General features: G+C 42.5%; 1 protein-coding gene across 2 annotated transcripts; it reads right to left on the bottom strand.

Moving 5' to 3' along the window:
- Window positions 1–557: 557 nt before the first annotated feature.
- LOC143323206 (cGMP-inhibited 3',5'-cyclic phosphodiesterase 3A-like) lies at window positions 558–55,434 on the bottom strand. Of its 2 annotated transcripts, none has more exons than XM_076734923.1 (15): window positions 55,406–55,434; window positions 13,636–13,881; window positions 11,274–11,419; window positions 11,068–11,174; window positions 10,523–10,766; window positions 10,189–10,265; window positions 9,751–9,947; window positions 9,323–9,460; window positions 8,960–9,071; window positions 7,810–7,917; window positions 7,366–7,565; window positions 6,380–6,583; window positions 5,995–6,156; window positions 2,014–2,281; window positions 558–1,763 (listed from the first exon to the last, which is right to left on the bottom strand). In XM_076734923.1, exons 2-15 carry the CDS (start codon window positions 13,843–13,845, stop codon window positions 1,447–1,449), a joined length of 2,490 nt encoding a protein of 829 aa, XP_076591038.1. In that variant the 5' UTR covers window positions 13,846–13,881; window positions 55,406–55,434; the 3' UTR covers window positions 558–1,446. The 2 variants fall into 2 exon arrangements, with proteins under 2 accessions (XP_076591038.1, XP_076591037.1); XM_076734922.1 differs by lacking the exon at window positions 55,406–55,434 and adding an exon at window positions 41,613–42,638.
- Window positions 55,435–60,948: the final 5,514 nt, after the last annotated feature.

Below are 60,948 nucleotides of genomic sequence, written 5' to 3'. Positions count from 1 at the left end.
CTGACACAACCTGTTAAGCCATACACTACGTCTTCAGCGAGGTCTACAGATGGAGAAAAGAGGTGTTCAGTCTGCTGGCCTGTGATCAGATTTCTGTTGCACTTTTAGCTGAAACATTTGAGACTCTGCAGCTTGCACTCCATTAATAATATATAATATATAATGAAAAACTGAATGATTTGAATCTGATTGAGACGTCTGATTGGGTTTGTTCAGGGTACACAGCACCCCCTGGGTAGCAATAGTCTCCACGGGGTAGTTTCTTTTAAATGTCTCATTGACGTAAATCCTCGTGGGTGATTTGGAGCTGTGAGTCAGCTCTGGCTCGGGGCACTATGGCTTACTGGATTACTTTACTTTCTGAAACATTTGGCCTACATACCAGGCTATAAATTATATTGAAAGAATTCTTGTCACTAGTGAGTGTATTATGTCTCTGTGTCTCTGTGGGTGTCAGTGAATCGATAGCATCTCAAACAGCACAAACAGAAAATCTTAAACAAGTGGCAAGTGAAAGGACAAGGACACTGTGAGTCCCTTTCATTTCTTTTTTTTTTCTGCCTTCCTGAGTTGTGTGGCCTGGAAATGTGTGTATGTGTGCTGGACTGGCTTTGAGTAACATGAGACAAGGAGAAAACAAGTGACTTGACTTGAACAAAACCTTGTTTTGTATGTTTTTCCTTGAGCAAGAATAAAGCTTTCAGAGCAACAGGGGTCTTTGTTAAACTTCCTATCTGTTCCGAGGATGGAATGTGTTTCTACTGTAACGTAGTGTAATCTGTGTGTGTGCGTGTGTGTGTGCGTGTGTATGAACCTTGTGTGGGTGTACATCTGTATACACAATGCACTACAACTGGCCCTTTTCCTCATCTCCTTCTGAAATCCACACGGCTGAGCCTCAGCGGACACAGCTTTTTCCCTGGCTTTCATCCCATTGTCTTCAAGGAGAAGGGGCTTGTTGCACATCCTCAACCAGCCGGGTGGCTCCACAGTGTGCTGATAGCATGGGAGCAACAAGGGGGGTGGGTTGGGGTGGGGTCGGGTCTTGCGACAGTGTATTACTCACTGGTGGAGTGAATCTGTGAATCAGCGTGGTTGGCCCATAGTGCAGGATGGGCAGCCTGGGTGAGAGCAGGGCACCAGATCCAGACTAAGACAAACACTACAACGAAAACATCCCAGTATTTCTCTTCTTCGCCTTCTTCCTCTGCTCCTCAGTCACTTTATCTTTTGCTCATCTCATCTCTTTCCCTTTATCAGATGAACTGGGCATGCATCATCCTCAAACCCAGTTTTTGTTAGGCACATATTACCCATAACATCTTCTACAGTGTTGTGTCAAAGTGATGTGCTGGCTACCATATCAAGAGTTTAGTTAGGAAAGAAACAAACATTTTTAGACAACGCTCAGATTCCTGGTTTAAGAGGATGTCTAAGTTCATGATGTCACTCTGGTTCCTCCTCATTTTCCCCTGAAGTCTCTGATTGTGGAAGGATTTCCTCTTCCTCTATGGCCGGCACCTCTTCCCTTTCATCAAGGCTGTCAGCCAACTCCTCCTCTTTGCTTGCTTGCTCCTCCTCTTCCTCGTGAATGGCTGTGATTGGATCGCTGGGGCTGCTGATGCAGTTCGGGTCCTCTTTCTGGGTCTCCTCCTGGGCTTCTGCGGCAATGACTCTTTTCCACATTTCATGGTTTTCCAGAAGATGCTGTGTGATCTGGCAAAACACTTTCCTCCTGCTCACCTTTTTGATTTGTTGCCGCTCTGTCAGACACAAAGCCAAGAGTTAGAAAGCTGGGCATGACCCTGCAGATGAAAGGACTGATACCACCACTGAGATGATACACAAACTTGTCCAACCAAACAAGAGGACACTTATCTCACGGTTTTAACAAAGCGATGTCTACTGAATGAAAACTTGCTGAGGCTGCTCTCATTAGAGGCCACACACAACTCAATATAATCAGACAGTGAGCTATTTTCTGCAACATGTATTATTAAGGGGTTGACATACGGGAGGTGTCAGAACTTGTTGATGCATCCTCATCAGCCATATCCTCCTCTTCCTCCTCTGTGTCTTGTCCTTCCTTCGCCTCCTCTGGCTCCGTCTCTCCCTCAGGTGGGTCGACCCAGCGTCCTGGCATGAGAGCAGCGGAGTTGTAGGAAGAGCACAGAGGTCCCACTATGTGAGAGATGAACGACTCCTGCAGCTTAGCGAGCTGCGGAGCGGAGCGGTCCATGAATGGGCTGATGGGAAGGCCCAGGCTTGCTTCTTCGTCACCCTAGAAAGGTACAAAAATGGCAAATATGTCAGATGCGCAGAAATGATCCTATTTGTGATGATTTATAATCAATGTACCGCATAATGGGGCATTCATATTATTCTGCGTAATGATGAGATTTCAAGAGAGAGAACAATTTTCTCCACTGGCCCATATTTTTATAGCTCCAGGACGAAAACTTAATTGGTTTGAAATGAATCCAGCCGTCTCTTCAGTCTGAACATCACTTTTTAAGAATTCATGAGATATTTGAATTCAAACTTTGGAAACTGGTTTAAAATTAGCAGACAACAAAGACAACTGCTTCTGTTTCTGTGCAGTTAATCTCACTATCAACAACCAAAATCAGACTTCACAAACGATACAAACGCCCTGTTTTTTTTTCATTATCTTCTCTGATGTTAAAAGCTTTTCACTCGTGAAAATTAATCAGTCAGACTATTAATTGGGCCGATATCTGACATTTTGAGAGGCTGATTAAACAAAAAAATGTCTGCAGACATGTCAGAGATAATACACTTCTTTTTAAAAATATTTTTTGTGAAGCAAACAGTAAGCGAAAAATACATTAGTGTTCAATAAATGTTCATTTAAGTTAAGCAATTGTGTCTGATTTATTATTGTTATTAAATTGCTGTTTTTTATCAGATACATAAAAAACCAACAACATGACATCTGCTCTCAAAATATCAGCATCGGCATCAGTCTTCGCAAAAAAATCAGCGAACCACTGCTGTTCAGTTTGTGAGCCACAGAGGAAATGACAGACGACAGAAAACAGGACAGCAGATCTGATAAATACGTTAAAATGCATCTCTGTTTGCTGTGTTACTGGACCGCGTATTCAAAGTGGCACTTACAAAACAAAACATATGGAATTATAAATATATTTTTGTGTGTTTTTCCTATTCTTTTTTTTAGTGAATGCAAATGAGTGTTTCTCTCTGCATTTATTTCTCTTTGCATTTGTTTAATTTCTCCCTTTTTACTGTTTGTAACTTTATTAAGAGAAGTACTACATCATACAAATTCAATAAGATATGAATTACTCAATATCACTCAAATCATTTACACTGAGATACATATTTTATCCTTCGCTGGCACAGAAACACTACCTCTGGGTACAGTCTCCTGAAAGTAGGTCAAAAGTACTACAAATAGAAAAACAAAAATTCAAACTATGGCTCATCTGTAGGTGTCAATCACAGAAATGAGACTGTCAGCAGAGATTTGCCTCAGTAATGGTAACTAATTGGTGCATCTGCTATCCACAAGGTGACCACTAATAAATACTGACATGAATATTCCAATTATCTTTGCATAGACAACAAAGTCTGACTCCTCACAACATGTCAGATGCTTGTGTTTGCACTGTTGAAGGAGCTGTTTGTAGAATTTTCTACTGGAAATAAAAACAAGCCAAAGTGAAGCTGTGCTGCTTCTTCCTTGTCCTTAAGACATTTGTCAATCATGCCTTTTCTAATTTTTTATTTCCACAAAGAGAGAGCTATAATGAATGCACGTTTCAGTGCTGAATGCACTCCTGATGGCACGCATATTCACAAATTAAGGCCATATAAGTACATATACACGAACCTTCAAAACACACCTGCTCAGTGCCCATCCGGGCAAAATATGTTCTTCCCAACAGAAAATAAATGATGGCAAAGGTGGCTCATGTGGCTGTGGATGACGTTGCATTGTGCCTGACGTAAAACAGCTCGTGTTGTACTTCATATATTGTGACAGTCATGCATTTTGCCTTTGTGTTTGTTTTCTAATGACAAGGCTTTTAAAGCAATTCAGTAGGAGGACAAAGGGGCAGGAGCTGACATTACCATGGCAACCTGAAACCTGAATGGCGTGGTTCATGTGAGAGGTGTGTGTGTGTGTGTGTGTGTGTGTGTGTGTGTGTGTGTGTGTGTGTGTGTATATATATATATATATATATATATATATATATATATATATATATATATATATATATATATATATATATAGTAAGAGCATGTAAAGTAGCGAGAAAACTGCTCATCATTAGCAAAAATTGCTAATGTTTGAACATTTAAGTGGTGCCTGGCTGAGCATAATGTACATGCATATGTTTGTACAATATATACATGTGTCTGTGTGTCTGTGTGTGTGTGTGTGTGTGTGTGTGTGTGCACATTTGTGCTGAGTCTGTTGCCTCTGAGAGCCTGGGTTCCACCCCTGTCATCGGTGTGACTGTGAATGAGCGCTGTCAAAGATGACTCATTTAGGTCATCCGTCTCTCCTCTGAAGAGAAAAACATACGCGCGCCCTCCGTCTCTCACCCACTCTCTCTCTCATACGTCGCCCACCCCTTCGCGACGCTCGCACTCAAAAGACATACATAATTCTCAAAGCTATTATGAGAAATGAACAGAAGGTTTGAGAGGAGCCGCAGAACGCGAAGCTTCAGAAACGAATCAGAAGGAGGATGTTTTCCTCAGTAATCTGAGCAGCTATGATTTGAGGTTTCTAGCTGCTACACAGCGCTCTCATATTATTCGTACGCTCCCCTCATTAAAAATTGACTAAACAAGCAAAATAAACGCTGATAGTGAGCTTGCAGATCATCAAAGGAACCTTGTGATAACACACAACAAAGATCTTTCACTTTGAGAAGAATTGATATTATGGGTACGACTGATTGCAGTGCATAAAATATCTTCAGTTATGGCTTAAAAGTTAGGTGCTGTTTCACTGCAGCGTATCGTTGCTAGGCAAGTAATCATATCTCTCTGGCTAATCAGATTTGATCTTTATCAATCTGTTTGGCACTAACTGAACCGACCAATAAGAGCCATTGTTAGTCAAGAATAGGATTTGTTACCAGGCATCCATCTACAGTCTTTAACAAATTCATGAGCTCGTAGGTAATTGTTTTGAGTATTCTATTTCTGTTCAGAGGGAACATCCAGCGGCACATGAACCCTGCTGAAGGGTCCTTGAGCAAGAAGCTAAATCCCTATCATCCGCAGAGGTGCTGTTACGCAGCTGACCCTGACCTCATGGTGCTGGAGGGTGGGAGAAATGACACACTGCCTGACGACAGCTTGTGGGCTGTTTGGTCCCTGCCAATCAAATCTGATCAAACCGAAGCTGCGCACTCCTGATTGATAACTCTTAATAAATAATACCTAAAGATGTTTTATTTTGAATAGCTTTGACATTTTGAAGGGCTTTAAAGTGAGATATGTAAGTTTTAAAAGACGATATAACACTTTTTTTCTCCTACAAATGAAATGTTGAACACACCTTTGTTCAATTCAGGGTTTTGCAACACTTGCAGTTGTTAGTTAATATGAGCAAACTTCAAACAGATACTGTTATCTAACTGACATCACTGAGTTGGTTGGTGGACTCTCCTCTCTTTTTAACATTTACCATCATCCAATAATCACTTGTGGTCACAGTGGCTGCTGTAAAATTCTTCAGTTTGCTTTTATGTAAATTTCTGTAACTTTTTTGAACCTTTCATTTTGTGTTTTTTTAACAGTTTAATATCTTCTCACTTCTGTTAGCGACAGTTGCATATTTTTTATCAGTGGTTATTATTCAATCCCTAATTACAGTGAGCTCCCATCTATCTATGTGTGAGCTGCTATCCATCTAAATGCTAATAACTGTGAAAGTGATGTTTTCCCATCAGTCTGTACCTGTCAGACTGCAGAGATTTAGCAGCTTACCTGTTCGTAGAACTCGTTGACGATCCCCTCTGTCCACTGCAGGTGAAGCTCTTTACACTTCAGCGGCCCATTAACATCAGCTAGCTTGATGCACATCTGGCACACCAGTAATCGGTCATTTTCATTTGTCCAATCAATGCCGGACACTCCATCATCACCCACCTAGGGAGTTGTGCACAGGAAGTTTAGTGTAAAGAGAATCCAGCCATCGATTGTAAATAATCCCCTACGTCCTTGGTTGTCAGTTTTAGTTTAGGACAAAAGACCATTTCTATTACAGGAGCAGAACAAAAATATTTAACAAGAGCTGGGGAGAGATGAATGACGGGAATAAATGTAGACAGATGCAAAGTCACGTCTTTGTGCTCAGGATTCGAGTGTTTACCTTTGCATTAAACTCTGCCAAGAAGTCAAAGTGCTTTTTGAGGTCAGTGGCCAGGATGGCTTCAATGACTAGGAAGCGGAAGCGCTTGAACTCCACGTGTTCAAGGTTAACCAGGAAGTTATACTCAGGTCGAGACATGAAGAGGTTCCATGCTGAAGCTGCATGGTGATTTTCCAAGACTGAACGATCGTTGTATAGAAGAGCCTACAGCAGAGCAGAAAGAAACAGTCTTAGTATTCAGTGTGAAACACAAAGGAGCTTAGACGGCCTTATGTATCACTGCACGGCTTTGTTTAGATTGCGATCTGGGCTGAAATGGCAATTGAAATTACATTTCTGACTGTCTCCAGCAAGATCCTAAATTCTGACTCGCACACATGCTGCTATCCCGCAGATCTGATCATGAGTGATTTGGATAGGTCGTCACAGTCACATTCAGAATTACAAAAGTATTTTAGCTCAGAGCAATGGATGTACGGGACATAAATCCTAATCATAATTACATCTAAACTGCTGAGCTCCTGTTCTAAAGGTCTATGCTGCTGATGCTGCTGCACGCAGCCCCGATCAATGTGCTAATGGTGATCTGTTGCCTATCAGCACGAGATAACATTTCATAAACAGAAGCTTCAAGCTATGTTGTAAGCTCAGTGTGCTGAAGTTGATGAGTGACGCTGCATAGATGAAGCTTGCTGTGTTGGTCTGTTAATGCCTATCAGATAGATTTCTGAGTTTAAATCTATCAGTTATTCACTGGTAATTTATCCTCCACGGTGTCTGGAGGTGACAGTTAGGACACAGCAGCTGCTGCCCTGCAACACATGGCAGATTCAAGAGATCCCTATTGAAGATTACAAGATTACAAGAAATCCCTATTGGATTGGATTTTCGTGTGTTTTTATGAAGACAACAGTAAATGATCGTCATTACCCATCAGTGCCACCTCTCTGTTGATCCATCACCACAGCACACCTACATTTATTTACCTGTGGCGCACTGGTAGCTACGAGGAAGGCGTTGGTTCTTCCAGGATGGTCGTAGTCGTGCATGGCAGCAGCTACATACAGGGCCATGAGCTCCAGAGCAGGGATTAGGCCAGCCAGGGAGCCATACCCTTCCTCCACCACAGAGTTCATCTTGGACACCAGGAAGCCTGTGGCACCAGGCGTGATGCCGTTCTCTGAGTCTATGGGAAAAAAAGTGACCACATGCCCCAGTAATGATGGTGCTCTTTGCTCAAATGCTGCCAGCCTCATTACTTGTAAAGCCTGGTTCTCTTAGACTGTTTAATCAGGGAGAAACTTGCAGCATTTCTCCTACTTTCTATCTACCATAATGATGTGGTTGTGGTTTGTCACAAGTAACGAAACAGGGATTTAAAGCGCCCAGAATAGGAGTAAGCAACAACTGTTTGTATTAAAGGTCCTCACCAGTGTGTATTCCATTCTCAGTCAGCAGGTTGGGCAGGCCTGGCACAGGCTGAGTGGTGAGATACCACACAGCATGCAGCACATCAGTGGCATGGATCCGGTTGTGATCTGAGGAGAGTAAAATCAAATGCTAATTCACACCGTTGGAGGGCAGTAAGGCCACTGTGATGAAATCCCAGCTGGAACTGGAAAACAACATACACTTAAATCCCTCTAACACAAGGAATCTGTAACATTGGTAAACTAATGGTCTTCTGCCTTTTGTTATAGGTGACCCATGTTTAAATATGACAGAACACAAAATGGATAGAGATAAGCTCCTATGTTACTGCGCATCTTAGGTGAAGTGATGTACAGATCAAATTTTTTTTTTTTTACTTGTAATCTCATCTGTCTGAGGGCGAGCAGTTCGGTAATTCTGGCATCACACCAATGTGAGACAATTCAACGTGAGCAGTGTAGCTCGGGTAGCTCTGAAAAGCCTTCATGGTTTTCTATCTCCTCAAAGCTTTTCACACATAATGCCAACATGTAAAACTGGCAGAGCATTTATGGATTAAATTGTATTTTTCAAAGGTGGTGATACTGACTGATAGCAATCAGCTGCTATCTTAAAACTGCTCTAAGTTGAGTGGTAAAAATAGCACACTTGAACAGGGACTATTTTTCCTGTTTTCATCGGAAATGAACACGGACGTCCATGAAAACATACATCTAAAAACAATGGAACAGCTGTCCCCTGAATCTGTGCGAAGGGTTAGGGTTAGGGTGAGTATCAAAAGTTAACATTTCACCTAAAGTGTACAGATCATGTCATGAAAAACACTTTGACTATTTGCCCACATACTGTTATTCAAATTCCACAAAGATACACAAGAGCTTGTGCTTCCTGGCAGCTACATCTCCAGCCTCAACATGACCCGACAAATACTGTAGTTAATTAGATAATTAGAGAAAATGTAACGAACAGGAAATTTGATATTCCTGCCAACTGTGAGCAACATGAGCAGCCACAAATGACTGAAGCAGAGGGACAAAGGCCTGTGAGCGGGGCTTTATTTCACTGACAAAGCAATGCATCCACCTTGTGGCAGATAAAGGTAATGCTGGACATCAACAGTTCACTAGAACGATCTGATCTTCTACTCACAAGGGATGACCCTGTATCCGTTCTCCAGAGCGTGGAAGTAGTTCATGAACTCTTGTACGGGAATTCTGAAGGTCTCAAATAGACCTGAGTCCTCAAAGAGCCTAAAGGAAACCTGGAGCATAACAAGAGGAAAACTCATATCGCATCTCTGCAGAAGCTTAGATGTGCAAACATTGTCGTGAGCTGCACAGCCTGCATTAACAGCTAATGTGACAACCACATGAGAGCTGCTAATTACACCCGTGTGAACATTATCCGTCAATCAGTATTGATGTGTTTTCATTACATAAATGTCATATGTCAATAAATGTCAGAAATGTCATGGGGGGGGGGTTGCAACATTTCCCACTTATTTGTGCTTACCTGACTGAGGATGCAGCCCGTCTTGCTTTGGGTCTTCTCCACTAGACTGAAAATGGGAAAGTTCCAGTTGTTGAGTTGGCTCATCAGAGGCTCCAGCCCCGGCATCACCAGAGGCTCCTGGGCCAAGATTGGCTTTTCCTGTCAGGTAGAGGTGCAGACGGTACAGAGGAGAGGTCAGAAAGATACAGACAAACTCTGTCAGACACTCAGACTGCACCGCTGCTTCGTTTAGGGAAGGCATTTTAAAAAACTGTCCGTTGTTTGTTGAGCAGTTTATCTACCTAATGACAGGAAATAAAGGTTAAATCATTGGAAAAAATCCCCAATCACTCTTATTGAGAAAGACACGATCTGCCATCTTTATTTCTTGTTGTCCTTGGAGGGAATTAAAGCTATTGTTACCAAATTAAGCTTCTCTGATTGCCTACCTCTGGTGATGGCAGGAGCGGGTGGAGAACGATGCCCTCTGCCAGATACTCCCTGCAACCTTCCCTCGCTTCAGGTGGCTTCTTGCCTCCCTCTCCCTCCTCTTCATTCTGTGCAAAGTCGCTGCTGTCACTGTGGTTGGTCTCGTAGGTGCTGTCGTAGGTGCTGTCATAGTCTGAAGAGGCTATGACACGCTCATCTGCGGGGACGACACGCATGTTAGACAGGAGCAATTTCATGTCAGCATGCAAGTCACAGTGAGGGCATTGAGGGCATGAGTGAATCAAATTAGGAAATAAGATGGAAGCATAGTCTATATTTACCAATCAGGTAAAATCTATGGAGGAAGTGTTTTCCCTGTAAAAAACATCATATCTTCCAGCTCAGTTGGATAGATGTGTCTAATGTCAAGCGCTTGCAGGCTGTACTCTGTTGTTTACCTGGATGGGGTATTCTGTCTCCTTTGTCGACAGATTCTACCCTGTGGTTTAGTCGATTGTTGAACGGCCTGCCACAGCTGATGGAGAGAGAGCAGAGAATCAGATGCATTCAGAGGATACATGCTCGTCCATCCCGATCATCCTCTCTCATCTAATAAATGAAGCAGATAACTGAATCCCGTCCTCTCAGCACAGACTAATGAAGTGACTCATTTCCCTCATTCTCACACAAAGAGATGAAGCTTTACTCCCATATTTCTGAATTTGAACTTTCCATATTTAGAAATCGCTCATCAAAATGTAACAGAAGACGGAAACTAGTGTGTGATGTTACCTGCTGCAGAGTGATGGAGGCCGCCAGTGAGGGGTGGTGGAGCTCGGGGCGCTCTGACTGTGAGTTAAGGCTCTGTGGTGGCTCTTGGGGGCCACAGAGCCAGGGGTCCGCTCTGTCAGGGGCCCAGCCGGCTCAGGAAGCTGCACTGAACATGTCTTTGTAGTGGGGCTGGGTACAGGAGTGCCCTGGGCAGGAGGCGATGGGCATGGAGAGCCCAGAGGTGACACGTTGGAGGGTGGGAAACCTGAAAAAGAGAGCAACACTGACTCAAGTGTTTCAGGCTTTATGCAACTTACAGCTTAAGTATTAGATCATTCAAGACTCCATCCTTCACAAGCCAGGATGGAGCGAGGTTCACCACTTTGTGAACTCATGATTGGATAAAGGAGATTAATACATGAGCTCAGGAACACTTTGTAAAACTGTTGTCAGTGAACACAGTTCGTTTGCAAATAACTGCATTCTGTTTTTATTTACAGCGCTTTTGGAATCGGGGTTGTAACTTTCACTTAGTGTGTTTTGTAGATTTACACACTCACACACACCTGGTCTTCCCAGTGGTTTGCTGTAGAGGTGGTTGGAGGCAGCACAGGAGGCGGACATGGAGCGACTCTTTGAGATGGTCATCATCACCGAGTTGTTCCACGATTCGCTGATGTGATATAAGAAAACCATCAGACATATCAGTTAAAAACCAGCCTCCTTGATCTGTTACCGTTCAAAGCTAGTGAGTCGAGTGTGTGAGGGTTACCTGTCTGTGGTGTGTTTGATGCTGGCTGAGCGGTCTCGGCGCACAGGGCCGGGCTCGATGGTAGGCAGCCCCGTAGCTGAGGTGGTGGTGGTCCATGTGGACGAAATTCTCCTAAGCAATCCTGGGGGCAGGCTTCGTCTCAGACGCTGTGATGCAGATAAACGAACACGTGTTTACACACTCGCAGAAGCTTCACAGGGTGGATAAGACGAGCAGGACAACATCAGTGTACAGCTGAAGTTAGGCACTGGACAGAATCTCAAAATAAAGAGCTGATAGTGGTTACATCTCATCAGACTCTCCCACAGAAACAACAGATGCATGGCCCTGCCTGCAAATGTTATGATAGGCTGATCCTTTTTTTTAGACCTCCAGCTAAAAATGAACATCCTCTTTGTATGTTAACATGTCTGAAGCTTCACTATCTACAGTACGAGACGCCCCCTGGAGGCTGGGGTGTGAATTACTATGAGTAAATCCTCCATCATTTAATATTATTAATGATATATGTAATAAATATCACAATATTGTGTCCCAGTAGGATATTTTGCATCAGCTATTTTATTCAAAGGTTTCACAGTATTTCTATTCATGAAGTAAGTTGATACAAAGTGCTGCCAACAAACTAGAAGGAAAAGAAAGACAGGCACGGCCGCAGCAGAGAGACACACACAGCTCTGTTTAGTAGTTAAAAAGTGAATTTCAGCCTCAGGCACGTCTTTTAACTTAAACAGAGCTATATTTTCCTTCAGAGCATCTGCTGCGCTTCTTTTCCTCCTCCATCAAAAAAAGTAAAGACATCAAACTAGAAGGATGCCATATTTGTTGTTCCGGCCCGTTCCGTGTTTTTTTCTTAAAGCATATGGGAGACAGAATGTTGAGTAGAGGGGAGTCATGTTTGTTTCCCCCGTGGTGTCAATCCATCCACTGTTGTAAATTTTGTTGTAAAGCCATGAGCTAAACTCAGTTATTTGTCAGTTTGTATTTTTGTACAGATGGTGTTTTTTTTTTTTTAAAACTCTCTCTCTCACACACACACACACACACACACACACACACAGTAGAATACAGAGGGCAGCAGAGGATCAACTTTCACATAGTACTGAAGAAAATCATGTCCATCCCTCTGTCTGTTCACTTCTTAGGCAGATAACTACATGCACACACACACACACACACACACACGCACACACACACACACACAATCTCACAGTGGTCTACTTCTCTCCTACAGTGAAGTGAAGATAATCAAAGCCATCTAATAGTGTGTGAAAGAATGACGGGGGGGTGGGGGGCGAGTAACACAAACAACACTTGTTGGTAATCAATCACCGTGAACATCATGTCTGCCGTGGCTGTTGTAAATTTCATTATTGTGTGGTAATGCAGTTTAAAATGCAGATCGGAAACATCTGCACTGCATTATTATGCAACTTCGGTGCAGCTGACGAAAAATCATGTAGACATGATGCTGGCTGTGATGGATTGCTGCATGTTACCTTTTACAGGTTTTACAATAAGTCTCTGTTGCTTTATCTGAATGGAAAAATCTTCTAACGGTATGCTTTGGAAACTGTGTGTCTATAATATGAAGCATTACTAAGACGAATGTGTGCATCTGAAGGTGGTTCAATGTTTGGAAACTGCTATAAATTTGACAAACTGCTGGAGCTGGAAAAAGACCAGTGAGAGCCAAATTGTTGCACAGCTTTTAAGAAGAAATGAAACAAAGTGTTTGGCTGTCTCGTTAAACTAAGTCAAAACCTGAGTGCCAAGTGCACCTCAGTCACCAACTTTTCTTATTACCTTTATGTAACAGCTATTTCTGTCCAACAACAGGGCAGCACAAGTGAGCTGAATCACCAACTTTCACCCATTGCCACATGCAGACTCAGAGATCCCCAGTGAGCTAACATGAGGCAGCATCTCATTGAGTTACACGACATGGGTCGGGCATTTGAGTGCACTCAGGCAGTGGTAAAGCTGCTTGTCACCCTCCTGGTAGGCTGTCCTGCATTGCTTCACACGCTTTATTTAGTTTCCTTGCCGCCTTAAGTGCCCGCATACATTTTGAAGCACTGGCCTTGTAAAACATTAAAAGGCCCTCTGGAAGTCTGTGCGTCATTGTTAGCTACATTAGAGCCCCACACTCCGCCAGCGGTGAGCGAGGAGATGGGGGTGATGTATGCAGGGAGGGATACACCTGGGCGCACATGCTTGTGTGTGCATGTGTGTGTGTGTATGTTATATCTGCGTCATTCAACTAAAGATAGAGATATTTTCATTACTGATTAGGACGTTTTTCCAAATACCTCAATCGCCAAATGAATGCACAAAATACAATGTTTGGCAAAGCGTTTACCTTTGGGATGGCCAGTCTCTCTGCCTTTTCGGGCCCCTCCTCAGAGTCAGAGCATGTGTGTGTGTCTACAGGGACGCGAGGCCGGTGGAGCGGCTGGAGGTTGATCTGGGTGCTGAGGAGGTTGCTGACGGCCTTCAGAGAGCTGCAGGTGTTCGGGGGCAGCGACGGGTCCGCCAGCAGGTCTGAGATCAAACCGTGGGCCTCACCCATCACCGCGATGTCCACCACCACGCTGGTTCCCGAAAACTGGAAAAGAGAAGAGAGGAAAGGTAAGGAACAGATCATTCTTTGTCTTTTCTGGTGTCATGCAATAATGATGCGGTGAATGTGTGTCACAAGGGGATACGCAGCACGGGTAAGGTGTGTGTGCTGTGACATCCTGTCTGTAGTTGTACTGATCAGTGTATCAGCAGCTTGGTGTGAAAGTCTACCAATGGAATTGAAAACAAAGCTGGTAGCAAGATGGCTACTTGGTTTGAACATGTAAAGGTTCGGAAGGAGTCCTGACGATTTTACACACATCAGAGTCATAAAAACATTGTTAACAAACATCCTTTTAAAGAATAACACACCCCACTCCCATGCCACCCCCTCCTGCCTAAACTTGGCTGTCACTGATTTAGCGTATTGACTGATAAGCCCAAAGGCCTCGTCTATGTCAAAGGTCAAACACGTGTGCTTTCAGGAATGGATTCCACCGTTAATGTCAACATATGCTAATCAGCTCCTCTTTAGCTTCTAATCAATTTCCTCACACTGTGAAACATATCCACAGACACACACACACACACGGCATCCAAACACACACACGAACATGTATGTGCTGTACGTGCACAGTATATTTGACCATGTGTAATTAGCAAAGTAAATCCATATATATGCAGAGAAAGTTGTACATGAAAAAGGAGCTGATTATGTCTGTAAATAATACAAAAGATAGTTTACACATTTCTCCAGCAACTTTCATGGAAACTGCACAAACAATAAGGGAAATGACAAAATTTGTCTAAATAGGGGAGATGGAGGTAACGAGGACTGTTCAGAGAGAGGTGAGTCAGCTGAGCTGTGGCTCTCCACTGAACCCTGCATGAACCGTGTTATAAAATAATCCTGTCAAACTCCTCCACTCATGCCTGTGATGTTGACACTCTTAGTTTCAATCAGAAATGCCAAACATGTTTAAACTGGACTGACTGGACCAGAAAGGAAAAATCTGACACATCTGAATCTGCTACGCTTTTCTGCATTACCGACAGTTGACGGCTTTGGCCGGATAGTTTCTGCTTGTCAATACTGCTGCTGCTACTTGAAATATCCTAGTCTTTGTACCAATATCGAAACTATACTGTTTAGTAACTTACTCTGCGAAATCTGTTGTATAAATATACAGCGTTTTTCTGCAAAACCCTTTTTTCATTCAAAAAAAGAAAAAAAAATCTTGTCAAATGTCACATCAACAATAAGCAGCTGTCCAGGAACTTTGCCTCTGTCACATAGTCTTTAATACTGCTTTAAATCATGAACCATCTGACTAAAAAAAGAAAAAAAATGCAAACAAGATTAAAAATCTGTCCACACATTTTGTGCCAGCTTCCAGTTTTCCACAGTCTTACTGAGCGCTGCAGACATATTTCAGATGGTTCGACACCCAGCCCACCAATCAGGATGTGTGTTCACTCCGCAAGTTTCAGGGAGACTCTTATTTGGAAGAACATTTTTTAGGATCAGATATGTGCACTTGGAAAAAAAATGGTTATTGATTAAATACGAGAAAGCCATACAGTGGAGGAAGGCTGTGTTAAAGAATAAAACTAATGCGTGTAGCCTCATCTGTGGGCCTTACCTATCTACTGAGTATTTTCATGAAGCATATAACAAACTGTGTTGAGCTGCTAAAATGCAGATCTCTCCTATTCTCCATTCTTGACACTTTCAAGCTGTAAATGTAAAATAAAAAAGTTCTGAAATGGAAATAAGAGGAGTGAGTGAATCAAGGCATTCAATCTCATCTTCCCCTCCTGCTCACCTCCTGCATCCGCCTCTCCCCGACTGCACCGACACATGAAGCAAATCACATGATCGCTCCATCCCTTCACTCTCCCATCTGCCTGCCACCCTAATCCCACCACCACCATCATCACCACCACCGCCACCGAGGCTGCTCGGCTCAGTGACTGGCAGCAACCTCTGCTTTTGGCCACTCTCTGTGCCTCGCTTTTTGAGAACTGATTTCATTCAGTGGTTTTTCATATCCTCAGCCTAGGATTTGTCCGCTATTATACTCCATTTAGCCAGGAATAACATAAAGAAAAAGATGAAGATGTACAACCACACCTCACATTTCACAAAGTGACAGATGATTCTCGTAATTTGCTTCCTTTAACAGATTGTATTAGCTCTTCAAACATGTCACAAATCAGGGCTGTGATGTGATGAGTAACATTTCCTGGAAGAGCACATGTCTGTATGTGTGCATGTGTGGGTGTGCATGTGTCACCTCAACCTGAACAAAACCCATTAGACCACTCCAGAGCTTTATGACATCCTGCTATTGTGACATTCACCCATTACCTGGCAGTAATGGACTCTGCACAGCTAATGTCACGGAGAGAGAGAGAGAGAGAGAGAGAGAGAGAGAGAGAGAGAGATAAAGGGTGCTTGAATGTGTGTTTGTGTGTGTGTGCTTTGCAGCTGTGTATTACTGCACTTTTCTCTGTTAGAATTTTTATATTTCAGTATTTAAAAAACAAAACCTACAATATTTGTGTGCAGGTCCATTCATTGCAACATGCATAAGCATTTGAGCTGATGGATGTTGCTACAGAGCACCGTTCTGGTGGAGACACAGTGGAGGGGCAAGGCGAGGGAGAAGGTTATCGATCCCTCCCAGCATAAAGCGTGTGCGGAGAGGTGGGGTGATGGTCAATGAGTAAATCAACAGTGGACGCACACACACACACACACACACACACACACACAGGCATGCATGTACCAGAACTGCCCCTTGGGATCAGTCTGTCAGGGTTATACAGTGCATGCTGTGCACAGGGAGATGGGTCGTAATCCCACAACAAATGTACCAGTCGCTTCATGATAATGTACACAGATAAGTAAAATAAGATCTGTGTACATCAAGCTCCTAAGAATAGAACTACTGATGTGGATCACTAGTGAAGCCACATGACAAAGGGCTTTTAGATGGACGCATACATGGTCACACCTTAACATTTTTTATGCATTACAGAAATATCATACAGATATTAGGTCAATATCTCGCATACTACATCAATAAAAGAAGATTCATATGAGTTGTTGAATTAGATTACATTATATTGTTTTTTTGGCCAGTAAGTAAGAAAGTAATAATCATTTCTGCTTTAAATGACCTTAATCTTTGATCATTTAAAAGGCAGCCCAGTGCAAGAAACTCTAAGGAGATCTTGTCTATGTTTTGCTTTTGGTTATCATGCCTGAACCACGCACACTATTCCCTTCAAGCACAGATGTATGTCTATGGTAAAATCACAGGGATGGACACAATCAGCAACTTCCCTTTCTCTCTCTCTCTCTCCCTCACAGAATTATTTTTCCTCCACTTTCCATTTTCCCCTCTTCTTCCTCTTCATCCGCTATTTCCCACTATTTCAGTATTTCCCTCTCCACCCCCATCCCCCACCCCTCAGCTCATCTCCTTTAGGGAAAAGTTAGAGGATATGTAGGTAGATCATGCATAAAGGCAGATGGTGAGAGCAGAGAGAGATAAAGAGAAAAAGAGAGCCAGAGAGAGAGAGAGAGAGAGAGCGGGAGAAAGAAAGTGATGGACACAGAGGCAGAGAGGAGCTGAGTCCACAGGCAGGCTGGCAAGTCAAGTGAAAAAGAGAGCGGCTAACTCGAGCAGGCCAGCTGAGCTCCTCCACAACCTCATCTACAACAACTGTAAATACAGTGCTACAGTGAAGAGCTGCCCCTTGTTTCTGTACAACTCCACCAATGGCAGAGGAAAGTGTAAAATATGCAGAAAAGCCTTCACACCTCTTTCAGCTTGAAGAATTAATGCTGAAGCAGTAGTAGCCAACAAAGCAAACCCAGAGGCCAAGTTCCTGGTCTGGATACCAGAGGATGGTTGCAGAATTGCAAACAGTTGCAGGATTGCAGAGCAGGAGGGCCTCACAGTTGCATGGCTATTAATCCTTAACAAATGTTTCTAATTGATTTGGTAATAATGACTTTGGAATGTGTTATGGAAGAAGCACAGGCTAGCTGAGATGTGTTTTCTGAGCTGGCTGAGATGCATGAACACCAGAGACAACCACTGTTTTTATCTCGCACTAAATCGACCTTTTCTCTGATACTCACTGCGTCCAAAGCTGACGCTAACACGAAATCAATAGATATCGATGCAATTGTTCTTTAAGTTTGCGTTGAAGATAAATGAAACTATGCAAACCATTGTGCTGGTGTGAGATAACACATAACACCTTCTGTAGATAACACAGCCACCCTCACAGGACATGCTGCTCAACAAAAAGCACCCAGCTAAGAAGAGCAGTGACGGTGAATCCCTCAGCAGTGGCTTCAGCTCTCCTGCTTACGAACACCAGCCTCTCACATGCGTAATTGACCTAAAAACTAGGCTGTATCAAGAAGCTTATTTTAGACATTGCTCCAAGTTGTCCTAGTTAAACCATCTCATCATTACTGATTAAATGGCTTTCCTTTCTCTGCACACATGTGCGCACACACACCGACAAAGCGCATGCACGCACAGCAGCACAAACCCGGGCTGGAGGGGAGAGACTCCAGCTAAGCCAATACTGAACCTGTTTAGGAGGATGTGTATTGTCCTGATGGCGTCCCATGATACTCGCCGAGTGCCTTCTCTGCATCATTCGTTCAGTTTGATCACGACCACTCAATCTTGCTATCTAGATTCCTATAGATACACCGGCTTTATTCTCTCTTTCCGTCCTTTAACAATACAGTTGTGAGGGTCTCAATCCAAAGCAACTGACATTTCAACGACGCAGCCCACAAACACTTCCTCTCCTCTGCTCTCCTCTTCTTTGCTGCCTCATGAACCTCCCTCTGTCTTCTCACCCGCCCCTGCCTCCGCATCTGCCAATTGCAAATGTTCACTGGTGGCTCGGGGATGAGAAAATCCGCGGTTCACAGAAATCGGTTGCATTGAGGATACCTGGTTGCTAGGATACATCGGGACAAAGATCAAAGTGACTCGTCTGTGAACCATAAAATAGTTGTTCAGGGCTCAGTTGGCCACAGCTATATACTATGCCCACTACTTGTCAAGTGTTTCCTGTCATAGCAGGCGCTGCATGACAACAGAGCAGCGAGAACTGTGTTTTATCAGAGGAGGAAACTGAGGAACGCAGTGATTCAACGATTCAAAAGTCTATGAAGATGGCAGGTTTGTTGTTGACTGAAGCTGCAGCTGCTTGTCCAGTGTGGAGGAAATTATGGATGATTTAAATATTTAATCTACCATAAAGAGCATCATGTGTGAGCCTTGGTGGGAAAGTCAAACTAGAGACATCTGTGGTGAAAAATATTAACTGATGACCTTTTCCCCAAAGTTTATATTCATGATTTTTTATGAATTCCAATTTTCTTAACCAGTGATCTGTAGTTACTTTGCATTGCATACTTATGACAATTAAAATAATTTGTCCTGCACAGAGTAGCGGAGAGGGGGGTGTATCATCTGTTCAACAAGCAGCGTCTTGTATTTCAGTACGGCAATAACAATATTTGTTCTTAGAATTAAAAAAATGGGGAAAACTCAGTTCCACTGAACAATAAGACACAATGCAAACCATCTGGCAATAAAAAGAGGTAATAAAAGCCATGAGAGGTGACAGGCTCACCCAGTGGAAGTCAATAAAAAGCTGAACCAGTCAACCTTTTGCTGCATTCTTTGGATGGAGAAAAAAACGTATCAGCGGTCCTCGGGAATTTAGTGACAAAACCCGCCAAGGTGGGCATTATTTTAGTGAAATAACAGCATCATGACGAGAGGACCTGCATGTTTCCTTTTACCTTGACATGATTTACTTTTGTGAAAATGAAAAATACAACTTTGTCCAAGCAGCCACAGTTTGAAAACATAACAGACACAGTGATCGACATCGTGTGATTTTGCTCTCTGAATAAACCCCCCTAAGCTGAATCGTGATAGGCTTGTGGTGTGAGCTAACGTGATACACTAAGTAATATGCTGTAATATGTAACACTGAACTTCCATTTATCTGACAGTGATGCTAGCACCGCTGAAGCCGCTGAAAATGAGCACACCGACTTTGCTGCTCTCTGCGAGTTTTAGTTCATTATTTTATTCATCTGGACCAGATGAAACCAAACCCACATCAATGCTGTTGTGTATAAAATCTTGGCAAGATGCAAGAAACACATGAGGTCCTGTAACACTGTTTGCAACCTACCCAGCCAAAGTGGCATAGAGAGAAAATAATTTGACTCAAGGAAAACACTGGCAAAAAGGATTGACTGGCTGCTAGGAGGCACCAAAAGGTGATCGTCCATCTGAAAAATGGCAATTCAAATTTATGTCTAAAAAAAGCTTCTATATATTTAGATAACATTCAAGATTGACATAAAATCCACAGAAAATGATTGTTAAAAAAAAACAAAACAAAACATACCACTAAGTCATTAACAGTCAAATTAAGTATCAAAAAGGCGTAAGAAGGGAAGGTTTAGAAGAGCAGGAACCATCACAATGGTCACTAAAAACCTCATGGGCTTAATGTGACCACAACAAAAATCTACTTTACAGCTGTTCAAGGGTTCAGCCAAACAATCGGCCAACTCACAAACTAATTAGTTGTTTAAAAATGTCCCACGGCAACAAGTCAAGTGCTTTTCTGCTACACTAAGCTGAGAAAAATTCATGCCAAACACACACACATCCGTCCACCCCTTTCCCTGTGGGCGGCACTGACCTTGGATCTGCTCAGAGCTCTCTTGTAGTCCCATTCTGGCTGGCACATAATCTGGAGATAGAAGCATACAGTGCAAACAGAAGCTACAGTTAGAGACCTGTCCACTCCAGGACACTGTACAGCACGATCTAAGCAAGCTCTCCTTTTCTCTTCTTCTGCCATCCCTCCTTTACTTCCTCCTCCCTCCATCTGCTTCTACGTCAAGCCATCTAAAAATAAAAGAAGAGCAGGCCCTGCTGATGAAGAAGAAGAAAAGAGTACATCACCCATAAAGCTGGAGGGCTGATCTACATACGACTCCCTTCCACCGCCACCCTCTATCTGTCCCCTCGCTGCAATTATTTTCCACTTTTGTTCAATAAGAGAAAACTGTAATTCAATTTCACAGTGAGACGATGAGTTTCCGAGCGGCTTTCTTTAAAAATGACAGCTTTGAAGTTTTGGGAGGGCACCTTTAACAGAGCTAGGCTCACCGTTTCCTCCTGCTTCAGTATTTGTGCCGAGCTGGACTAAACACAACACATCCCCTGTTAAAATGGCAGCAAGCGTCAATTGTTTGGATACTTAACACAGTGCAGAAGTCATAGAATGAGCTCCTCTGACCTGCATTTCACGTTACTAACAGCTGGTGTAGTGGAGATGAAGAAAATGAAGAAGAGCCAAAAATAGGAAGCCCCCCCCCCACACTGAATGAAGACCTAAGAACTGCATTGCTGGAGCAAGTTGAGCATTTTGCACTTGACTTTTGATGAATTATTTCCTGTACGCAGCGAGGGCTTCACACTCCTAATCATACCTGACAGCAGAGGTTAATCTGGAAGCTATGGCATCTGTGTTGGACCCTCTTCTCTGTTGCATCCCGTGAGTGCTTGATACGGACGGAAAATATGAGTCCATTTTTGCATTCGAAAATTATGTCATTGCAGCATAGCTTTAAAAAACACTGCATTCAATTATTTTTGTTCCTTGCCTCACAGGGCCTGTCACCACAGCTAAGAACAAAGGTTGACACAATAATCACCGGCATGTGACCTTGTTATGGTTCTGTTGGTAAAACTGCAACGAAATAATAAAAGCCAATGCTGAACCAGGACGATACAAGTGTGTGTGTGTGTGTGTGTGTGTGTGTGTGTGTGTGTGTGTGTGTGTGTGTGTGTGTGTGTGCATCTGAGCTATGACAATACAAATTTAAATTCTACAGTATGTTTTAAAAAAAACAGTGAATCTGGACAAAGTTTATATTCATTTCTATCTTTTCTTCATGCTGTGATCCAGATATCAGTTCATATTTAATTCATGCTAACAGGCGACACCCTCTCCAGTTCATTTAGTGAGATAGTTTCTTCTTTAAAATCGTCATTTAAAAGTGGTTGTGGAAAAATGACACACTTCTAGTTATGTTGCAGGTTCACTGTCTGACAGTCGGTAAAATGCTGCCTAGCTAGCTGCTAAAGGTCAGATCAGGGATCACAAGACATCCCTCAAAAAGAACAGCAGAATTATGTTAATGATCTTAAGACGGTCATGCAGCTCTTCTGTGATTTCAGCTGGACGTAAAAAAAAGACCACCCTCTTCAATACACTGAATGTGGTTGAATTCTTATTCGTCCAAACACTGACCAAAAGTCTTGATGACGTTCATGTGAGTGTTAACTTTTATTGTCTAAACATAGCTTTACTGTAGGTTCCATTTAATTGAGCGGAATGGTTCTTTTATTTTAAATAATGTACGTTGCTTCATTCTTGTTAATAATAATCGTTGTGTAATAAGTGGTCCCAGGCCTAGTGTGCATGTCTGTGTGTGTGTGTGTGTGTGTGTGTGTGTATGTGTGTGTGTGTGTGTGTATGTGTGTGTGTGTGCTGCGTCTGTGGACTGCCCTAGCTGTCATAGTTCGTAGGCTGATGTATAAAATGGCATAAAATGAGGTGACCTGACAGTGCAACTGTCATCCACTGGAGATGACTTTGCATCTTGAATGGCAGATGAGATAATCTGCCTAATACTGCGGATTCATGTTTTATGCGAGCCCCTCAGGATGGAAGGGGGGGTTGTTTGGAAGAATAAAAGCGCTGTATTGCTGAATCACACTGAACTCCTTGATCATGTAAAATATGTGCACTTCATCTTGAAATACTGTGTGCACTGTTCTTCTTTGCTGATAGCGTTTGTTGAAGAGTCACACCGGTAAACATGGTGTGCCACATTAAAGTAAAGATGCAGCTACAGTTCTGTACCGTGGCAGAAATCACATTTCAGCCTCTGTCATTTACCCAGGCCCTTAAATCCTCCTTTGTGCTCTGCTGTCCCTTGACGGCCTCCATTACTGCTAAAATACACTTCACATGTCAAGTCTATAAGATGCTGGGAAATCACAGAGCCCTAATGCACTTCTGAGCCACATAATCTTTGACAGCTCCATCATTCAGTCTTAAGTAGAGTGCTAATAATTTCACTGATGCAAATATAAGAATACAACAGCTTCGTATCAGTAGGTATATGTGCTACAAAACATGTCAATGTGCAACCATGGTTGATTCATCTTTGCACATGCACCTGAGTGTGTATATTGAGGATGTATATTATACTGGTTATTGGTTGAGATGGCTCATACGTGCATGAACGCACTGAACACTGCAGGGGGAGCTCTTTTTGTTTACATGAACACTGCTTGTCTCAAAGGTGTTTTTGTGCCAGGCAGAACTTAAATCTGTTTACTGTGAGGTGATGAATACATAGATTTAACAACAACATAAAACACAGAGCCCAGAATGCATTTAAAAACAACAAGAATTTCATATAATTGGTCATTTATGTCCATTAAAAAAAAAAAAATTATATAAGTTTGTGTCACTGATCCAAACATGCTCCTCCAAACCACAGAGCAGTTGTTACAGTTTATTAAAAATTATTAGCTTTGTTCTAGAGAGAGATTACTCATCAGGCTCTTTCTGTTACACTATAATGCAAGTAACAATACATGCGGCACTGCATAATGTCTATTATATGTTAATCGTGACGAATGCTTCTTCAATTACATTATCATAACAAGACACCATTCAAAACCACATTCATGCAGCTTTTCCAATGTTGTGACCCACTTCTTACAAAAAAAAACAACTGCCTGAAAGCTAAAAATACACAGAGAAATTTCTTCAGCAGCCCCGCAGGCTTAAAGAAAACATCCTTGTTTTGCATTGTAAAAATTACTACTTTAATTCACCACAAGTACAACATGGAAATACAACGCGTGTGTACTTTGACGTTGCCTGTTTTTTCGTGAGCTGCTCTTTAAGCACTTCACACGGAGCCCACTCTGTCGATGTGAAACCATGTGAACTGCTTACAGGTGACTGTCCTCGACCCTGGCTTCTTAAACAGCAATGTGTGTGTTTGATATACTACGACAAAGTCATGTATGGGCTACAGGGACAAAAGCTCCCCGAGTCTGTACACATACACACCCGCACACTTGCACATACACAGAGTCACAAGCACCCACGAGTGCATACACGTGCACCGACACACGCATCAACACACACGGCCTCTGTTTGTCACGACTCAGTCACTCCAGTCCTGAAGAACCCAGCAAGCCAGACCAAAACCCCTACTGGCCAGCAACTGTTCTTACTAGATCCCAGCTGAGGCAGAAAGAGGGACAGGAGGGAGAGGCAAAGCCCAAATCAATATTACGATGTCACCAAGAATATTTTCTATCAGTGACATGGCAAATCTGCAAAATGACATACAATTTTTAGTAAAATAATAACACAATATTGTCACAAATTGTCACTATACAACTTACTGAAGTCAATAATTAAATAATAATGAAGTATTATTTCTATTCTGACATGATCAGAGGAAACACCTCATTTTATCTTATCCCCATCACGCTCAATCAGTGCTTCCTGTTAGCACGCCATTTTTCAGGCTCATTATTGAAGTCAGTTTGCCTTTACCGTAGTGCTGTTGCTCAATACCTTCATTTTGTTTGCCGTCATAGTGAAGTAAAAACGGTTATCGTCACTGATGGTACAGCGCCTAATGTTTTCTATACAAACTGATTCGTAATGACCCCAAGAATCACAGTTCACCCACTCAACACGGCTAGCTTGCCAAATGGATTTGGCAAAGCTGCTTGTGTATGCATGGTGTGCCTGTGTGTGTTTATGAGAGTGTGTGTGTGTGTGTGTGTGTGTGTGTGTGTGTGTGTGTGTGTGTGACAGACAGAGAGAGAGAGAGAGAGAGAGAGACTCCTGGGACTCCTGGGCTGGATGATGATGACTCACCCACCCACACAATCACACATGTGAATTAAGACATGCACCCATCACCGTCATCACTCAAAGCATGTTAGCGCTGATGCTAATTGTTCCCAATGAGCGTATCAGAGGTCCGGTCAATGCGCTGTGAAACCAGACCACACCGGCGACTGCTTATTGATCTCATTACACGCTAACGTCACTCTGTCAAAGCAAGTGTTTGTGTGTCTGTGTGCATGTGTGTGAGGGTCCGACTGACACATCCACCAGAGCTCTACAACTGAGCCCAATGCTCCAACTATTTAAAACTAAGACTGAGCAAGCAATCAAAATAAAACATGTGGACTCTTTTTTTTTTTTAAACAAACTGGCAGCCATGCCAGCAGCTCTGTGAGGCCGTACTTATAGGCACAGCGCTACTCAAGCTAAATGCTAACATGCACACAGTGGTGATGCTAACTTTCTGATGTTTAGCAGCCATACAGCTGTCACCATCTTATTTTAGTGTTAGCATGCTAACATGTGCTAATTAGCACTAAACATACAGTGAAACAGGCTGACGGGAATGTCATTATTTTTGCTGGTATGGTCATAAACCAAAGCACTGGACCATTTTATACTGATGGTGCCTCTTGACAGAGAAGATAGAGAATTTTTCTTGGTGATACTGGAGACCAATCTATCCGATAGTATAGGAAAAGTGGTGGGATTACAAAAGTAGGCATCATCTTTTTGGCATTGTGATTGTTTATATAAAACTCATAGAAATCCATCCAATAGTTGTTGAAATATTTCACTCTGGACCAAAGTGACATTGACATCCCTCAGCCAAAAAATAAATAAATAATGTTAAAAAAAAAAAAGAAAAAAAGAAAAAGAAAGAAACATTTACACTGATGCTGTCAGTGTCAGCATAGAACTACCAAAACTCACAATGATCCTCACCACGACTTTACATCTCTACCTCCACACCTCTCTCCACTTTGCTGTTGCAACACACAGGTCAGATGGGTCATTACTGTATACGCACAAATAACTAATACACTTACACTTTCAACTGGGATGAGACAACTGGATGACTGGAAAAGAGAGTAAGGTTAAATGTTTCGCATAATTAAATGTCTTCATTAAAAATGTATTTGCTGTGTATCATTTATGATCAGTGCAAGTCCCCTGAATTCACTGCATTCCCAGAAGCCTCTGTAATATGGCTTGTTTACAGTAGTTATGAATAAGTAAAAGTCGGCTAGAGAGCAGGGGAAAGACATCTTTCAAAAGCCTTCTCTCTCACTACTCTCACTCACATTTACAGCAAATTTGCAAAAATGAAAAATTGGTTAATGCTGATGGAAACAATATATAGACACTAAACAGTAGAAAACCCAAAATATATCCATTATTTCATTTGAAACTCTAACCTTTTTGGCCTCTGTGAAAGGACTGTGCTGATGGCAGCCACCAACATCGCCTCGGGCAAGTATGTGTGTGTATGTGTGTGTGTTTTATGGTGGAGTTGCATGACTAAGCCTTTGCATGTACTGTCAAGTGAATGCATGCATGCCTCTTGTCAGTAAATTTAGATTTCTACATTTCATCTCCGCAATTTCCTTCTCATGTGTGACACATGAACTGTTCATAAAACAGTGGCTTTGCAGGTGCGTGAGATCATGTGTTCTGTAGCATGATGCCTTGTATCCGCTGATGTGTTAAATGCTTAATGTAACCGCATCCCGAGTTATCAGACGACAGGGCCCAAAGTCCAATACGGTGAATTAATGAAACCACACGGGCGTTAAAACGGACCTGAAGAAACGTGACGTGAGCTGTCTGTGTTGACCGTCTCTTTCAGTGTACATATGTATTTTCCTCAAAAAGCCAAATTGTTAATCAATAAATGATCAATGGCAGTCAAAATAATATTGGGTTCCTGTTTGCCAGAAAACGTCTCTTGTTCATAACCCTTGTGTTTCGTTTTTGGCTAATAAGCCTATGAAGTTCTTTAATGATAATGATCCATTAAAATTTGAAGATTTTTCATGAAATGCACATTTTTTCACCTGCACTAAACACCAGCTGGTGAAGAAACGCAGCCCTGGACTTATCCACTGGGACCAGCCATTGGCCAGTGAGATTTCATTCATGCCACCCAGTCCTACTGTAAATGATTACGGATCTGATTTGCCATTACTAATGAAAATTAACAGGAAACAATAGCATATTGATAAACACCAAAGCATCTAAAATCTGTTCAATTGATGATGCAAATGACTATTTGCAGCAAGTACATGAATGATAATGCATAAATACAACAGTGAAGTGTAATAATACATTAATAAGAGTACTAGTAAAACAAACACAACCTACATGTTTTCATTTATACCCTTCAGAACAGTCAGAATGATCCGTGTGCATTCACATTCTTGTACCATCTACTTGTCATCTTTACTTCACTGAGTAAGCTGCATCACACGCAAACGGGTCCTCACGCATGCACAAAACTCATCTCAAACACACACACACACACACACACACACACACACACACACACACACACCATTTCACCCCAGTCTTCCTCCCTCCCTTCCTCCCTTCAAGGCTCCATGGCTAAGTGGAGTGTTTTTCCCTCGCGTTGTTGTACCCATGTTAGGCTACTGACGCCAGCTTGTCATTCTCTACTCCTATTACTGTGAGAGGGGAGTGCGTCACAGCTCCCACAACCCACTTCTCTCTGTCAGCTTCCTGCTCCTGCTGATTGACACTGACGTTGCCGGGCGTTAGCATTTCAGGCCGAGTCCCATGGGAGCAACGTGAGCGTCCAGACACTGGTCTTCCATTTGGAGCTGCATGCATAATGACTTACATCCCATTTTGTGTCTGTGCTTCAAGTTTTGCTTTTTCATGTTGCCCCTCCAAAGTCTTCCAGATGATACTTTTTCAGGGAGATTACTGATATCAGACATTTCATATTTCATATATATGCTGGCATAAACAAAAGTTAAAAAGGTCTGGTATGTGTACTTTGTGTCTGGACAGCCACAGATTAACAAACAGTGGTCTCACCAGACCTGCTTTAGGGACCCCTTCATTAACAGCAGCATTAACTGTATGCCGTTATTTTTGCCTTTTCTCTCTGATTGATGATGCAAACTAAAATATATAGCTCAGACTCATGAGGCACACAAAAAGAGCCCGCTCTAGGATCCAGCACAAACATTTGTGTCCATCTTACTGTGATGGTGGCTGCAGTTTTCAGAGCCGGGTCCTGTGGCTTCATGCATGATGGAAAAAGTTTGACCTCACGCTGAGCTCAGTGAACTAAACAACATTAAGTCTTATATACAATCTTCCACTTTTTGTGTCAGTGTATAGACTCAAACTTACATCACATTCACGGGTCTGTGTGGCATACATTAAAACCTATTTAATGACAATTAGCTGTAGACAAAAAGTATTTCTTGCAGACAGCTGCAAATATAATTTGTGCTTAAAACTGAAATTACATGCAAATAAAATGTGTGATAAATTGCTTGGATAAGTTAAAGGTCCTACACACCCATACAGGTGTTTTCAAGTCATGAATTATATGATATCACCAGACTCTGCAAACTAATAATAACTAAACTGTCCCAAACTAACAGGTGCAACAAAGCTAACAGGGGAGTGACAGTATGTCCACAGCCACACAGTCTAGAGAGGACATTTAGTATCAAGTAAAAAGATCTGTGTGGTGGATTTGGGTGTGTAGGGCTTTAATGATATATGAGAGAAGAAACTTCTGCAATGGCAGTATTGACCCAGACCCCCCAGTAGAAGCCTGTAAATAAAAGCACCCGTTAAACCACATGAAAATATGATTATTTCTCCATATCATCCCTGTTTCACTCAGTGATGCACACACAGGCTGATGGTGCGAGTGTGTGTGTCTTCAGTTTGTACACAAAAGATACCACTTTGTAAACACACTGGTCAGAGAAAGCAACAACAACAACAAGAAAGACAGCGAGCACGAAACTCAAAGGAGAACAAATCCATAGAAAGAAAGCGGCTCTTCTGGGTAGCCTTGTCTTCAGGCAAAACCAAAGACATTCAGCATTTTTCACACCACAGCAGCTTCATCCAATAAGGACTAGCTCATTGAATTCTTTGTTGAGTGAGATTGGACAGAGAGAGGTAGAGAGGGAAAAAGTGGGAGGTGGGAGGATAAAGGGAGAGGAAGACGTTGGAGAAAATAAGCTGAATGAAAAAGGGAACAAATTGACATTAGCACAAGCTGCATCAGGCCTAAAGGAACCAAGCCGGCCACACATATGTGTATACGTGAGCGTCAGTGAGTGATTGAGACGGAGAGAGTGTGTGTGCGTGTGTGTGTGTGTGTGTGTGTGTGTGTGTGTGTGTGTGTGTGTGTGTGTGTGTGTGTGTGTATACCATCCTGTATACACATCACAGCCCAAGGCCAACTTCTTCGTCTGCTCTTCAGATGAGAACCCTGCGCTCACTTTGCGATGCTTTACCACAGCTCAGAGAAAACAGGGTGCCATTTATAGAATGGATCCAATTATTTCTAAATACTGAAACTTGACCTGAAATAAACTCTCTGCTCCATACCTGGTTAAACATACCCTGAAAGAGAAGTCATGATAGAGCACAATGTGCTGGAAAAATCACAGGTATGGTCTATGATCTGCTGGTTTTGGAGTCTGAACTGATGCAAAGTGCTGCATTTTTTGACAACATGTGATTTCATGATGCAGTTGAATGTTCCCGTGTCAATCTTAATATTCCCAATTAACAAGTAACATCAATTCAGCAGCCACACTGCAATGCAAACGTGTATGAATGTGAAAATATGCAATGCAATAAGGCAAAATGGGCCAACCGAGTTACACTTCACAAGCTTAATACAAAATGAAAATGAGTTAAGTTTAGTGCTTTAGTCTACTCCATTTAGTAAATAATTCCGTTTAGCTTGGGTTAATTAGTTTCCATGCACTAACTGCGTGCAGGGTGAATAACCAATCAGAATAATTTGAAGAGTGATTTATGTAGTGCAGAGGTTTTCAAACTTTGAGAGACTTGAGGCAAAGGTACGGCATGAGGTGGAGACAGGCGGAACAGACACTACACACATTTTAGATCCAGGTTAACTCACACTTTCTGAAGGACACTATAATTTCCAAAGAGACGTCCAGAATCAGTACGTTTTTAAGATTTCTTCAGTATCAAAGTGCTCCTGTGATAGCTGTCTGTACATCTGAGACTACACTTCTAATAGCTAATTTGGCGTTCTTCAATGCTGCATATTTGCCAAAATACAAACAAATAAATCGAAGCTCAACTTGTATCCTACAGCATAACTAACACAGCAACACTTCCTGTTTACATTCCCTAAAGCATTATGGGAACTGTTTCTCCAAAAGTTAAAACATTATTATTTACCGAATAGAGTAAGACCAGGAAGAACAGCAACAGGAGGGACAAAATCCATTCACATTAAGTTTTATTTCACGCTTTTTGCACAATATATGTTTTTTAATTACTGAGCCTCAGAATGTCTCATCCACAAAGACACACACACACACACACACACACACACACACACATCAGCAAAGTCTTACATAACACAGTGAGTGATGGCAGCTGAGGACACAAAAATACTGCCTTTGGCATTTGTCCTGTGAAAGTTGGACAGAGAGGAAATCGGGTGAGTGGGAGAGAAAACAGAGAGGGACAGGCAGACAAAAAAGCGACAGAAAGCGAGAGAGAGAGAGAGAGAGAGAGAAGAGATGGAGGCAGAGAAAGGCTGAGAGAATGAAAGCGATACAAAGAGAGATTTTTTTTTTTGACTACAGATGCCCATGGTTCCAGGCAAAATGCCCCAAGGGGGAATATTGCTCAAATTAACGCTGCAGTCCAATCGTCTGATCGTCCGACCATGCACTGCAGCTCGAGACTCTACAATAATGCACCAAAGATTCGACATGCCTATATTTCATGCACCATTTGACTACCCTTCAAAGGTCGAAGCAAGTTCATACTCAACGATAATCTCTGAGGTTACTGCTGGTGCTGGCAAATCTTATAATAGTTGGCATACTGTATTAGACAATACGGAGATCAAATTAGTTAAGTGAAGTGTCTCTGATTTGTCTCAACTCTGTTAGAGATGCTCAGAAATGTTTGGGTAGACAGCTTTAATGTATCCAGCACAAGTTTAAGTTTGTAAAGGAGACGATAATAATGAAAACTAAAAACATGCAGCGGGACATCTTCTCAACATGTTCTGTCCAACAATTAGCTTACGGCTCAGGAAGGACTGGATGTCATCAGGTGTGTACGTTCCTCCTGACACGAGATGTCCTGGGGAAGCGTTATTCATTTACAGGTTTGGGCTGTGCAGACTTTGAATTTAAGATGACTTCTCATTAATGTTTCATCCCAGTTTTAATTTGCCCGTCACCTTAAAAAACTTCCTTTTCATTTGAAGGCAATGAGATCAGCTGGCTCCCTATTTAAACCATGGGGACTTCTGATGTAGGCTTATCTAATAGCTATTAGCTTTGCTCTGAATTTGAGATGTCATGCTTTCCAAAACAGTTGCATTCCAGAATAAGGAACATGTGGGGTTTTTGAAGCGACCTTATATGCAAGAAAAGGTCTTCTCAATGTGCATAATGGGTATTTGAGAAGCAACCAGATCCAGGCTAAAATCCGTCTCAATCTGAAACACTGAAAGACGTTTTCAGTGACTTATGTGGAGCCCTGCCTTTTCCCTTTATTCCCTTTATGAACTGGGAAGTTGTAAAATAAAGTTATGTAACTTTTATCAAACACCATTAAGCTAATAACATTAAACCACAAAATGGCACTGCATTGGTAATTAATGATGCATGTGATAAGAATGAGTCCAACTGCGGTAATAAATGTCTTCCAGTGAAGACCGAATGCTGAAAACGTAACTGAGTCAAAACCTTGTTCATTAGGAGAACGTAACAAAATCAGCCGTTGGAAAGTAGGACCCATTTCATACCGAAATATCCCTTGGGAGTTATTTTAAACATCAGAAGCAGAGTAACATTGTCCTCTCTTATCCATCATTTCACGGTCCACTTCGCCATCATTATAATAACTTCAGACCCAGTTTCAAAGAGCAGGTATGCCAGAATCTCTCCCAGAGACGCTCTTCTGTCAAAACAGAGTGCAGCGCGTAAAGACGCAGCTTTTGCATTTTTATACCCAGATGAGACCACGAGTGGACACATTGTCTCTCAACGCTGACAACCTCTGGCAATTAGCTGCTGTATGTACGTCATCAGTGTATGTCTGCAGCTTGTGTGTGCCTGTGAGTGTGTGTGTGTGTGTGAGTGGTCCATGTGTGTATGTGCATTATGAGGGATAATGGTAGGAAAAAACACTCCCAGATGCATGTGATGCAATTATACCCTTGATTGTCTGATTGGGTAATCTACAGGCAGGCTGGAGGCGTCCAAGACAAACACACTGTTGGCAGACTGTTGACCGAGCATAAACCACAAGGACGCACAGACACACACACACACACACACACACACACACACACACACACACACACACACACACGTGTATTTGAGCATGTGCTCAATGAAAGATATAGTGAAGGCACAGAAACAGTGTGATGCAAGCAGCAGTGATTAGCATCCATCACACAAAATTGGATTTTGTGTCCTGTGCACAGTATACTGTGTGTGTGTGTGTGTGTGTGTGTGTGTGTGTGTGTGTGTGTGCAAGACAGAAAGAGAGAGAAAGAGAGAGAGAGAGAGAGAGATGTCGCTTGACTGGGTCAGGGATCTAACCCACTATGACACTTCAACTCAATCTGGATAGAGGTCCTGCTTTACAAGGACATGGCACATCTGGGAGCTTCACCAAGGCCAGGCCAAGTGTGTGTGTGTGTGTGTGTGTGTGTGTGTGTGTGTGTGTGTGTGTGTGTGTGTGTGTGCGTGTGTGTGAACACTTTGTGTCTGCATGTGTCTTTATACAGTGTTTGTTATGCACACATCATTAGCTGTACAAATACACACCAAACAGGGTTTAGTAAAGGAAAGAGGTTTCTCTTTAACTTGCCAAGAGAGGGAGTTTCAAGTGCAGTGCATATAAAATAAACAAATTCACATTCTGTGACTAATATGAGGCAGAATACGGGAACTTATCTCTTTAAGTGCTTATAGCAAAGAAACTAAATCATCTTAAAATATGGTGTAATCTCTTGTTATCTTAATTTTAGCATTAAACCTGCAGTCATTTCTTTTCTTCTGGACATCAAGCTGTAAATACAACACTGCAATATTATCACCTTATAAAGCTGATATGGTGAACATGTTAGCAAGCAGTTGCCTATTTAAACATCCAGCACACACAGAGCAACATAACCATTCATTTAGAGTCGTGTTATGTCCGCCTGACAAATTTAAGGCCAATATTCACTCTCCTGTCAGCTCCCTTATTTCTCCTGAGAGGAATATCTGACTCTTGAGCTGCTAAATGCTCCACTGTGTTCACCAGCTAGTTGCTAACTAACTAATGGACGTATGGCGTTTGGTTGTGGGAAAGTGGTGTACAGTGTTTTTTTAAGAGCTTTTTTTGTTGGAAAATGCTGCCTGTTGCAGCCGAAAGTTGTGCTGATGAGATAAGACAGTGAAGCTGTCGGATGTAAAATGAAACAATGAGGTAAAAGACACTAAAATGCTCCAAAGAGCTGAGAGGAACTGCATGTGCAGCCCCAGTCACCCCTGCAGCACGAGTCTGGTCTCAGGCTTGAAATGTCATCCTGGTTTCTGTCATGTAGGTTTTCTGACAGCATGAACTCACTGGTGGCCTAAATTTTACTGAAAAACTGACTTAAATGATGCTGCTTAAACTTTCCAAATGAGGTGTGAGGGCTGCAGTCTTGTGAATGAATAATCTCACTTGTAGAGGACCAGAGGGTCGGAGAAATTGACGTCATAAAATAAGGGATAATAAAGGCCACAGGCAGAATTTTTAATTGGTTCTACATTTAAATGAGGATTGTTACAAATGTTCCCCCGAAATGGTGTCACTGTGTGAGATTACTGAATAAGTAATGCCTTCCCATCTCCTTTCTGTTGTATTATTTTTCAACAAATCTCATGAAAAGTACCAAAAACAAACAATGAATTTATCCGGTAAAAAGTCTGTGTAGCCTCAGCCTAACGAAGCTTCTTCCAAAACAAAGATCTCCACTGTCTTCCAAATACAATTGGCATATTTTAGTGCCATGAGAGCAAATTTACATGTAACACAGATGAGCTGAGAGTGAACTGTACTGTCTGTGTTTATAATGACGAGGAAAACTGTCACCCAGCGCAGCAGTCAGGCTCTTTTATGTGACTTTAAAAGGTTTTGGATGAAGACAGCACTCAGCTCTGCATACAGCCAGTCTTGCTTGTTAACATGATAAATTCTTTGCTGGTTTTCATCTGTTCATGGAGTTTGCTGATGATTCTATAAGATAAAATAACACCAGCTACTGAGCAGCTCCCAGGTGGGTCAGTAGGTGTCTGCAAACCGAGGCTGTGAACACACAGAGGATTAATGCCAATCCATTCCCGGATAAAGACAGTTTAAAAATCTTGTCTTTTTGCCCCTAACTGATTCCCAGGCTCCCAAACTGCACACAGAGTAAAGGAAAAGGTAAAACCTGGGAGTCCCTAATTGCTGTGAGAGATGAGACCTGCACTTTAGATTTTCTTAAAAGCTCAAACTGACAAACGTCATGTCGCACAAAACAGTTGGAGCCGAACTGTTTATAACTCTCACCTGCTGACTGTCCGCTACACGGGCGAGCGTTTGCTGCATAGTGCCAGAGAAAAGCAGACACGCATGCAGACAGACATATAGACAGATCGAGATTCTGCTCGTGCTGCCCCCTGCCCAGGCCAACCCCCCCGCCCCCCCCCTCACCTCTCACCAAGCATATTTTGGAGCTAAAACACACCATTGAAGCGAGTAACAAGGCAATCCTTGTCCAAGGCCACCAAACCTCATTTGGACAGCCAGCAGGGAAGCCACTGTGTGTGTGTGTGTGTGTGTGTGTGTGTGTGTGTGTGTGTGTGTGTGTGTGTATGAGCACGTGTATACAGTAGTGGCCAGTTCAGGTTAAAATTATTTGCTGCTGACTTTCAGAAGCAAGCTGTGGAGGCCACTCTCTCTCTCTCTCTCTCTCTCTCTCTCACACACACACACACACACACACACACACACACACACACACACATATTTTTTTGCTCTTGCTCTCCCTCCCCGCCCCTCTCCTCTCTCTGTGGGAGCACATGGCATAGAGCCATATTCACATTACATGGAAACAAACACGCAAACGCAATATCTGTCGCACAATCCACATGCGACGGACACAAACCGGCCTCGACGGTGCGTCTGTGAGCGCCCAGAGTGACGGTGTGTTTAGAACGGCAGCAGAGAGGGCGAACACAGGGACCAGATAGTTGTCCTTTTACCATCAACACTTCTGCTGTGCTTGGCAGCAAACCTCCTCTCACTCCCCCTCTTTTCCTCACCCTCCCCAACAAATCTTTCAACACTCTCTCTTTCCCTCCCCTCACGCCCTCCCTGCTCCTCTCTCATGCAGCGGCTCCTGCATTAGGCCCCCTCAAGCTAGCTTGTCTGCCTCCCATCCTCCTCCACCTCCTCTCACACACACACACACATTCACACACATTCGGCTATTTGACGGCTGCTTGGGGCTGGATGCAGCCTGTACTGATGCCAATGTGTTCTTTTCTTTCAGTCACATCTTTTTTCAACCCACCTTTCCTGCCCTGTTCCACGTCTGTCTGCCTTTGCTGTTTTTCTCAGAGTTTCTTTTGAATGAAACGATCCATTCAAAAAAAAAAAAAAAAGCTACGGCTGCCCCTCTCGCAACACAGGCTACTAAACTCACAAATTCCTTAGCCAGTTTCTTTACATCTCACTCCACTTCTTCACCCCTTCTCTCTGCTCTGCACTTCTCTTTGAAGCTTCACTTTATCTCACTTTTTTTCTTTTCATTTCCTTCTTATAGCAATGAACAATCAAGAGCCCCTACGAGTATCATGCACTGAAGCCTCTCCCCTGATTGAATTAGCATTCATCTGTCTTATTTCCTGATAAATTTATACTAGGTGTTTTATCTATAATTGATTTAAATGTATTTTGGATGAAAGTATCATTCTTTGAGAGAGACTGTTATAAGTTCAGGGCTTTCTACAGAGGGGTGCATACATGATATATCCACCCATCCATTCGTCCATTAACTATACCTGATCACAGGGCTACATGATATATGGATATATTTAGCTGCCTAGTTGAACAACCAGTAAAATATGAGATTACAATACAGTGATTTATAGGTAAAAATATCTTCCTCTCTGCTCGTCTATACCTCTTTCTTTTTGACGCACACAAGCGGAAGCATGTGTCCCGTCTGTATCTTAGATGTGTGATGGGTACAGTATGCAGATGGCGAATGCCTTGTGGAGTTTGTATGACATGTGCACGCATAGTTTTTACACAACAGAGTCCCCACTAGAGAAAAAGCGTATAGGTCGACTGTGCAAGCAGGTTATTGCGACCCATTTTTATTGTTAGGTAGAGATCTCAAGTGGACGTAGTGATTATGACAGCAGAAAAGGAAGTCAGGTGACGTCATATAAAGAGCAAGTAGGTCTGCGTTTGGAGGAAGGTGAAGCTAGATGGACAAACTCACTGTGAACAGTTTAAAGATGATGAAATATAGCAGACAAAATGGTGCCACCTGCAGCTCAGACATATTCTGGGCTAAACAGTGACAGGATTTACAGCCTTACAAATCACGCACAGGTGTGGTCGGTTATTATCCATTTAGACAGTGCAGCTCATGCTAGATACTGCTGTTAGTGTATCAGAGTGAAAGGAAAATGGAAAAATATTAGACCACACATCAAGTAAGTATTCTCTAATGAGACAGAATACAACCTTTAAGATCTGCTCATGATTGGTTTCTAGGGTCCATTTCTGCAAAAAAATCAACCACTTGTTAAGCAGGTGCCTACAATGCTTCCACGAGCAGTGCGGTACTGACTCATGCATATACCATATATGATAATTAGACGATGAAGATGCTATGTGACACGTTATAGTCTTCGAGGTCTGGCCTTATTTTTAAATAACCAAAGGTTTCAGAATTACAAGAAAGCTAATTTGTCTCACAATGCTAAGTCTTTGTACTTACAATGTAGTACAACTTAGCATTACTTCTCATGACACTTCTGTAACAACCTATTGTGACTGTGCAATAGAGAGGGAGAGAAAACTGCAAGATGAAACATTGAGAAACAAAACAATGCTTTTTTTAGACAGTCTATTTATGGCTGTCGTTATCTTGTATAGTGCGAATGCTTTTCAATTGCATGTGACTCAAAAACCACTTCCAGAGGCCTTTCCCCCCAAAATCCCCCATCCCAATGAGACCATGGCAAAAACACAAACAACTGGGCTGAGTTAGTACAGAAAGATCATCAATCCACTAATATTAAGACTCAAGACTGCTTCATGTTGACAGTGTAGAAACCTCTCATTACTTTAATATGAGCTAATTTGTTCTACAAAGCAGTACGACACCAAAACAATAAATCCCATTCACCTTGAAAAAAAAAAAAAAATGACAGAAATAAAGTCACGGAGCCGAGCCGATGCTATTTTCCAGCTTCCAGTTCAGCAGAGTGCCTGTCTTGCCTCTGGCTTGGCAGGCTGCACCAGCCTGCTTCATAAATACTGCACAACCAACGCTTGATGAAAACCCCCACTTCTCTCAGGTACAACTGCACTCTGGAGAGCTTCATTATCTAGCGTATGGATAAACTGTACCTACAAACTGTGCGTGTTTGTGTCACAGAGAGACTTTAAGAGAGCAAGAAGGAGAGGGAAAGAGAAAGAAAAGGCAAATAACTGTTTTGACTCATGTGTTAAATATCTTTAAAAGTGTCTTCTGTAACACCTCAAGTGAAAGGACACATGGCAGCTTCCAAAAGGGGCCATGGCTGACGAGACGTGCGTTCATACAGTGGTTCATTTCAGTTTGACACCATGCAGTAGTGGTAAGGGACACCTGGAACGGTATTATCAAATTATTATATACTGAATGATTGTGGTAGCGTGTCTCACTTTCTCACCCTTGGGGTCATGATCCCATATGGGGCGGTTTGATGTGCAGACTGGGGCTCTGTCCAAAATCACTCCCATGTTCACTTGTTCATCTTTGTCACTCAGGAGCTTACTGTAAAGTAAGCAGTGCACTTTTGACTCTAATGAATCATCATTTTGCAGCACACCCACTGATGGGTATAGCATTGCACAACTTAAATTTGCACACCAAGTAAAGGCCAAGAACATCATTATGGCTAACACTAAACATTCTGTAAACAACTGAGATAGCACTTTAAATTAAGGTACACATGTCCACCATTAACAAGCTGCTTATTAGTATGCATGTTAGTAGCATATTGGATCTTTATTAGTCATTAAAAACCACTTATTAATGCCTTATTCTGCATGATCATATTCTACAATACTTTGGCCACATCTGGTTGGATGGCAGGTGTTCATTAAAATGTTTTTAAACAAGGAGACCACAAACACAGTTTAACCAGGTGTATCGTACTGCAGGCTACAATAACAACAGTTGAATCTCATTAACATTGAACTTCTATTTGTCAAATGGCTGCACACTGGAATCATCCATTATTTTTGGACATCTGCACACCTTGTTCTGTATTACACTGATGACAGACTTCAGTAAGCTCTTTATATTTACAACTCCAAGTGCAAAACAAATCAAAAGTCTAGAAAATGGCGTTGGTTTGGTCGTAACCCAAAGCGCGATCCGTTTGTTTGTGTGTGCTCTCTCTGTGCCCTTCATCAGTCTCCATGCTCCTCTCAGTGGTCCTACAGATTACAAAGGACAGACCACAGGAGGACACGCCATCCTCAGCATCTGGTCAGCCTTGAGGTTTTTTTTTTTTTTTTTTTTTTTGCTAAGTTTCAAAGTTCAATTTGTCACGAGCCCTGTTCCAGACGTGGTGGGGTTGAACGGGTAATGGAGCTGGTCTAATAGTACAGATAGTCCACTAACTCACCGTTCCCTGGATACCAATTAGCAATGAACAACCAAGCATCAAGAGTTGGACAGCTGATGTGGGATCAGCTCCAGTTCCCAAATGAAAGACTGAAAAATGGGCGATGGGACAATATGTGTAATTCTAGATCAGGGCAGTCTGAAAGGTGTGTTTGATGTGTTGTGGTAGGGCCATTGTTAACCTCACACACTATGTGCAGACCAGCACAATCTCAAACTGCACTGTTTTAGGCTTCTTCCATAAAGGCTGAAGAAAACCAAAAAATAATAATACAAAAATTTAGATAGAACAAATCTGATCTGATGAAATTTTCTTTGTAAATATCCAGGACAATAACAAGGCTTTAAAGGTGCTTTCACACATGGTACCCACTTCTAATAAGTCACCCATCATCCCCCTGTGAGGTGTACATACCCCTCAGCATTTATCCTTTCGATCACAGCTGCACCACAAATCAGAAGGAAGGAACTGATGAGCCAATTGATTATTGCTGTTAAGCTTTTTTCTCTGTCACATTTTCAGTCCCTCTCAAACCTCAAAATCTACAAATGAGATCTGGAGACGTACTGTCGTGTGTTGTGGTGCGTCTTGCTCGAGACATTTAACAAACACTCACACTGTTGCCGAAGTTCCACAGTGCTCTCCTCCTCTTTTACTGTCAAAAAGGCAAAAGTCCCATTCGTGCTGTTGGCAGCCATGTTTCTGTCCTACACCAACATCCAGTTGGTGATGCTTCCCAACCAGCTCGCTCTCATTGGCTGTTCCTTTCACACTATAGAATTTACTTTTTTTTTTTTTTTTTAACAGTGCATTTACAGTCTTAAGTTTCCCTCCACACATTTCTGCCATCAAATAGATTGATAATGGTAATATGCCTTTGCTCATGCCAGTATCATTCAAAGCACAAATAAAGATTTGATGTGGATATGAGTCTAATCCTGCAGCGTATGCCACGTCTCAAAAGTGCTTTAAAGTGGATCTCACTTTTTTAGTGAACACTCAACTTTCTCTAAGGTTAAACTCAACATTGTAGACTGAACAAGAACCTCAGTTCATAAACTAGGAGATGTGGAATAGGCTGTTTTTTTGTTGCGTAAATCAAAGTAATATTGTGGGGGAAATAAGTCGATATACAAAAGATTTTATGAAGGACTTCTGAAGGATAAACTCTGAACAAACAATATATACAATTCAGTTTTAAAAAGGCTTTATTTTGCCTACATGGCTATTATTCATTAAGCTGCAAAGCAATCAGCATTCTATGCAAAAACTATAAAGATATTATTATCATTATTGTTATATGGTACACTAGTCCACAACAAGGAGTCAGTCACAGTCAAAAGCATCTGTCACATCCACATCTCTGCACCTGCACATTCAAACCAGAACATGAAGCGCATGTTAACATGGTGATTCATAGAAAATAATCCCAAACAGTGTCACACTCACACGCCAAAAATGAACGTTTTTCGATCAAAAATAAACCAACACAAATTAAGGAAGTGTGTTCAGAAGATGAAATCGGCGCTATTTTGGGATGTGAGCAGCTCGAGTTGGATGAACAAACGGGGACATGCTTCAAGCTCCAAGTTAGCTCATTGAACCAGTATTCAGGGCAGAGCGCATCCACCTCATTCATGGATTTTTGGTCACATCGAGCTAATTACCCTGGAACACGCTGTTAACATCTCCCTGTATCACTACACCTTCATCAAGCCATTCTCTGCTCTCAGAGTTTAAAAAGGAAAAAAAAAAAAAAAAACTTAAATCAAATTAAATACAAAGCGCCTCCAGGATCAATAAGTTAAACAACATCAATGCTTAAATTTCCCTTTAATTAACGCATCAGAATAAGAACAGAGTGATAAAGCCCACAATCTGACTAACTATTCACAGTGCTCTCTGCTGTTATTTCCACTGACACTCCTGCAGTAATCACGCTTGCAACACAAGAGGAGGTTCTTATGAGGACACCGTTGTATCAAATTTGGCTCCATCGTGTGTAAAGTCTGGGAACACGTGCACCGCACAACTGGCCAGCACCCACGATAAACAGAGGCTCTCAAAATACTTGGACGTGACCTCACACCTATGCACACACACACACACATATGCAGGCACACAGTAACTCGGCACGCTAAGTGCACCATCCATTTGCTTATCAGCGGGGCGAACAGCGCGCACAGCACAATGATGATGACCAAATTAACAGCAGTGTCAGAGAGACGGTAAACAGCACTGTTTGCCGTGTAGAGGGTGTCGCGATTCAAAACACCGTATCAGGCGTAAATCACACACATACTGTGCTAGTGATAGCTCCCATGAAGTGTAGGTGAAGGTCTATGGAGCAAACAAATCGTTTGTATTGTAATAATAAAGCGTCTTAATAACAATCTATGCTGTCCCGGTTTGTTGGCATGAAGCGGACGCGCGTAAAGCTGTCACACATGCCATCAGCGACAGAGGGGAGATACCACAAAGCGTTAGGCCATAGATCCAGTAGTTCAAAGGTCATGAGCGAAGCAGTAATCAAATAGTCAAAATGCTCTAGTTCAGCCGTCCAAAGTTGATCAGGTCTTACCTGGTCCCGCGGAATGCAGGGCAGCGAAGTCCTGCGGTGGGACTTGCTGTTGCTCTGACTGTGAGCCATCATTTCCGAGGCCGCTATGGAGCTGGACCTCCGTCTCCTTTTGAAGACAGGGATGTCCTCCTCCTTCGCCCCGGTCACAGAGCCACAGCACCCCGTCCCGCTGGTCCCTGGGGCCGGCAGGAGCCGGTCAGCATACCTCGCAAGCAAAACCCCCAGCAGCCCCAGCAGGTAGGCCAGGTAGGGTCTCCAGCTGGCCCGAACTCTGCTCAGTGAGACGAGGGAGACGGCCCTGATGACGCTAATGAAGACGAGGATGGACACTCCCAGACGCAGCCGGACGACCAGCAAAGCCCCGCTGCCCAGGCAGCCGAGGACTACCAGGGTTGCGGGGAGGGACAGCAGCTGCTCCTCGGCGCCTCGCAGGAGGGACTGCGCCGCGGCTTCGCCCAAGTGGCACACCGCTAACAAAAAAACCGCGGTACGGATGAGCACCCCGCAGCGAATAAGATACAGCCCGACCCAGAAGAAGGCACATACGAGTGTAAACACGGGGGAGACGCAGTAACACGCAGTGAAAATCAGCTCCACCGCGCAGCCCGCCGCGAAATGAAGACGAGAGCCGGAGCCGCTGCTATTTCCGCTGCTGCTGCTGCTGCTGCTGAAGCCTGCATCCCAGTCGACCAATCTGAGCAGCAGAGCGAGAATAACGGAGACGGAGGCGACGTAGACCGCAGACGACACTCCTCGGCAAGTCCATGTCACGGCGAGTCTCAGCCACGACTGGCTCCCTGCGTCCTGGTACAGCGGGGTGACACATGTCTTCACGTAGCCGTTGCGCTCCAACGTCGCCCGGGGATATTTTTCATGAGCCCTTCTTGATGAACCTCTGTCGCTGTCTGCCTCCAAGGCCATCGCTCTCAGTCTGCTGCGCTGACCGTCCGGGATGATAATAACAGATTAAGCTTCTGTGTGAGCGTCTCAGCCTACATGGTCCACCTGTAATCCCCTCGATCATGCATGTTCTCTGTGCGCAGCTGACACCAAAATATTGCTCAGTGGCGCGTGCCTCCAAATGAAAGTTCAGTAAGTGTGCGAATATGAGGTTCACAACTTTTCTCTTACTTTTGTGATTCACAACTGTTGGTCTACTGTTGAGTTGCCCTCTGGTAGTCATCCAGTGAACCAAAAACGCGACCCCCGGCGTTTCACACATCCAGGCCACTACCTCCACTCCTCCACATAGTCTCTCTCTCCCCTCCCACTAGACACTGTCCCTTTTTTTCTGTGCCGCTCCGGTGATTCCTCCGTCACGTTTTCGGCTCTCTCCCCGTGTTTCTGCTCACTCTGCTGGCTCCAGTGTGCCCTGGATGTGACTCAGTTCGCAGTGGATGGATGCCATGTTTACATGAAGATTTCCTGGCTCGCTCTAGAAGATGGAGCAGCCCATTATGTGAATTAACTATAGTAATCCTGCAATACATTTTAGAGGCATTCTGCTGTAAATATGACAGGGGACCTGAAAGGATATCATACTGGTATCACACTGTGTCATTTATCAGTCTAGGGTCACTCAAAACTCACATGTCAAAGACGCTACATAGAAACCTGCCAGAGTAAGCTTCTCTCTTCTCGCATCCAGTGTTTTGTTTTGTTTTTTTCATGGATGTGCTCCAAAAAAACAGACGCACCATAAAATGAAAAAGCACAATCCCACAAACAACACAGAGCAGAATTTAGCTCTCACAATAATCATCTTGCTACCCCATGATTTTTTTTTTTTCTGGATTAAAATCCTAAACCACATCATCCTCTGCCTCCTGTGTGGCAGACTATCCGAGCACAAGTTAGAAGCCTTCACCTGTTTGCCCTACATTTTATGAGAGGATTTAAAAGGATCCGCTGCAATCACACAAAGCTATTTCAAGTCTGTCATCTCTTTCTGTTGCATCATTAATTCAAACTGGTTCTGTGAGAGGAAACGTATGAAGTTTTACATGCTGAAAGTCTTTAGATGCTTCCTTCTGGCATCCTTCAGTCTCAGTGAATATATTAATCCTACACTTAAAGTCCATGTTTGTCCGGCTGAAGAGACTGTTTTCACTGTCTGAAAACCACTGCATCTATCTAACCATCTGTTTGTTTGTTCGTTCGTTTGTTTGTTGTCCCATAAGAACAGCTGGGAGCCTCTCTCTCCTCTCTGTCTCTCTCTTCTCTCTAGTTTCTCCTCCATGTCCCTCTCTTTTCACTCAGACTTCTCTGTGCTGGACCATCAGCCCCTCCCTCTCTCCCCCAGCTGTGGGTGCCTCATTCCAGATGTTTTGGATCTGGATCTTTCCCTCATCTCCTTGTCCCCTGTGTGTGTGTTGTCCTTGTCCCTCTTTCTCTCCCATGTGTGGGTTTCCTTTCTCCCACCTGTGTGAATGCTATAGCTCTGCCTCTCGTGTGTTTGTGTTGTCTGTCCTCTTTGTGGTTGTCCACGGTGGAGAGGAGGTCATGTGACTCAGGTGCGTTTGGCGGCACCTGCAATCGCTTGACGTCCTCCTGGATGCACATTCTTCATATATGTTTAAAATATATCAAGAATTTTCTCATCCTGATGGTCCATACTGTCATTTTATGCTGGTTGCACATCTGTCTGTCCCAATCAAAGAGTTTTTGTGGAGTTTTCCCAATCAAGGATCTAAGGCTACAGCTTGTCATAAATTTGTGATTTTGTGATATTTGGCTACATAAATGAAACTGACTTTACCTGTCGAATGCTGTATTATGTCTAAAATGCTCACAAAGGAGTTAAAAACATCAGTGCGATAGCTCAGGTACAGTTTGTTGTGTATATGTATGCGTCAGAAATTTATGAGGTCTCTACTTTCCTCCACATTAGTAGTTGGAGTTATGATGTAACATAGGAACAGTTTTATTACCGCGATGTTACACAACATGGGTCAGTACAATCAGTTAAATGCAATCAGGGCATAAATCTCATGTTTTAGTCATCTCATCACAGTGGACAGTGGACACTTGCCAGTACGAGCTGCTCATTCCTATTCAAGCTCCGTAGAAACTTGGTTTGGACGTAAGAGGGGTTGAGAGAGGTAAACTGAATGCAAGAGGCAGAACAGTTAAGTTTTAGCTTTGTTTTACTTTTGACAATGTTGGCAGCCTCGTCTTTGCTGCATATCAGCACAAACAGACTGTAAATCACATTTTGGCAAAGATAGTCATCATAATAACATTCTCTGACCTTTGCCCCCAGAGATACTGTCCAGACACTCTTTTCTAGTTGTGCTGAGGAAGTGTTGTAACAGTGTCATCTATCACTGTGAAGTGCTTGAAAAGAGCTGTGTGTTTGATTTTTGGCTTTCATCAGGGTATCTGTTTGTGGCTGCTTACACAACCGCACTTATACATCCTGATCGTATATATTTATGTCATCATATGTAAACGTTCCACTCTGTGTTCTGACCTGTCAGACTGGACGACAGGACTTCCTCACAAAATGTTCCTGTTAGCAGATGTCATGTCTGCGATGTAGAACAGGGCATATTGTATGCTGTAGCTGCAGATTTAAAGATGCATATCACTAGAAGCCTCACAGAAACAGAAATAAAATGCTTGTGTGGGTGCAGGAGGTTTGATTTTGACCAAAGTTGTCTTGATTTTTCAAATATTAATCGACACACTCTTATAAATAAATCTAATCTGGCGAAAGACTGATCATCAGCCTGATGTGAAGTTCCTCTTTAACAGCACCTGGAAAAAGACCCACACTACTGCATTATAGTGCAGCAATAATAAGAGAAAGCATCGTGTTTTCCTCATGTGCAGGATGTGGGACGTGACTCTCAGCGGCAAGTGATGGAGTACCAGAATCAGTTCAGCTATGATCAAAACAGAAACCATTTTCACCTTATTAACCCAGACATAATATGCTTTGTTCCCAAACAAGACCCCCCAAAAATAGAACTCTAAACATTTTCCGGACACATGGCTCCCATTTATTGTAACACGGTGAACACTCATGAGCATGAATAGTACTATAAAACAGCCAGAATTTTCTAAACACTCCGAATTCCCAAATTATGCGCTGACTCATAATGATAACAGTTTTTTAATTTTGTTATGGTTGACTAATTAGCTTTGTCATGGTTAACTTAGAGCTCTGGGCTCTGAAGATTAGGCGACGCACAGGCTGCAGAATGCAGTGTTACACATTTTAAGAAGCTAAAAATACCCTCCGCACCACACGGAAGGACACTGAGAGCCAATTCAGATCACGAGCGGCTTTTGATTTCTCTTCTCTTCTGACATTTAAGTCGGCTTTATGTTTAAATAGCTTTAAATTCTGTGGAATGGAAAACAATTGTTCAGCGCAAAACAGTTCAAGCAATCGTCTAACTGAAGAATTTACAACTGTCTCTCTCACGCACGCACATTCAAACGTACACCAGCACTATTCTTTGTTATTTATTTTGTGGCTTTGAAAATATAAAGCAAAACCAAGCATGTCGCTGCTTTTGGTTTATCTCCAAGTTATATACACACAGGCAGAGTTAACAGCCGCGTCCCACTGCCTGTGCTCCTGAATAAACTTCTGCTTTTCAGACATTATAGCATGTGTTGTCGTAACCTTTTTGGATAATGGCTCATAAAGCTCTTCGTCATGTTCTGACATACTGTGATGGAGAGACGTCACTGGCCAGTTGTTTGGCTGCCAGAGACAACACGCTGCCTGTGCTTGTGCCCGCTGCCCCTGCGTGTGTAAATGTGTGTATATATGCTGCATGCGTTTGGGTGTGTGTACATGTGTGAATGCGAGGAGAGAGAAGGGACTGTGTCACTGGGGGGCTGTGCAGCAGTGAGATGACTGTTCTCTCTCACTTCTTCCCTCTGCCTCTCCATGTTTTGCTAAACACCAGAAATGTTATTTGAAGGTGCTGACCCTTTCCTGCTGCAGGGGGGGAAACTCTCTATGCGAGCCTGTGGCACTCCACAGTTTTGGGTGCAGTGGCATCCTCCAACTGTGACTGAGGAAAGCCTGTTTTCCAAGGACACACGACTCGCTCTGAACAAAGCACGGCAAATTAGTGATCCCCGCGGATGCCACAGAAAAAGCTGAGTCTGATCATTTGAAAGGTTCAGAAAGGAGCAGCTCTTATACACGGCTTGTAATGCCTTGGAGGGGAAAACACAGTGCAGTTAAAATGATTTTCTGTGTTTCTTTTGTATGGAAGTGGAAGAAACAAATGTATGTGCACTGTACACCGCATATCTCTGTAAATGCTGCTTTAAAATGTAAAAGGAGAAGTGCATCTTCCTGATGCCTATGCAAACACGCACAAAGGGAAGCTGAAAAGTCCTGTAAAAGGATGCGTCCCTGAAACATACATAGCCAATAAGCTGAGCTATGTGGTGTGTTTGGGAGCATAACTCGCATGAAGGCAATGTTTGTTTGTTTGTTTCTGCACTTTGTTGACCATTTTAAAGAGGAATTGCTCATTTATTGTCTCCATTCTTCATCTTTAACCAAGGAACATTTTTTTAAAAAATCTAAGGTACTTGTTTAGTAGCTATTAAAATGATGGGGATATAAAAGTCATGGTTTCAGTGACTAACTGATCCATCCAGGCAAGAAGTGCAGTAATATATCATGTCGTCTTCCTTTTGGCTTGACACCAAAATGTGTTGTGATGCTGGTCACTTGCTTGTAGCACCATCTGCCATCTCTGAGCAGCTGAAAATGCACGGGATGCAAAACTGACAGCATGAAGAAAGTCCGGGGTGCCAGAAATCTGTTGAAATTCCTTTTTTTTTTTTTTATTACTTCCACACAGATTTCTTTTCAGTGCATGTATATCGAGTGGAAAACTACTTTGAAGCAGGGACACTGAATCTTCACTAAATCTTTCACCACAACAAAAAAAACTTGTGAAGTCTAGTGGGAGGTTTGATAATAAAGCCTGACCAAAACCTTTTCTGCACTGAGAACTTTCAAAGATCTTCATAACGGCTTTGATTAATGTTACATGAAACAAGTGGTGTTTTATGCATTAGTATGAAACATTGACTGAATTGCAAATGATAAAGGAAGCTATGGAACTCCTCAGAGTTTGTCAATCAATATTCCCTGATCTGTTACAGAAAAGCAAAAGGCATACAAGAAGAGTACATGGAATCACTGATTCTGCACACAGCAAGCAACATGAGCAGGATGCCTGGTAGAAATTTCATTTTCATCATTCAACTATTAGGGCATCGCATGCACTGGTACATTAAGGACAAAGCCATAGGGAATGCATGGACAGCTGTTTTGCATGTTTAAGATGAAGCTTTGTTACTATTATGTCCTCCATGCACTGTAATCCAAGACATCAGCTAAATTTAACTGAGACTCTTAAATGAAATATCATGCAAAATGATCACTACCAAACTATGGAACTTATTTTATTCAATTTCATTTTGTGGAGCTGATTTGCTAAACAGGAAAACGTCAAAATCACACTGATATGCATTCATGCAATCCCCTGACCCTGACCCCACACATACAAACACCTTGTTGAGTCTAGCTCTGTCTCTCTGTAATTGTTACCATATGATGGATTAGGAGTTGTTTATGAGTTATGTACCATATCCTGTTTGTTACTCTCCACCAGGGATAAATCTTCAACAGTGGCCTGTTCGCACCAGTAATGACTTGGAACATGTAGCTCAAATATCCTTGTCTTTATAGGCTTGTATGTGTGTGTGTGTGTGTGTGTGTGTGTGTGGTAGCAGAGGAGAGAAATTTATATCGTGGTTGTGAAATGTGCATTTTAATGTTCTTGTGTCTTATTTACAAGTCGTATCTACGGTTTACAAGAAGGAAAAACTTGCAAAAAATCTATGACTCCAGCAGAAAGCCACAATATATTTTGCTCAACCTTTCTCTTTCGAACTGAAACAGACACCCAGCCTGACAGAAACTCCTGCTGCTTGATGTCATCAGACCAGAGCAGGAAACACAACCAAACCAGTCAGTCCCTGTTGGTCAAACTAGAAAGAGTCCCTTTACTGGGCAGCAGGATGGCATTGCGTCAGCAGCTTGATAAGCTGTCTTGGCTAACCCTTCAGGAATCCATGGATAAAAACCTGCTTATCAGGGCTGTGATAGCAACCTCAGTGCGTGTGTGTGTGTGTGTGTGTGTGTGTGTGTGTGTGTGTGTCACTTTAACTCAGATTGAAAGACATTTAGAGCAGGTCCATGCCTGCAACTCTACATATACCGTGTGTTTGCATATATGTAGGTATGTACTATATATGTGGTGTATGAAAAGGAGATGTGGTTGGACTTTGAGTGTTCACTTGCTCCTTTATTTATGGATTGACACTGTGTGACCTCACTGTTTGAAGGAACGGAGAAAAGGACAGACGTGTTATCAGGAGTTGTGGTCGTGCTTCACCGCTGGTCTCAGTCCAATTTATTTGCACACAGTCCCTCTATTCTTGTGTGTCTCCCTCTCACATCTGCCACCTCGGACTGACCCCCTCTCTCTCTCCCTCTCTGTGTTTGTCCAGCTATCTACAAACCACTATTAGCCGCTGGGATAACACACACTCACACACACCCAAAGAAGGGCCACTCATCCCCAGGTGCTTCACAAATTCCACTTAAACAGAGCAAACATAAGGTCTAACCTGGCGTGACTGTATTAGTTTTTTGAGATGAACAGACGTGAGTTGTAGCTGTCTATTAGAAAAGCTAATGAATTATGTATGAAGGCCAGTCGATTTATATGTTAGCTGCAGGATCAGACTACTGATACTGTATGAGGCCTTGGCACAACACAAGCTGGTTCCATCCAGACATGCTGATGTTTAAAAGCAAATTTACAACAAAAAGTGTGTTTTTGGAAATCTGCAGCAGATGTTCCACTTTTATTTGGTAACCCGGTGTCCTGGCTGCTGAACAGCAAGCAGTGAGACATGTTGATGTTTCAAAGAAAGCCATATGGGGACTGTTTAAGACCAAGTTCACTTTACGTAAAAATGCTGGAAAAGTGTTGAACTAGTAGCCATATTAATTCAATGCAGGAACTACTTTGCGCTTTCTTAGACATTACACATTTTTGGCTACAGGGAGCAGCAGAAATAAGCTGTGAACACCAGTTTATAGGTCAGTTTGTCTACAAACAGCATCGAGCAGATACGGAGGAACATTTATTTGGAGCCATGTGATGAACTCAAATGTTCTCTGTCATTGTAGCTCAGATTTAGTCTCTACCAACACCTGAGCTGTTAAATGCTTTACAGTACAGTACAGTGGACTTAAAGAGGTGTTTTTCACTTAAAAACTGCTGCCGTAACTGCCATAACTAATAATGTAGAAGCGTTATATAAAATTCATGTTTTGGGTTGCCTTGGAATTATGTTGGCTTGTTACACCAGAAGCTTGTCATCATGAAAGGACAGAGCTTCTGGTGGAAACATCTGTAAGGGTTTAGTGTGTGCATGTACTGTGCATTCGTCTGTGTGCACACATGCAGACAGCTGTTTATGAGTTCACCTCACAGTGAGCAGAATGATAAAAGAGAAACTGACTGTATCCTATTCTTCAACCTGATTAGACAGAGCAGTGCAGCATCGGAGAACGCGCTTGTTAGAAACTCTTCTGGCTTCTTTAAAACTACGAAACACACACATGTTCACATCCGCATTTATACAAACATATGGCCACACATGCATGCAAGCACACACCTAAGCCACGTTGTGCCTTCACATCCTGCACACACACAAACACACCCCATTTTTTATCTCTTAGTTTTTTCTACACAAAGGTGATTCCAGGTTGAGTGACTGACACACAGCTCATTATGTCAACAAGCCACCCAAATGGACGTCACAATACAGCAAAGAGAGGAAGCAGCCGCACACAGCAAAGCAAACATGAGCAATATTCTGCAGCCACTCTCCCATTACAGTCTGTAAACATATTACAAATTTTGCATTTGTGTGGAACATGTGTCTATGTGGCCTTACAAAAAATCTCAAATTTGCTTAATTTGGCCTCAAAGAGAGAAGAAGGGAGGCTGGGGACGGACCTGCATGTGCATCAAAACTGCTATTCACAGGCCATGTGTGTGTCCAAGGGCCTCTTGTCATCCTCCAGACAAGTATCCCATCCCATTTGCTTTTCATCCTCATGCTAATAGTTTTTTCATACCTGTTTACTATTCAGAATGATGTTTTGTTTGTCCCACAGCCGCACATGTCGCTGTATGTGGGCAGCCGACTGAATGATTGCCAGTACTTAACGAGTGACGCGGTTTCATCCGGAGCATCACATTATGATAATTGTAAAGCTTCTCTTTTCTTCCTGATTTTCAATTCGATAAATTGAAACATGCAACAGTCTCTTAAAAAGACAAAGCAAAACACACACATTAAGAAAATGAGTCAGCTAAAAAATGTGGGTCCTGATTGTGTTTTCACTGAATACGTCAAAGCAAACCCCGCACTTCTTTTTTGCTAATTGCATTTGAGACGGTGTAAGACTTGGCAGAATTTCAGGTCATGTTGCACGAAAGCCTAAAGAGAAACCTTTGACCATCAGTACAGAGCTGACTGACAGAGATGGAGGAAGGAAGAAGGTGCAAGAGAGTAAACGAACGAGAGAGAGCCTGTGGGTCCACTGAAGTTAATGTAACTGTGCCAAGCTTGATTAACATTAAACCAGCTCAGTTTCCCTGACCACCTCCTTTACATACAACCCAACCCACTCACACACATATACACACAAGCACGCACTGGATAAACATGACTACAACCACTTTTGGTTGTCACTGATCAGCTTTTGTAATATCCAGTACTCAGCAGGCGCTTTCATTAGCATCACATCAGTTCCTATTCCCCACAGCAGAACTGGGGTAAGTGGATGGTAATATATTCTAACTGTCAATGGGTGATTTGTCCAGTTATGGAAAGAAACATATTAGCCATATAATTTTTTCCCTTATATTTTCCCTTAAAACTCAATTTTCAAGGAAGGAACACCTTCGTAAGTCTTCCCAATTCCCTCTTTAAAATGTCTTCTGACAATAATCCTCATAACGTGATGACATCATAGCGTGCAATCATAGTTTGGAAGCATTTCTGACAAAGACCAAATGCTAAGCTGAAGATGTATTCAGGCAGACAGAAAAAGACACTCGTTCATGTTTGTGCACAGCTGCATATGTTTGAACAGAATCATTAGGACACACTACTACAATACCAAAAGCACATAGATGTGGAGAGAGAGAAAACACACTTTGTATGTGCTTGTGTGTGTGAGTGTGTGTGAATTCATGCAACATTCATTCTTACTGAGAAGGCCCAGACCTCACATCCCTGCTGATCTTACTGTAAGTGACAGAACCAGTCCATTTAGCGCAATCCTGCCTTCTTCGTCTTAACATCATACCCTCCCCTCTTGCTGTCCCAGGTTGAACTCTGGTCAGCGCAGATCAGCAGTCCGAGCCTTCATGTTTGTCTTTATGATGTTGGCCCTTCTCTATCCTCATCTGTCTTACTTCACTGACGTTACCCTCTGGTTCTTGCCCACCCACGCTCCCCCCCTTCCCTTTGCGGCACCATGGCACTTAGAGCATGTTACTGCACATTGCTCTTACTTTACTGACACCGCTAACACACATACACACACACACAAACGCGCTCATTCATATGCTTGTCACTTCACAAGCATAAGATAGAAAAATCCTGAAATACAAAGGTATTATTGCTAATTCCCATAACCCACCCCACCGTAAGCTTTTATTGCAACTGCTAACATGAAATGAGGGTCCCAGAACTGAAATCCTGAGTGGCAGGCAAGATACAAAAAAGCAATCCCGGCTGTACACCAGGGCTGTCTTGATCCCACTGTAAATACAGAGGTTGAAGCCTCTGAGTGAAATCTATTTGCCGCTGCATCAACTAGTGTTTTCTATGGATTGCATCAGTTCTAGTACTTATGGGTCACAGTGAAACCTCCACAGAGAAAAGTAAGGGGATTTTACAATTTCACCGCTGTATGCTAGATCTGAAGATCGGGCAAAGTAGGAATTGGATTTTCTGTACAGTTGTTGCTTTGCAAATGACTCCAAACTCAGTCAGATACACGTTGGACAGTAGAGAGGTGATTAGTTAATTTGTGCCCCAATTAGATGTTGTAAGTGATGCAAAGACGCCAGGATCAGTGTGTAACTGCAAGAAGTTACATCATGAAGTCAGATTAAAGGGGGTCTTTGGCTGCAGTGGAGCAGGACTTGGTGGGATGTTGCCTCACACTGTAACATGAAAGAGAACAAAGTATAATATATATACATAAAAGTGTTTTTCTTGTTCAGGTTTTTAATATTTCATCTCTCCCTTACTGCACTGGACCAAATACAATATATCATACATTCAGTTCAGCTCTAAGGATCCCAGTCAACCACACAGGGGATGATTAAAGCTTAGCAGCCAGAAAGACTTACCAAGCAGGTTCACTCCGGGATAAAATATTCCCGTCTGTCTCCTCTACAACCTTCCTCCAATCACCTCATCCATATCCATTGGCAGACAGTGCACTTACACTGAAATAGAAACCATTCCTGAGGGACACTGTAGTGGTTAAGCTTCTGCAGCACTTTCTACTCTGGACAGCTACCAAAAACACTGCTCACTGTGCGACTGGGCTGTGGATGTTTTAAGTTGGTCGATTTCCAGACAAAGGCAAGAAATGCTGCCATAGTGGATCAGACTTCTAGCTGTTAGTTAATGATAGATGATGTCAACAGCAGTAAAAAAAAAAAAAAAAAAAAAGCCAACTCAAGCAAGTAGGGTTTTGAAGGTCAATGCTGGCCGAATCTGTTGAGTCAAAGTACTTCTAAGGAGTGACTGTTTGGCTGTTGCAGGAAACACTAGTCTGTTTTAGTCTTTTGTGTTTATTCATCTCTTCTGCTCTACTGAGTTCATTCAAAATGTCCTCATATGTAAACAACTGAAGAGGTTGATTGCAGATGACTCCCAGAACGACTTATATGGCCATTCTGAAAACAACATATGACCGTTGGAGAGTTCCAGTGACAGGTGTAGCTTTGTTGTACTGGACCGTCATCGTCACATGGTTAACGTTACAGTTACAGCTTCCTTAGTTTCAGGCAAAAAAGTACTTGAACAGCTTCAGAACCATTTGCTATCTGACATGGTGGTGCAACTAGTTCTATCCTGACCTTTATTCGAGTGACAGAAGCGGTGTGACATGAATTACTAGTTAAGTACAGTTGTTGCAGTACTGCCAAGTAGTGACCACGAGAATGAGCTGCCCAAACTGCAGAGCTGCAGGTCTGTTCATGTTGTTCAGAGAAGTGACAAGGAGGGATTGACTTGGATAGGAGACAGAGAAAGAAAGTAAGTGGAGATGAGACAAAAGGAAAATCCTGGTCGATTTAGTCATCATACTTCATACAGCAAGAGAGCCACTGTTGGTGCACTGTGCCAGCATCACTGTGGCTCACAGCGAGCAAGTGTACCCGAATGCACATGTAATTGGCTTTATTTGTAAAACCATATACCCAGTGGTGGCCATAAAGAGAGATGAGGTGTTGGGTTGTTACATCTTCTAATGAGATGTAGTGGAAGCTGAGCGAAAGCACACACACACACACACACACACACACACACAACACAATAATAGACAAAAGTGAACTTGTCAATGAGTTGTCTTTGCCGTAGCTCCGTAAATAAAAACATCTGGACTCTCTGGATTCTCTCAGGACATTCAGAGGCAAAACAAAAACACAGAAAAGTCATATTTGGGACAGTTCTCTAACAGTATATCAAAGCTGACTGAATAGTCAGCTCCACTTGGAGCCAGAAGAAGACGCTGTAAACATTAACATATCACCATTTTATTAAAGTTTGATCATGTTTAGTTAGTAAGCAATTTACTATTTGGACATTCAGTACAAACGGAGCATTAATTTGGAGATATGTCTGTGTGCACCTGGTAAATATAATCAGTCACTCTCCTTTTAGCTCTGTTTTGGTTTCCACCACTGTTTGGTGCTGGTTAGGTGGTGTGCAGTGGGTTTATCAGAGCTTGTTCACTAAAACCAGCTACTTGCTGAGGCTCCAAACAAGACTGATGAAAACAGATAAACCAAACAGCAAAATTATAAAATAACTATAAAAAAACAAAAAACAGTGGGATTGTCATTATAAGGAACCTCTTTCACATTACACATCGTCTTGATTTGCTGCTCGTGTGCATTTCTTGATCAGTGCAGCTTTTAAGTATGTGAGACAAGGAGAACGTAAGAGAAAAGAACATCCGCAGCGACAGAACTTAAAGTTTACGAGCACGTCTTGTTTTTTCATTGTGCACTTCCTGATGGTTTGTATTATTCCATTTTGTGCCTGCAATCTGTTCAACAATCTGCAGCCGAGCCAGGCCTTTTTTAAAAGAAAAAAATCTGAGAATGATAAGTGAAATATTGCAACAGCCCACGCACACACACACAGGAGGACAGGAGGACAGGAGGTAGGAGACGGACAGAAGGTTACAGCAGTGGGCTTGTGCCCAGAACATCGCTGGTTTGACTTCCCAAAACAGCAACAAAACCAACAGACAGTAAACGAGCAACACTCCCCGCTGCCTCACAGCTACCGTCACAATGGCACTGACTAACAGCGAAAGAATGAGGCTGCGCTGGGCGGCTTCCAGGTAACTGCATGCTTTTTAACCTGGATAAATAAAGATATTACAAAGCCACTGGTGATGCCATTACCTCATATGCTTCCCCCTGCTTCTCTTTAATGCCTCTCTCTCTCTTTCATTCCTTCTGCCACGTTTCTTTGTAAAGTAGTCCCTGAACAACGCACCACGTCAAAGTCATGCAACAAAATGCACCACCTGGTGATCTTAAAAGGCAATATGCTAAATGCTTAATACACTTCTATTTATACTGGTTTGCTGGCATGTGTTTGTGTACGCATATATATACCTCCACTAAACCAGGATTTGCCTAAAAAACATCTGGGAATCATAAATAGAAAGAGAATAAAGCACTAGACACAGCTGTCCAGGCCCCAACTACTCCACCCCCCCGCTCCCTTCCTGCCTCTCCCTGCTTTCCAGACTGTCTGTTTCTTATCGTCCTAACACCTTCCCATAGGAGCTGCGGGCTTACAGCAACAGAGGCCGGGAGGGAGGGTGAGAAAGCAAGAAAGAAAGAAGATGGAATTGGAGATTAATGTACAGTGAAATCCCAGGGGATTGTAACAATCACATCAGACCGTACAAAAATGTGCCCATGGAAAATTCACATCATTATTCAATATATTGAAGTTGGTCTGCGCTTAATGTACATTGTTTTTACCAGTGTCAGTGCAGCCAGATGGTCAGTGTGCCATTTGTTGCCAATACTTAAAATTCATGTTGCATATTAGAAACCAATGTTCCTGTAGGATTCACAGTGTATACGGATAGCGACCGCTGGCCTAAATGGTTTCAAATGAATCTTTTTCTAAACAACAAGTAATGCAAGTACTGCATTTATATTTAATGCTGTCATGTGTTATACAATGTTTGGCTGTCTCATATGTTTGCATAGGAATGTACAACCCAAAAAAATCCCAAAATTTGGGAAACATAAATAAAACAGAAGGAAATCTTTTGCAAATAAACTGTTTACTAACAACAGTTTTACAAAGTGTTCCTGAGGCCATGTACTAATATCCCTTCTACAATCATGTGTTCACAAAGTGGTGAACCTCACTCCATCCTTGCTTGTGAACGACTGAGCCTTTCCAGGACGCCCCTTTCATATCCCATCATGACACTATCACCTGTTACCAATGAACCTGTTTACCTGTGGAATAATCCAAACAGGTGTTTTTGGAGCGTTCCACATCTTTCCCAGTCTTTAGCTGCTCCTGTCCCAACGTGTTTGAAACGTGTTGCTGCATCAGAATAAGCACATATTTACAAAACTAAGTGAAGGTAACAAGGTAAAACACTTCATATATTGTCTTTGCACTGTTTTCAATTGAGTATATGTCAAAAGCGTTCAAACTTTTTAGAATCAACACTGTAAGAACAAAGAAATGTCCACTCATTTGTGCAGCACATCAACAATGTGGGAACACAAGTGGACAAGTTGGCAGGCCCCTTTGATTCGCCACATCCCGGCCTCGCTCTCTTTCTGCACGTCCCCTCTTGAGAAGAACGACTGGTTCACAGTCTGTCATGACGTCGTACATTTCCCACAATCCCCAGAGGTATTTCTATGCTAAGTTTGTGAGTTTTCTCTCATTGCTGTTTCCTGAGTCACACTGAGCTGAGCAGTATCTTGATCCCTTCCTGAGAGACCTTGCCTTGACCACGTTCTTTGAGCTGATAAGGTTGTTATGAAAAGATAATAATGATGATGAAGCATAATATTATTACAGCATTATTAATTTGGCTAAATTTGATATCGATATGAGGACATTCAGGCCTCGTAATCCAGCAGTTTTACGCCACATCTGCCAGGTTGCTTTCTGTTGTTTTGCTGGTGAAGTTTGTTGCTTGCAGACTGAGCCTGAAGAAATGAGTGCATCAGCAAACTTTACTGTGTGGCTTTTGCTTGACTCAAATAACAGTCACAGCCAACATCCACAAGTTGGGGTTTGTGCTTGGTTTTTGATCAAATGCATTCATTTTGGAGAACTTTTTCAAAAAGATAAGTCTTTGGCGCTTGTTGGCCTAATGTGGTTGGAACGACCAAATTTTTAAGAATGTCAGCGTTAAAGCTGATATGGTCCCGAAAGGTCATCTAACCCTGATGACTAAGACAGTCAGTCCAACACATTTTTCCTCAAGGCCAGTGTTTAATCCTTCCTGTGGGGCTCAGTAAGGCCAGAAAAGTGTCAGCGAGTGCTTGTGTATGTGTTTGCATGCATGTATTGTGTTTGTACACAATGATGTACAGTTCTGCATTTATGAGTGTCACTGTCGGTACTCCAGGGAGTAACACATTACGAGTCTCTGCATAATATTTAAGATTTAAACGTCATTACAAGTTGTCAGTGATTTGCATCTCTTCAAATGTGAAGGTCTCTGATCAATCGGAGCTCCTTCTCAAGGTGTGTGTGTGTGTGTGTGTGTGTGTGTGTGTGTGTGTGTGTGTGTGTGTGAATGGCAACACGTCCCCCTCTGCCCTCCTGTGTGGGATCGATATAGTTTTACCATCCCCAGTGTTGGAGCTATTGAATTACAGAGTAGAAAATATACACACACACTGTGTGTGCACGCGTCCATCAATATTCATGAATGATGCATGTGCACACGTCCATGCCTGCAGATTTGCATTGCATACAGACTTGCATATAAACCTGGGGCTCAGGGGTCATTAAGGGGGGCTGCCAAGAAAAAAAGTCTTGCCTCACGACTGAAATGTTACATGAAATGATATGTTGTCAGTTTATGTTCAGAAATCGAACTGCATTTTCTCATGTTAGCAACTTACAAAAATGTAATTCCTGTAAAACAAAAACAAGTTTATTATAGACCCGGCAAACAATAATCAGTTTTACATGGTTTCTGCCTCAGAGGGTATTTTCACTACACAGCACAGTCACCACCCACATGCTATTTTATGCCACAGTGTGTGTGAGTGTGCGTGAGAGAGTTCTTTGTTGAGGAAAGATGATCTGATTACCTGGATTCCTCCACTGGTCTTCGTGTGCATGAGAGTGTATTTGTGTCTGTCTCACAAACATCCATATTTGTGTGTCTTGCATCAGCCTTTGTGTGCCCGTGCACAAAAGCAGCACAAGGTTTTGTACTGTGCCGAACAAATCATCAAGCAGCACTGAAGGCTTCCATGATGAATCTGGATAACATCTGTGCTTTAGTTTTTGTTTTTTTTCTGTTAGTATGTCTGACAAGGTCCACCCTCTGGTTTGCTTTTTTGATTAATTTTACAATAAAGTTAATGGCACAGTCTTGAATAAGCACTTCCATAGGAGGACTGACTGCTGAAATGCAAAATTCTGCATAGAAAATTAGAACAGCTAGTGATAATAATTAATAGTTATTTATGAATAAGTAAATAAGATCCGAATAATTATTACATCCATTCCAGTTCAGTGCTGCAATGGCGGAGTCCACCACAAACAATAGACATACAGTGAGGTAAATACAGGATGTAAACACACTGAAAGGTTAGACCTCTAAGGAGATAATTTAGATATGATCCTTCATTAACTATTTAACAATGACTGCAATCTTTCCACAACCTTAACTAAGCGGTTTTTAGCAGCTTAACCATTACTATTCCTTAACCATACATTCCCTTTATTTGGATGTTGTAGAAATAATTAATGGAGCAACATTTTGTGTATGTAAGATATGAATTCTCTGCCTATTGCAGTTCTGCTTAACCCTGCATGCATTCATAAGAAAAATGAACATATTTTGTATGGGATATGATTTAGTTTTCATCTGAGGCATTTTACCAAGAGTGAGCTTCTCTTTGCCAGTGTGGTGAAATTAAATTTTCAGGCAGCATCAGCGCATTTGCAGAGCAGACGTGTTACACCCACAGTGTCTAATGTTTTGCAGGAATCACCATCTGTGGGTGTTTTTCAAGCCTCGTGTGTCTGTGCTCTGTATGTGCACGTAAGTGTGAATGAAAAAAGAAAATGTTTGGGCTCCTGCAAAGTGAGCCAAACATGGATTATCAAGCGGAAAGCGTGTGGGTTGTGTTATTGTATTGGAGTATCACTGTATGCTCACTCCGTCTGTCTACTCATTGGAAAGCTCCCTCATGCAGGCAACTCTCATCCCATGCCAGCATTGATGTCATAAGTGGCCCCATTTCTCTGCCTGCTATTGGTCCATCCAGTGTGACACTGCTCTCCTGTTTGACGTACAGTTAACAAACTCACGTCACTGTAGTAAGTAGTCTGATCTCTCCCGCCCTCTCTCTCTCTCACACACACACACACACACACACACACACACCTTTCAGCTTTCTTTTTTTTTTCACCCTTTTCAGTCATTTGCTTCTGCCCTGCTCCTCTTAACTCGTGCTGCAGTAAAAGGAAACACCCAGTGAGCCATTTGCTGATTGGCTCAGACAAAACCAGCCAGTGATGCGTGTAGCCGTCAGAAACAGGACTCGACCTCAATATGGCCGGACCTCATGTGTTTGTGCGTGCGTGCCTGTATTAAGCATTTGTTCATATCGCAGTTCTCATCATAAAGGAGGGCCCTCCACGAGCACGGCTCCTGATAAGTGCATACGTCATACCCCTGTGTGTGTACGTCTGTGTGTGTGTGTGTGCGTGTGGATGATACGTTCTCTGCTATGGCATTTCTGATTCTACGTCCACCTGATCCACATCTGATTTAATATTTGGTTTACTGAAAAGGTTAAGTGGATATTTATATTCTTCTGTGGTTCATTCCTCGTAGTGTTTTTACTGTTTGATGGTCCAGAGAATACTGTTAAATCACCTGTTCTGAGGGACTTCCTTATATAATTTTACTAAAAGCCCTGACAAACATGGATGGAGAGTATCTGCAGACTGGATCAGTCTAGCGGTAGCTGCTAGTTGTTTGAGTCTGACTTCAGGAGCTTCCGTTCAGTTTTCCCTTGTGCCTCCAGAATGGCCAATCGTCCAGCTGACAACAAGCTAACAGCAGGCCTGCAGGCAAACACATATCGATCACTTCGCCCAGACTGTTTGTGACCGTGCGCGCTCTGCTTTCAATAAACACCGGGCCCCTTGATAAAAGGGGAGTCACGCTTGAATGCATGCCACAGGACATCTTAACATTACTGCCAATCAAATGTATTTCTTTATTGTTGCTCACAGTGAATGTGTCTGTGTGTTTTAATCAGTGCAGCTAAATGGTGTCGATGCTTCAGAAAGGATTTATTTTAAGAGTAGCATCCGATGTTTGTACCAAGGTTCTGAATTCAATGGGTTTCATATTATCCTGTGATTCACATTCATATCATATGGTCTGACTCAGTGTCCTATTTTTTTTCAAATGGTGACGAGGAAGACCACATTATTTTGCTTCAGTGGAGTTTCACATGGCTTACCGCTGATATTGAGCGGGTGTGTTTGCGTGTGTGGATGTTGGAAGTTGCACGAGAGGTGCTTTGCATGTGTGTCTATTTTAGCATTCATGCATACGTGAGTAAATGTTTGCATGGCACAAGATGAGGACATGCATGAGGGAGCACAACTAGCCTGCAAACCATAGCCTGCATGCAAATTAGGGACTACAACTTTCTTTCCCTATTTTCTTTTTGTCCTTTCATTTTTTATTTTT

The sequence above is a fragment of the Chaetodon auriga genome, chromosome 7, assembly GCF_051107435.1.
Source record: "Chaetodon auriga isolate fChaAug3 chromosome 7, fChaAug3.hap1, whole genome shotgun sequence".
NCBI classification, from domain to species: Eukaryota; Metazoa; Chordata; class Actinopteri; order Chaetodontiformes; family Chaetodontidae; genus Chaetodon; species Chaetodon auriga.
Note: the sequence above shows the minus strand (reverse complement) of the source record. Positions and strands in the feature narration are given on the sequence as shown.

Bases quoted from the DNA above. Each gene is read 5' to 3' on its own strand.
- LOC143323206 (XM_076734922.1), bottom strand. From the start codon at position 42,533: ATGGCCTTGGAGGCAGACAGCGACAGAGGTTCATCAAGAAGGGCTCAT. The intron at 9,461-9,750 runs GTAGGCAATCAG...TCTACCTGACAG, and splicing joins CGCTCCTGCCATCACCAGAG to GAAAAGCCAATCTTGGCCCA. The intron at 6,157-6,379 runs GTAAACACTCGA...ACAACTCCCTAG, and splicing joins TGGCAGAGTTTAATGCAAAG to GTGGGTGATGATGGAGTGTC.